At 44.6% G+C, this 72089-nt stretch overlaps 1 protein-coding gene across 1 annotated transcript; it reads right to left on the reverse strand.

The window, feature by feature from the left end:
* Window positions 1–10639: 10639 nt before the first annotated feature.
* Window positions 10640–31008, reverse strand: ppp1r3cb (protein phosphatase 1, regulatory subunit 3Cb). The gene is made up of 4 exons (XM_084322751.1): window positions 30900–31008; window positions 23843–24109; window positions 17673–17833; window positions 10640–11823 (listed from the first exon to the last, which is right to left on the reverse strand). The coding sequence occupies exons 1-4, from the start codon at window positions 31004–31006 to the stop codon at window positions 11243–11245; spliced, it is 1116 nt and encodes a 371-aa protein (XP_084178877.1). The 5' UTR covers window positions 31007–31008; the 3' UTR covers window positions 10640–11242.
* Between the last annotated feature and the right edge of the window lie 41081 nt (window positions 31009–72089).

The raw sequence follows: 72089 nt of genomic DNA on the forward strand, positions 1-72089 counted from the left end.
ATACTAATACATTTAAATAAATAAATACATAAAATATCAAATAATAATTTTACTGAAAAGGAAACAAAAATCTTGGAGCATATGTCCACATTTCTTATTGTTTATAAGTTGGATCGACTAAAAACACTTTCTAAATTCATTCAGGAAAAGTTAAAATGATGGGCAAGACCTTGAAGACTTATGGATGTGAAATCTTCCCAGTAAAATTAGTAAATTGACAGAACTTTCTGTTTTTTGTATTCAAGTACAATATTATATCCTTGACTTCCAGCTTAATAATTTCTCCTGATGTCCCCCTGTTTAAAAATGTCTTGTTAATCTTTCTGTTAATTGTGTAAAGTTCATATTTGCATTTGAAAATGGTAATGTCAGTCTTTCATCATATGCATACATACATGAAACTGTTCACAACAGGGTCTGTGGATTATTTTGAGTAACGTCATGATTTCTAGAAACAACATTGCATGTATTGTTTTTGGTGCTTTGACTGCCCCTTTAAACTTTGATAGTTTGGTAGATGTGACATTAAACGTTAATAGTTTGGTAGATGTGACATTAATATTTGATAGTTTGGTAGATGTGACATTAATCTTTGATAGTTTGGTAGATCTGACATTAATCTTTGATAGTTTGGTAGATCTGACATTAAACGTTGATAGTTTGGTAGAACTGACATTAAACTTTGATCGTTTGGTAGATCTGACATTCATTTTAATAGTTTAGTAGATGTGCCATTAAACTTTCATAGTTTGGTAGAGCTGACATTAACCCATTAATGTAACATTTTATAATTTACTTTACAGCAGTAGCTGACAAATCAGTTGAACTGTTTCAAATCGGTCAAGGTATGAGGCTACAGCATTAAGATCCATGTTTGTACGTTTCTTTATGGGTCATCTATGAGTTTCATACAGTACATGAATGACTAACGACTGTATTTAGTAAGTTAAGAAAAATGAAGGAAAAGCCTCACAGTTTTTTCTGTTAAGAGGTAGAGACAAAATAAACACATATTTATCATGCCTTATTGTAGACATATTGTAGTTTATTTGTTTATAAACAAAGTTCATAAGTTTACTGTATCTCAAAAACTACAAGGAGTCCTATCAAATGCTTGGCGATTCAGAACCAGTTGGATTTGGAAGAACGTGCTTTGATCCAATGTAAATCTGATATTTAGCATGTCAAATGACTGTTAAACACATTTTTGCATGTAAAAAAAACATTTGTCTACCAATTAGGGCTGACCTCGAATAGTTGACTAATCGATCAACAGGAGCCGTAGTCGACTGCCAATCTCTTAGTCGAATGCAAAGAAAATAAATAAATATATATATAATATAAAATGTTTATCCTTCTTTCCAAAAGCAAAGAGGCCTAGAAGCGTGGCTAACGCTCATGGCACGCATACCAGCGAGGCGAACTGCCTAAGAAAAAGGGCACAGAAAGAGGATTTCACCCGTTTAATGAACACACTAGACAAATATCAAGATTTATTACATGGCGTTTTCACATTCGCCGAAATGCTTGCTTGTGATTGGTCAACAGCCCCCCGACAGCGGTCATTATTTTTCAATAATGACCGCTGTTTTTTCAATAATGACCGCAGTGCGCAGCCGTTGGCAATCAAGCCCACATCAGCGCAGCAAATCAGACACACCTGCCGCGCTGCACTGACAGCGGAGTGTCAGCGGAGCCAGAACAGAGGCTGCCCGCAATAATAATAATCACTTTATTTGGGCTGACAGAGCCACAGAACAACTGCGATTTGTCAAATGAATTAGGTATATTGTTAGTAAGTTAGCCATGTAATAAGCGGGATAATGTATAGCGCTGCACTGACAGCGGAGTGTCAGCGGAGCCAGAACAGAGGCTGCCCGCGATAATAATAATCACTTTATTTGGGCTGACAGAGCCACAGAACAACTGCGATTTGTCAAATGAATTAGGTATATTGTTAGTAAGTTAGCCATGTAATAAGCGGGATAATGTATAGCCTACTCGGTCATTGTCGCAAAATAATTGACCTTCACTACGTTTAAAACACCTCGGCGCGGCGCCTCGGTATTTTAAACTCCGTGTCGGTCAATTATTTTGCGACAATGACCTCGTAGCCATACATTATCCCTTACGTATCCATCAGTGGACCAATTGCATGCTTTCGCAGAGGACAAGAAGCCTTCAGTCGACTCCTTCAGACATTAAGCACCCCCACAGCCCAAATGGAATGATCGGAAAAATATATATATATATTAAATATGATTTTTTTCATTCAGGGGGGGGGGGGTAGTCTATCGCCAAATTTTGGTTGGCCTACCAATTAAGGCTCGATTAATGGGTGAAATCAAAAACGTGTGTAGCCACTAGCCACATGTCTTGACAGCTCTCACAGTTCATTTTGTGTTTCTACCTCTAACAGAAAGAAGTCTGCAGGGCGTTTCCTTATCATACTATAGTGGTTAATCATTAATGCATTCAACTTTGTTCTTCCTTCTTGTTCACTGGGAGGTTGTTCTACTATATAGTCACTCTAGATCAGAGGGAATGAGAACAGAACACATTCCCACTAGAAACATTACTTTTATTCTGAAAAGGAAAACACAAAGGATCAGTCTTAACAGTTTGTCTCACAGACGTTTCCTCTCAGTAGAAAAATGCCCCCTCTGCCTGTCTTGACAGACCGCTCCACATATACATTCAACTTCATGCTACATTTCCGTACGTTACATTGCACTTCAAACTCTAGTGTTGCTAGGCCACACTGAAGCTAATACAATGCATTAGCTAGCAACACACACACTTGGCCTCATTCCACTACTGGGCCAACCGGAGCTGGCCTGGTCTGGCCCTGGTCGGCTCTGGGGGCCGTTCAAACCCAAAGGCTTCATAGGATTCAACGAGGAGCCTAGCAACCTGTCAGCCTGCCCACCCTTTACAGAACATGTTAGCTTATGGCAAACGGCAGTGCAAATGTATGGCTTTCTTGTCCAGAAGAGTTTAGTAAGAAAATCTGGTGAGTTTTCCTGTTGATTTACTGAAAAATATTGGATTTTTTTTTGCCACAAATTATCCACTCATTTGCCACAAGCTTTTCCTTATTTTGTATGGAAGGCCTTGTATCTTAAAAAACATTTCAATTCCCTTATTAATCCATCTCATCTTCCTGGACGTACTGGCACCGTCTATATAGAGAACATTCTGAGATTTCTAACTCATATCAAACATTAAATACAGGTTTATTGCTGGTATCCATGAGACCCAGAGAGCTTTCCCTCTTTTCTCCCCTTATGGGTGGGACTGTCAGTGGCAGCCATGTAAGCTTCAAGTTCATGGCTGTTGCTAAGCAACAGGCGATTCTATAGGCCTACCAGCTGATCTTTAGAATGTTGGTCACCATGGCGATGTTATGGAGGACATAGGCTCTTTTGATGCGGGTAAACAAAGGGGGGTAACCAGTGGGGATAGGCAATCCCAAGTACTCGCCGTTTAAACTGAACTCGTTTTTGAGGGTGCTTGATTTTTATAAAAGAAATTAGTTACCAAGTACATCCACTAAAAGTGCTTGTTTTTGCCACTGAAACAGAAATGTCGCTCTGAAATCCTACAAGGTGTGAGTTGTTGCAGGAAGACAACATAGTGGAAACCTGAGAGAGGAGTAGATGTTACTGTGAAAGGTTGTTGGTGTTGGAATACAGCTAGCTAAAACAGATAAAAAAAACAGTAGTTTGTGTTTGTGCTAGTGCTGTCAGGAGATTAAAACAATTAATCTAATTAATTACAGGATTTGTAATTAATTAATCTAATTAATTGCATTTTAATCGCATAACCATTTTATGCCTGATATTCTATATTCTATAATCATATTTTAAATTGCATGTGTCCGGATGGCAGAATTCAGTACTGTATCTACAAAACCTTCTGTTTAATCATCTTCCATCTATTAATTTGCTTAGATTTTTCAGGTCTGGTCAATTTGAGCATAGTGTTATTCACAGTCAAAGATAAAAAAAAAATTTATTGATATTCTCATTTGGTTCATTACAATTTACTCAAGCCTAGTAACAGACACAGTATTTCTGACACTGGGAATACATTCCCTGAGATCCATAGATGTCCCTAGAATCAGATACCAAGAACATGCAAATGGACCATATAAAAAAAAGTCTGTAATGTGTATTCTACGTTCTTATGGAATGAATGAGATAAAAAGTTTTATTAAAAAAAAAAGTGATTAATTTTGAGTTAATTTTCATAACGCGATAATTTGCTGTGTAATTAATTAATCTAATTAACGCGATAAACTGACAGCCCTTTTGTGCATTTCCAAATTGTGCCAAAAACATGTCGCCCACTTTGTGTAGCGTTCATAGACTATTCATACGGACACGCTGAAGTTGTGGCTTGCTAACTGTTAACGTTAGTTGTGCTACACGGACCCAAACACTGCTACTACTGCTAGCCAAAGTGACCATGTCCTGTCAAAACACTGCTACTACTGCTAGCCAAAGTGACCATGTCCTGTACCAAAACACTGCTACTACTGCTAGCCAAAGTGACCATGTCCTGTACAAAAACACTGCTACTACTGCTAGCCAAAGTGAACATGTGCTGTACCAAAACACTGCTACTACTGCTAGCCAAAGTGAACATGTCCTGTACGCGTGTATCGCTTCCACAACGGATTTAGGCGGATTTCGGTTTCCGGGTTCGCCTGATGTCGCGGCCACGTGACCCACGCCGCTATACGCGCCCCTCTCTGCCTCTGCCTGTGTGTTGACGCGCGCGCGGCGCGGACTTCACTGCCGCTTTCCCACTTCAACGCCAGAGCAATATTGTCGCGCCATCTTCTGAGTGCAGACGCGCTGCTGTTTAATCACATTTCCCACTTCAATGACAGAGCTGCTGTTTAATGCTCACTTTTCCCACTTCAATGACAGAGCTGCTGTTTAATGCTCACTTTTCCCACTTCAATGACAGAGCTGCTGTTTAATAATATTGTCGCGTTGTGGAAAGCAGGATGAGAGAGCGTATATTTCAGTGTGTATCATTTAATCATTTGAAAGGCATACATTGTTGTCATACAGAAGTACAGAATACTTTTATCCAAAATGCTTCTTACTGTTACTGTTAGAGACTGTGCTAGACAAGATAAGTATGAAATAAAATAGTATAGAATGTAAAATAGAAGTAAAAATAGAGGTCACGCTGTTCAGTATAGACATATGTACAATGTTCGATGCAGAATAGAAGTAACTGAGTTACCATACAATATACAATATACTATGCAATGTACTAATATACAATACGCTATATTATAAAGCACTTAGCAGCTTGCGTGATGTGTGAAAAGTGATAGTGAAAGTCGCGGTTTCTTGACTCACGTTATAAGCACTTACGTGATGTGAAAAGTGATTCTTGCTTGATGTGAAATAAAATACAAGCACTTACTTCAACGTTGAAAAGCGATTCTTGACAAAAGCGACAATATTATTATTAGATGACTGATGACTGCACAGCAGCGCGGCGCGATGTGAAAGGGGAAGTGAACTCCAGCCTCTAGGTCAAGTCCACGCCGCCGCGAGCGTCAACACAGCAGCGGCAACGCTGCCGCGGGGGCGTGCCACGCGTGTCACGTGGCCGTCGCGGCCAATCAGGCGAACCCGGAAACCGAAATCCGCCTAAATCCGTTGCGGAAGTGATACACGCGTCCTGTACCAAACACCTCTCAGGAAATATGAATTTTCATGAGTGGAGATCAACCTGCTGCAGGCAGAGTGGGGGTAATGTAATTATTACAAATGGTGTTTTGACTGACAAAAAGTATTAACCCTTCCACTGCCGCACTACAGAAGGTTAACCCTTTACTACCCGTCGGTAGTGTGATAGTAAAGGGTTAACCTTCTGTAGTGCGGCAGTGAAAGGGTTAACCTTCTGTCGTTCGGCAGTGAAAGGGTTAACCTGCTGTCTTGTGGCAGTGAAAGGGTTAACCTTCTGTAGTGTGGCAGTGAAAGGGTTAAGCATCGCTGTGCATTGTTATTGCTGCCGTGCTCTAACGTTATTTATGCCATGCATAAATGAGTACTCGATCTGGGGAAACATTACTCGTGCCCATCCTTAGTAACCAGAGATATTCTAGATATCATAGAGATTCAATATTCTATATCTGCGATTACCCCTTTGTCTACCCATCTACGACAAGTCAAAACAGTCTATTGTTCCATATGTACAGTCCATTCTAGCCAGCTTAGAAGAGCCAGCAACATGGTGTCTAGTCTAACCTGGACAAACTCTGTCTATGACTCTGGTAGAGAAATGGTGTCTCTTGTCCAACCTGGACGCCTGTAGCTGTTCCGCAACTGTTCCTACTTCCGGGGTAGGCCTGATTGTCCCCGACAGGCACGTGACCCAACGGGCACGTGTATGCTTAAGGTGTAAGCATACACCTTACTGTAAATTGTACCATACAATATACAATACGCTATAGAGTGCAATGCACGTAAAAAAAAAAAAAAAAAAAAAACTTAAGGAAATCGAACTTAGGACCATAGGATCCACAGCCAAGCAGCCTTACCAATTGAGCTCGTTTGTCGATGGTAAAGAAGGGGGGGTTACTGCTACATAATGCTGCCGCGACGGAGCTCCGCCGCGACAATATTATTAAACAGCGGCTCCGTCATTGAAGTGGGAAAAGTGAGCCGTATTGTATATTAGTACATTGAACAGTGATTAATATTATTAGAGATGACTGATGATATTATTATGAAAGGCGCCGCGAACTCCTTCCTAATGGAAGGCGGAAAGCGCCTGTGAACTAGAGCAGCCTCGTTGCCGCGGGGCGTGGCCGCGCGTGTGCCGCGGGGCATGGCCGCGCGGGTCACGTGCCTGTCGGGGCCAATCAGGCCTACCCCGGAAGTAGGAACAGTTGCGGAACAGCTACAGGCAACCTGGACAAGGACAAAGTGTCTATAGCCCCGCCCCCTCTTCTCTCCCATTGCATAGAGAGCTTTCACATACTAGAACAAACTGCAGTTACAACAGCGCACACACACACGCACACATACACGGTATAGCAGCTACTAGGATCAGGATAAGAGCACATGATAGTGCTGTGCTGAAGTGAAGGCTTGAGGAAAAAGCAGTACGTGCATTAGATAGGTGACATCACCAACCATTCATATAGGCTGTGCTTCTACTCATGTTGGTTTGACATGTTGCTGTTGTGCTTCAGAGGACACTTGTAGAGGGGAGGTGCTTCCTGTAACAGAACCGTAACTATTTACCTAAAAACTCTTTAGCTTTCGTTAGGTAGAACTAGCAACCTAGTGTGTTTAACACGGCTGACTTCAGTGAAGAAGTCTGACAACACTGTGACGAACGCTGCGCTGTGAAGAACGCTGACAACGCTGTGAAGAACGCTGACAAAGCTGTGAAGAACGCTGACAAAGCTGTGAAGAACGCTGACAATGCTGTGAAGAATAATGACAACGCTGTGAAGAACGCTGACAAAGCTGTGAAGAACGCTGACAAAGCTGTGAAGAACGTTGACAAAGCTGTGAAGAACACTGACAAAGCTGTGAAGAACGCCGACAACGCTGTGAAGAACAATGACAAAGCTGTGAAGAACGCCGACAACGCTGTGAAGAACAATGACAACGCTGTGAAGAACAATGACAAAGCTGTGAAGAACAATGACAACACTGTGAAGAACAATGACAAAGCTGTGAAGAACGCAGAGAACGCTAAGGAGAGTTTCAGGATGGCTGAAGTGCAGAGGTTCTAATAGAGAAATATTTTCCAAAATAAAACTAACTCATAAAGTCAAAGTATCTTTAAATTCGTCCATCTATTGGCTCCATGGAGCTCAGATGACTTCAATATGAAGCACATGTCCATGTTGTATCAACCACATTCACCGTCATCATCACCGACCTATTACAGTTTATCCTGCTGGCAACAGCCCACAATCGGCTACCTATGAATTCAACCAATTCAAAATATACTGTATTTTAGAACTACATTCATTCATACAGACAAAGGAAAAGATAGAGAGATAAAGAGGTGCCTAAAGCCTTGAGCTGGATTCAAATGGGTAAAATGAGTTTAACTCCTGTGTATGTATCAAGTATAAATAAAGATTGAATACATGGCAGTGGGTGACAAAATGCCATTTTGAAAACCATCAACTACCTGAATTGAAAGTTAACAGATTGTTTTCTGACATAGCTCCAGTCCAAATACTGGGATTTATTGAAGCTGGCTGGTGCAAAGGAGCCAATCAAATCCTTTGCAAAGTGCAAAGTCCACTCACGGCCCACCGGTCACTAAAGACTCCCCCAGAGTCAGCCAAGAAGATTAATATCAGTTGTAGGTGCCTACTGCTTCCAAGGACTGGAAGCAGTAGGGAGCAACTAGCCTAGCTAAGCACAAGGACTGGAAGCAGCAGGGAGCAACTAGCCTAGCTAAGCACAAGGACTGGAAGCAGTAGAGAGCAGCTAGCCTAGCTTAGCTCTAGGACTGGAAGCAGTAGGGAACAGCTAGCCTAGCTTAGCACAAGGACTGGAAGCCGTAGAGAGCCGCTAACCTAGCTCTATCAAAGGTGAAGAAATACAACTTCCAAGAATTCCAAAACTCATGCACAGAGATTAAATTGATTGATCAATCTTCTCATCTGACTCTGGGGAAGATGATCTGACTCTGGGGAAGATGACAAACAAATGTATTTCCTGTAAGTGAATCTTACAGGAATCTTCTCATCTGGGCTTTAGATCTAAACCCTATAGATCCTATCTATATATTCCAGCCAGTGAAATTAGGTATTGCTCTATTGGTCATGACGTTGCTATGTAAAAATGATAGGGCTTATTCTAAAATAATTAATGATGCTTTGCTATTTTAATACACATTAATATCTAATATCTCCCTGAGACGCGCATACATGTAGAATTAATATCTCTCTCTGAGACACTCATACATGTAAACATTAATATCTCCCTCTGAGACACATGTTCATGTAGACATTCCACCAGATGGGTCAGAGGTCAGGGTCAGACATTTACAGCATCCCTGGAGCAGGTAGGGGATCAGTGCCTTGCTCAAGGACAATAGGGACAGGAGAATGGACATATTGCTGAAGGTTTGGACCGGTGACCTTCTGATAATGGGGCAGTTAGAGCACTAGTTTAACTATGAAAGGAGAAGATGTTCTGTAAGGTCTGATCTGAGGTCAGATAGAGACTCAGACAGAGGAAGGCATCTACGTTCATGCTCGTCAATCAACACTTTCTGCTTTTAAAAAACCAAGACGAATAACTTTCTCTTTTAGTCCACAGAAAAGTTGGTTGTTGTTTTTTCTAAAGGCTTCTTTTAAAAAAAAAATTTACTCAGAATGCCCTTGAATATAAACAAGTCATTCGTGTGTATTTTGAATGCCATTAAACACAGTGCTGAGACTGCTGCACTACAGTAAACAGCCATTGTTTACACAAACACAAAACATGCCATTTAAAAAGGAGGATTCTGAATTGTCCATCTGTGATCTAGCACCCTCATGACCACTCCCTCATCAATCTCCTCATCTGGACTGAGGAATCAAACATCTCCTCGTCTGGACTGAGGAATCAAACATCTCCTCATCTGGACCACTGAGGAATCAAACATCTCCTCATCTGGACTGAGGACTCAAACATCTCCTCATCTGGACTGAGGACTCAAACATCTCCTCATCTGGACTGAGGACTCACACATCTCCTCATCTGGACTGAGGAATCAATCTCCTCATCTGGACTGAGGACTCAATCTCCTCATCTGGACTGAGGAATCAAACATCTCCTCATCTGGACTGAGGAATCAAACATATCCTCATCTGGACCACTGAGGAATCAAACATCTCCTCATCTGGACTGAGGAATCAAACATCTCCTCATCTGGACTGAGGAATCAAACATCTCCCCATCTGGACTGAGGACTCAAACATCTCCTCATCTGGACTGAGGACTCAATCTCCTCATCTGGACTGAGGACTCAAACATCTCATCTGGACTGAGGAATCAAACATCTCCTCATCTGGACTGAGGACTCAAACTCCTCATCTGGACTGAGGACTCAATCTCCTCATCTGGACTGAGGAATCAAACATATCCTCATCTGGACCACTGAGGAATCAAACATCTCCTCATCTGGACTGAGGAATCAAACATCTCCTCATCTGGACTGAGGACTCAAACATCTCCTCATCTGGACTGAGGAATCAAACATCTCCTCATCTGGACTGAGGACTCAATCTCCTAATCTGGTTTGAGGACTCAATCTCCTCATCTGGATTGAGGACAGGAGTTGTGGGTTTTTTGGAGTCATGCTTCAGCACTCAGTCCAACAAGGCAACCACACAATACACAAAACATGTCCTGAAACACAGCCAGACATGTATTTTTTAAAGTCTCAATTCACAACGAAAATGACATCATTTCCTTCTCCGTCAGTTTCCCCATCAGACTGAATTAGTTAAAAGTCAGATGGTGTGTTTGGCTGTAAATACAACCATTATCACTGTACATATTATATACTCTGTGTACATAAATGTATACGCAAAACATGGTCAGTGTACACACACACACACTTTACTGTTTATGGACATAATATATGGTGAGCTCAGAGTTCAGCTTCAGCTCTGGGTTAGTTACAGGCTGCTGATGTGGTGGATGTGTCTTCATGGTAGAAGGTGTGTGAACTCCTGAACAAATAAAGAATAAATCCTTCACCCAGTGCTACTGTGAAGCATGTATAACTCTCCCGATTCTTGAATGGAGCATTCTCAACTGTAACGAACCCTTAAATAACCTTAATGAACCCTTAATGAACCCTTACTGAATCCTTGTGAAGATAGAAAGGAACATGATGAATCTCTTTAGCAGATTCTCAGCCTCTGAAATGCTTTATGTTGCTAATATGCAGGCCTTATGAAGCTGTTGTGATGATTAATGTCTAATTAAAACTCTCATCCATCCGTTCCCAGGTGCTGTCACCCCGTCTGGTTAGGCACAGGGCAGGTCCTATTCCCTGCACCCACAGTGTAGCTGGTATCCAGTGGGTTAGACAGAGCTGTATATGGATTGTATACAGGCCTGTCCTATGAAACCCTTTCATCCTTTCACTTCTTCCGTATCTCCCACCTGTGGCCATTCAAGTTGGTTGGTTTTGGGGAGGTGAAATGGCATAGCAAGGAGTACTGTGTCCTGTCTGCTCTTCACCAGTAGGGGGCGCTGTTCTCTATTCTCCCCCAGCTCTGCCACTCTGGGAAGATCCCGGCCGACGTCCTGGGGCTCCCAAACCGATCGAACTCCATCTCTTTTTCTTTCCCTCCCTCTATCCCTCCTCCATCTCTGCGAAAGTCTAGCAGTGCCATTCCCTCTGCATTTCGTCCAGTGTTGGCGTCGGTGTCGGCCGGTACCAGACGGTAGTTGTTGCCATCGTTGTTGTCCCAGAAGGTCTGGTCCAGGCCCTGGTACTGCACACAGAACTCCACACCCTCCGACAGGTCGAGAACCTCTTGGAACTCCACGGTGAAGGAGAAGGTATCGGTGTCCGGACAGCCGTACACATTGTTGAGGTATGAACATGGGACATCCAAGAAAGAGCGCCAGGAGTCGAAGGTGACGCGTATGTGGACAGACTTCTTGAAGCTGACATTTCGAACCTTGACAGTTCCGGAGAGGGAGCGCTCCTGGAGAGAACAGTTCTCCAGACAGACCTGGTTGGTTTTCAGACGATTCCTTAAGTCCAGATAGTCTGCAGCCGGCTGTGGGAAGGCCAGGACCAGACCAAGAACTGGCTCCTCTGTACCTGCGAGAGGAAAGACGAGGACAGGTTAAATTATGCAATATACAGGAAGTCAGTAATGTCCCCAGCTGTGTCTCAAACATTTCCAAAACAGTCAGACTTTACAAAATAGTCAGACATTATAAAACAACAGTCAGATTACAAAACAACAGCCAGACATTACAAACCAGAGTCAGACATTACAAAACAGTCAGACTTTACAAAACAGCCAGACTTTATAAAACAACAGTCAGATTACAAAACAGCCAGACATTACAAACCAAAGTCAGACATTACAAAACAACAGTCATACTTTACAAAACAGTCAGACTTTACAAAACAACAGTCAGACATTACAAAACAGCAGTCGGACATTACAAAACAACAGTCAGACATTACAAAACAGCAGTCAAACTTTACAAAACAATAGTCAGACTTTACAAAACAACAGTCAGACATTACAACACACCCACATGAAGGCAACTAAACAACAGTGGAGTATATCCCCAAAATTCCTCAAATGTGGTCAAATGGTTTGGCCTACCATCTGTCTTTTACAAAGGGTGGTCACTAGATGCCACGCATGAGGTATAGTGAGAATCAGGTGAATGGTTTAGAAGTATTGATAATAATGGTACGATATCAAAGCAACAACACATTTCAAATGTCATCATTATCAGACAACCATTATGAGGTAGTTAACTTTTTTTGTGGGAATAGCGCCACCATCAGGCCAAATGCCTCAAAACCTCATAGGCCTCCTAGCTATCGTAGAACAAACATATTTGTCACCTGGTAAATATTAACAAAATACTCATTATACTGTATGTATGTGTTAGGGATGGGATGGTTTGTGGCACCTAGAAACCGTCGGGTTTACTTTGGTACCGTGTAACCCTTTGCTGTAGTCTAATACAGTGGTTCTCAACTGGTCTAGCCTCAGGACCCAACATTTTCCTTAGTCATTAAGTCGCGACCCAATTTTTTTAACCACTATGATTTATTTCACTTTTTTTTTTTTTTGCAGTAATACACAATCTTTCATGCACTGTTAAAAACATGAAATAAACACAAAAAAATTCAGTGCAACTAGGGCTAAAAACCCAATGAAATTAAATAATATATGCTTCTTAGCAGATTTCTTAATATAACAAACCTAAGTTTGGGGGAACTAATGGGATAACGGGTTGCAACAAAAGTTCAGCTAGGGCTAAAAACCCAATGAAATAAAATAATAATAAATAATATATATTTCTTAGCAGACTTCTTAGCTTAACATAACAAACCTAAGTTTTGGGGAACTAATGGGATAACTGGGGTTGCAACAAAAGTGCAGCTAGGGCTAAAAACCCAATGAAATAAAATAATAATAATAATAAATAATACCGGTATATGCTTCTTAGCAGACTTCTCTACAGTAAGTTTGGGGGAACTAATGGGATAACTGGGGTTGCAACAAAAGTGCAACTAGGGCTAAAAACACAATGAAATAAAATAATAATAATTAGGGCTGTCTTAAATACTTCGAAGCTTCGTTCGATGGCACAAGCTTCGAACATAATTTTTATTTTTACTTCGGTGTGTGTGTGTGTGTGTGTGTGTGTGTGTGTGTGTGTGTGTGTGTGTGTGTGTGTGTGCATGGGGCCATTGGGTGGGGCCGGGGGACAAATACACTGGAGGAAAGTAACCCAGCTCAGCACTGCCCAAATTATATCATCACTATTGCCTGTTTGAATATATACACCACCTACACATATACACCACCTACACGCCTATTCTCAGTCCTTGCCCCACAATGGTGGAATGAACTACCCACCCCAGTTAGGACAGCCGAATCCCGTCCAATCTTTCGCCGTCGACTAAAGACGCACTTCTTCAACCATTATCTGAAATAAAATAAAATAAATAAAATAAAATAAATCTAACCCTAACTAACCTTACTGTCATGCACTTGTCCTAATAAACTAACCTACACTGTAACACGCAACACTTTGATGAATATTGTTACTCAGCTGATAAGAGTTGTATCCTTCCTGATGACCTGTCGTACAGAACTTGTAAGTCGCTTTGGATAAAAGCGTCAGCTAAATGACTAAATGTAAATGTAAATGCCTTGTAGAATTCCACACATAAGAAAGAAAGATACTGGGATGAATAAACAAAATAGGAAATAAAATGTAGAAATGCATGCAATACATAAATAAATATGAATCTCCATATATGAAATAGAACATTTAGATAAGGTGCTACTGAGATGTTTTGGTAAGTTCTTTGTTTTTTTGTGGAAGTAGCCCTTCTTAAAAATGCATGAACATTGACTGATAATTGGTCTGTAGTGGAGTCTACAAGGTCTACATTGCCGGACCTTGTAGACTGACATAATTCTGTGCATAGTTTAGGCTACGTTTAGACGAGCGTTTTGTGAACAGAAACCGCAAAAGTCATCTTGCGGTTTCACTTTTAATTTTACGTTTAGACGAGCGTTTTGGGGTGGAATTCTCCGTGCAGACGACGCTGTAACGACGGACCCCCGCTGTCACACGATTGGCGCATATGTCACATGACGTGCTGTGAAGACCCGCCCTACTCTGCCTCTGATTCGCAGACTGTGGATGGGGAATGTGATTGGACCAAAGCAGAGTCACTCGCAGACAGTGGGTCCACTCACACCGCGGGACAGATTATTGTGTATTTAACCCTTTCACTGCCACACGACAGCCGGTTGTGTGATAGTAAAGGGTTAACCTTCTGTCGTGTGGCAGTGAAAGGGTTAAAAGTACTGCCAATGTAGCCTTCAGGTGATCTCAGTTAGTCAGACATACTTGCTTTGTTTACGTCTCGGCTACTGGCGCATACCTGCTACCTGTGACGTAAGCAGTACGCGCGACCAGAGCCGTGACAACCCTTTCGTCATCGTTTTAACAGATTTATACGGTTTAACAGTTTAGACGAGAGCGCAAAGCTTTTGCGTTTCTAGGAATTCCACCCTGGAAGGTAGTCTCACTTTTTTGCGGTTTCACCCCGTAAAAACGCCGTTTCCGTATAAACGAAAGGCACATCCGAAAAAATATTTTTGCGGATTCACCTGCTAGCGTTTCCGTCTAAACGGGGCCTTAGTCTACACAGGCCATATTTCAAATAATCTAAATCTTACTTCATTCATCTTAAACATTCTTGATTTGGGGGGATTGGTAGTTCCCATGAAATCTGAAGTTGTTCAAACGACAACAGCGATCCACCTTGAATTAAATAACACAGCCGTGTTGGCTGCGTCACAGTCACGAAAGGGGCTACTTAATTCATTAATCCAATCCACTTTATTTATAGAGCACATTTAAAAACAACAAAGTTGACCAAAGTGCTGTACAAGTCCCACAACATAAGATAAAAAAAATATATATATAATTTTTTTTTAATTCGAAGCTTCGAATTAAAATCGAAGCTCGGCCCCGAAGCTTCGATTGCCAAAAAAAATTTAGAAGGTCAGCCCTAATAATAATAAATAATAATAATAATAATAATAATAATAATAATAATAATAATAATAATAATAATAATAATAATAATAATAATAATAATAATAATATATCCTTCTTAGCAGACTTCTTAGCTTAACATCCCAGGGAACGAATAGGATAACTGGGGATGTTGTTTGCTCCTGACAAGAGTCTCAAAGTCTGGGGTGATGGTAGACAAAGCAACTCTGAGGTCATGCTCAATGTCCAATCTGTTCCTCTGCTTTGTCTTCAGCTGGACCAGAGCTGAGAAGCCACTTTCACAAAGATAGGTAGTTAAAAAAATAAAAATAAACACACACAAGTGCTTTTGTTTGTATAACTAGTCTTTGACTATTTCCATATTATTTCTATATAATACTATTTTCATACAACACAAAGAACAAGGAATACTAAGTTCAGTTAACATTAGTAATTCATGCCCACTGCATTTAAATCCAAAACCGAGCAGGACCTTTTAGTTTGTCCAGGTGAGGTGGTGAGTGCAGCTGTGTCAATCAGTTTGTCTGGGTTTGTGTATATAAGCATCAATACATTTAACATTATGGGCCAGTTTGCATCGGGTTGGGTACCACTTTCTTTCTAATGTAATTAACACTTTGGTTGCCTTGGGTTAAATTAATGATATACCATAGGTTGCCGGCTCTATTTGTCTATGGAGAAGTACCCCTTCTTTGCATGGCTATAACTTTTTAAATTCTATTGCTACATTGCCATTATTAGGGCCCATTCAAAGTCCTATATGTATTGTTCATTGTGTAGCAACGTTAAACTTTTTCATTCACATATTCATAGTAAAGTATGGTCTAATGTATAAGTATGTTTTCATCTCTTTCTGCAGCTTTCTCCAGAACGTGATCTATAGCCCCAAATGCATTATATTGATGATGCAATACAGTTTTATGGCAATCAGCGCGATATAAAAAATTCCAACTAGACGTACTTCTAGAAGTTACTACACGTCATCTGATGTTGACCGGATGGGCTAGGGGGCGTTTATAATTCCGTGGGCAGCGTTATACCAATCATCTAATGTGGGTCAAATGTTGATAATAGCAGTTAGTATCGAAGACGGTAACGTTACACGCTGAAACTCACCCCAGTCTCCGCGCGCCGTTGGGCGATCATCGTCGAGTTGAAATCTTATCATTATGGGATGTAAATTTACCCGGTCCATCTCCAGCTTGTATAATGGTATATACGTCCAAATCATGTTGTTTATCGAGTTATTGGCAATCGATCACTGTGTAGTGTGACGAGCCAGAGTCGCGGGACCTATAGCGAGCGCCGGAAGTACTACGGTCGTCTAGGACAACCTCTATTCAACATCCTGTTTGGCGATTGCGCCGATCGGCCACCAGATGGCGCTCCTGAACCGCCAGAGAGCTCAGTGGGTCCTGCTGGTGGATCTCAGGCCAGCGGAGGGGCATTATGAATCCGATCGCAGATTTTTGAAATATTGATATAAGGACGCTGTACAGCGTCCCCCGGCAACTTGAGCATGGCCAGCAATGACGTGAAAAGACGTTTCATGGCAGTCAAAGTGTGATTCAAGCGTGTTTTATTTTTCACGTCACTTAAATGTTGGGGTTTGAGTTCAATTATTATTGCCTTGGTGAAGTGATTGTTATTGTACTGTAGGTGAACGAGGGTGTAGCAAATGTGCAGTCCATCGCTATCAGAGCTTGGTTTGAGTATAAGCTGTGTTGGAGGTAGAATTGTAGTCAGAATAATGTTGTTATACCTTTTTATTTTTTTGGGGGGGGGGGGGGTCATTCCATTTGGGCTGTGGGGGGGTGCTTAATGTCTGAAGAAGTCGGCTGAAGGCTTCTTGTCCTCTGCGAAAGCATGCAATTGGTCCACTGATGGATACATCTAGATATTATGTCTAGTGTGTGAAATCCTCTTTCAGTGCCTCTGTGCCAGTTTTCTTAGGCAGTTAGCTTCGCTGGTATGTGCGCCATTAGCATTAGCCATGCTTCTAGGCCTCTTTGCTTTTGGAAAGAATGATAAGATAGCAGAGCAAATGATATCAACCACCTTACTATTGAGAGCTTAATTAAATCGGTAACAAGATCACCAAGGCAGATTATTGAGGCATTAACTAATGAAAGTTATCATGCTAGCATTAGCTAACTAGGGCCTTCCTATTTGTTCTTCTTCACGCATAGGCTCTTAATCATACACATGCGTATATCAGACAAAGGTTCCGGCAGCAAAGGCTAACTGTCAGCTAAGGCTAACTGTCAGCTAAGGCTAACTGGCAGCTAGGGCTAACTGGCAGCTAGGACTAACTGGACAGTGACAGCATCCACTACACCTGTCTTTCCTCCATGGAGTTACCTGGGTTCTGTTCCCGAGTGAGGCCTGCAGTGGCGCCCTCTAGGTCAGACAGGTGGAACTGCAGCTCAGAGAGAGGATCCTCCTCAAACTCCTTAAAGATGTGGACGGCTGTTAGCGACATGCCCTGGGAGTCAGCGAACACGACCCGCTTCTTCTGATGCCTGAGAGACACAGAAACATGGCATGCTTTCAAATGTCACTAACAGGACCGGGACTTCTGTTAGCAGTCGAGGAACCTGCAATACCTCTATCTTCATTGTAGCTGTAAAACTGAGCTTATGGTGAGAGGAGTCTAGCTAGCTACATGTGTTATCTTTCAGAGGGTGGCTGCCACTAATTAATTGTTTTTAATCCATCATTGTAGTAATTGTAATTCATTGTAATTATTAACTGTTATGATATTTGTGTCCTTTGTTAACTCGTCATCACTGTAAATGAGGGAAACCTCAGTGCTTTCACGAGTATAAATAAAGGTTTGAAATGAAATGAAATGACTAGCACAATTTTACAGCTACAATGAAAATGAAAATATCGTGAGAAAAAATACATGTTGAGGATTTTGTTGGTAGCAGTAATTTTATGCTAGCCTTAGCATATCGGCAAAAGGACAACATTGCACTCTGAAGCAGGTGATTTAATGGATTAGTATAAGTGACAATCCTCCCCCCCCCTTTTATTCCACATTATTTGTATGTGGTCGAGTGTACATAAAATAGTACACATAGCACCTTTAAAGCTGCTACAGATAACATGTAGCATAATCTTCTTCTATTATTACACTTATTTTTAAATAATACACCCACAGAGCTTTTAGAATGTTGCAGAATTAAAGTATTGCCCCCCCCCCCCCCCCCTCGCCATTAATTAACTCAATGGAGGCCAAACCCGAGATAAGTCGGGTTAACTCGCCAGCGGTTGGGCGCCAATAAGTCTGAGATTGCCAAAGTGCAATACCGGCCGCATCCAGCTAGACGGCGGTATCGAGCACCCTTTGTAACTAGGGATGTCCCAATCACGTTTTTTTGCTCCCGATCCGATCCCGATCATGTGATTTTGAGTATCTACCGATACCGATATTTCCCGATCCGATCATTTTTTTTTATATATATATATATATATATATATATATATATATATATATTTTTTTTTTTTTTTAATTCAACAAACATGACCATGTTCACGTCTTAAACTCATACTGAGGCCTTAGTTTTAGTTTTAAATTGCATATCATCATCATTCATTTATTTATTATTGTCACACAGATCAGAAGAATTTTGCCAAAACAAACCAATAGTATCCAGCTGCAGAACGGCAGACCAGCCACACTCTCAGACCCAAACGCATTTCCTTTGATTTAATTATACATCAAATGATTTATGAAGTTAACTTTTCAGCTGGATAACGTCAACATTCAGGGTGAATGTAATGTGAGAAATTGGGATTCAAAAATAAATAAATTAAAAATTAAAAATTATTTGGGTCTGAGAGTGTGGCTGGTCTGCCGTTCTGCAGCTGGTTACTATTGGTTTGTTTTGGCAAAATTCTTCTGCTCTGTGTGACAATAAATAAATGTATGATTATATGCAATTTAAAACCAAAACTAAGGCCTCAGTATGAGTTTAAGACGTGAACATGGTCATGTTTGTTAAATAAAAAAAGAAAGTAAAAAAAATAAAATATTGCAGTTTTTTTTTTTTTTTTTATCCCGATCTTCGGAAAATCACGTGATCAGCCCCGATCCCGTGATCAGATCGGGACATCCCTATTTGTAACCTCGTATCTTGGCCTGTGTAACGGCCAAATGTCTCCGGTCTCACTTTTTCTTGTCGGGCGAGTGGAGCGGTTCTCCCGGTTCCATTGAAGCGCGTCAAATATCCCCGATCCATATGTTGTAGGGGTCTAACGGTACACAAAAAACACGGTTCGGTATGTACCTCGGTTTTGAAGTCACGGTTCGGTACAGGTTTTCGGTACAGTGTGGGAAAGTTTGGCTTTCCAAGTTCCACTCAGGAGTGATGTAGTGTGCAGTAGAGCTGCCGCGGTATTGATGTTTTCCTTACCGCACAGATTTGCAAAATATTTCCTACCGCCGCGGTTATTACCGCACGCACACAAAAAATTTAAAAAAAAAAGTTTGAATGCATTTTTTTTTTTAGTAGTAGTCTACTCTTTATAGCATATAGCCTGCCTCTAGTCTAAATGTCTATCTTTAGAGGATGACTTTGCAGCATGAATATTGTTTGGGATTCGGCAAGCACGCATTAGTTATTGAAAGTGAAACACGGATTCGAAGTTTCCCCTCAGGTCGTGCGCAGTTCACTCGGTGTCGCGGGCAGGGGTGGTTACCCCTAACCCCCCCGACCCTTTCTTATTATTATTACTATAAAGTTACTACTTTATAATAAAGGCATTCGTTTTGTGGCATTAACATTATATAGTTATACGTTCAATAACATCAGCGTATTTACCGGGCCATAGCAAGGCAAGCAATACTCTATTCATATCTCAGTTCCTTTCTTTGCTCAGAGCGTGCTGAGTTGTCCCATTCTGCGGTCTGTTAATAAAGTTTTCAATCAGACAAGTGTATAGAACGAAGGGCTTTTATTATAACATTCGTTGCAGACAGTAAAATCATTATGTCTCGTTTAGTACTCCTTAGGAGCGATGGTAGTCCACTCCGGCGGAGAGTTAAAGCTAACGTTATTAGCCGTGTTGTGATGAGCTGACATTCAGGAAGTAAAAACCTAATACGCGCTTGCCGATTGGTGGTAACACACCGCATGACGCTACAACGTGTGACGCGTCTCTCTTCTGACCAATCAGTGGTCTGCAATGTTTCACGTGACTTTTCTGGTACCCAATAGGGTCGCTTGGAACCTCGATAGTGGAGTAGGGTATATCTGCAGAGCCGCAAGCCCAACGAGAGGAGGGTAATTTATTATTATTATTATAAAAAACAGCGGTGACGCGGTATTCAGCCTACTCTGCGGTGGCCGTGATGTAACAGCGATACCGCGGTAATGCAGTAATCGCGGCAGCTCTAGTGTGCAGTAACGAATTGTATTTGTATGGCTGTCAACGAATATTCTATATTGAAATTAATAATCGAGTTTTGAATTCAGTTCTGCACGTGCGTTCGTTAGTGGTTAACGTACCGTTGTATTTGTTCGGTACACAGCCGTACTGAACCTTAGGTCCAGTACTGAAACGGTTCGGTACGGATATGTGTACCTTTACACCCCTAATATGTAGTGGTGGATTATGCCGTGGACCAAATGGACATCGGATGTACCAGATGGCGATCAAACAATTGGAATATTATTTTTGGAATGCTCCCGATCACAGGTAAGGACTATCTGACATAAATTTTTGCTTGATCGTGCAATGCCGATCGGGCTGATAAGCGTTTTTAGTGTTCAATACGAATGTCATTACTCAAATAATCAGAAACTACCCCCCCCCCCCCCCCCCCCCTCTCATGCATTAGATTTGGGAATAATAGCATGTATAGGCAAGAAACGGCAACGTTTATAGTAGAGTTGACGTATAAGGCTATAACTCAGCATTTTGGGAATTACCCCAGACCGCTCTAAAACCATACTTATATTCACCACGGTATAACACGGGAACATATGGATGGGAAAATTAATTATTTTTCACATATTGAACGATAGATAGGTGATGTCAAATGGGCCATAGTATTGTATCCATAGCTATAATATAGAATATAGTTATAGCTCTACAAACAAGGTGACGCACTCCTATCTTTTAAAGCGTGGCCTTGCTATGACGGGCTCTGTCTAATAGCTGGCACTGAATGAGTTAATGAATTTATCATTTAACAAATGTTGGCGGGTCCAAAATTAATGTTGTTGTTTACATGTTGTGTGCATGTATCCCCTCCCTACTTCCCATTTTCTCCATGTGGAATGCAACTGATTGGATAAATGACATGCTGGTGCTCTAGTGCGACATCTAGTGGGCTGAATGTCACCTTTAACTGATTAGTAGTGAACTAGGTCCACTGTTTTTAACTGCTGTTTGTTGTTGTTGTCATTTATTTCTGATTTTGTTTTTATTGTGTTTTTATATTAAGCTGTAGTGTAAAGCACCCTGTGCATTCGTGCTGTGAAGGGTGCTATATAAATAAAGGTCATTCATTCATTCATGAGGCCCTGTCCACACAAACGCGGGGTTTTATGAAACCATGATTTAATGTGCACAGTTGCACTGTTCGTCCACACGCAACCCGGTTTTTGGAACAATGCAACCGTGCTCTTTCAAAACCGGAGTCCAGGGTGAAGTTTTGGGCTCATCCCGGTTGCAGTGGTTGCGTGTGGACATAGTAACCAAGATTATTTCCAGTGTTTACGGCAGAGCTGTCTTTTTCTGGTCTGCATCCCCATAACAATTGTTTGTATTGAGCCGTATTGTACCCATTCTACAATTCATCCATTCATTCTACTAGCGTTAACGTTACTAGTACAACCAATAGCGAGCGATATAACATTAACGAGACTGCTATATCAACAATGTTTGTGTCCAGCAAGATAGTCTCCCATGTGTAACGTTACTACGCTAATGTACGCTAGCCACAATGCTAACTATTACAATGGCAAATCCCAATCACATTAGCATGTAAATCTTTTTGTGAGACTAAACTCTCCGCTCTTGGTGGTAAATTGTTTTGATGTTGGTTGTTTCATCAACAAATGAGGCAGAACACACAGTGAATGTATCCTTTTTTGTTTATTGCACTTTGTTTTTGCTGCAAACAATGAATGCTATGTTGCTAAGTTCAAGCGAGGTAATTTAAAGATGGCAGGTTTCTGTTTTGAGCAGGACGTGTAGTGACGCGTTCAACCCTTCTGATTGGTTGAAAATGGCATGTATATTACATCACTCTGTGCAGAGTTTAAACCAGTCGTGTGTACAGAGGTTTATTTTTTGAAAACCTCTGTGTCAAAAATACCTGTGATCGTGTGGACTGGGCTATATAAGTCAGCTATATAACCCTAATATCAGCATATCACAGATATCATATTCAGGTTTCTCAGTCAGGATATTGTAAACAGGATATGATGTTGTAAACAGGATATGTTAACCCATTCTCCGCCGGGCATTGTACCCATCCTAAACCATCCTCTACCAGCTCTATTTGTCTATGGAGATGTTCACCTTCTTTGCAGGGCTATAACTTTTTTTTTTAATTGTATTGCTAAATTGACATTACTATGGCCCATTCAACATCAATTATCTATCGTTCAGGATGTAGGAACGCTTTACTTTTTCATTCACACATTCATACAATACAAAAATACGGTCTAGAGTATAAATATGTTTTTATCGTTTTCTGCAGTATTTCATAGAATGTGAGATATAGCCATAAATGCATATATTAGATCATCAAATGCAGTTAGATACCGATCGACGCCAGATAAAAAATTTCAACTGCACATGGTCCTAACAGTTATGACTCATCATGCGCGGATGAACGGAGGGGGGGGGGGGGGGGGGGTCGTTTATAATTCCATGACCGACGTTAAATGATTCATGTAGTGTGGGTGATATATTGATCAGAGCAGTTTGTATCGAAAATGGTAAAGAAAAACACTGAAACTCACCCCAGTCTCCTCGTAGCGTTGGGTGATGAGAGTGGAGCAAAAAGATCGCTATTATGGGATGTTGATCGATGCGATCTATTGCCGGGTTGTATATTACTAATACACGTCCAAATAATGTTGATTATTGAGTTATGGCAAAGATCCATATCCACGGTGTCTGTATTGAGCCCCGGGACGATCACCGAAAATAGGGGACGGACCAAGCACTTCCGGCCACTTCCGGTTTGGCAACTCGTCGATCGGCCACGAGGTGGTGGTATTGAAGCGTTGCAGAGTTGAGCGGAGTCCTACAGCACCAGCCAAGACTCCGTGGGTGAAATGTGAATACCATGACGAAAATATGAAATATTGATCTCAAAGACGCCTTACGGCGTCATTGGCAGATTACGCATGGCGGAGAATGACGTGTTAACAAGTCATTGGCGAGCAATGGGTTAACATGAGCCAACTCAAAGATGCAATACTGTATAATATATCCTGAATAATATCTTAATATTTATGTATAATATCTTAATATTTATGTTGCCATGGAAACATGCTCACTACCTGGGGCTCTGCCAGCCTCTGCTGTTAGTGGTGGTTGTGTTGTTGGTGGTGCCGCCTGGTGGACTGGAGGTGTCGCTGCATGTTCTGGAGCTCAGGCAGGGGCGCAGCGGTTTGCGGCGTGGCAACAGCGTCGCCGTGGAGGAGCAATTGTCATAGTTACCGAGGAAAGAGCACAGAGGTGGAGAGCTGGTAAGACAGATCCTCATCGCCATGTCAACAGGCATGATGGCAGAAGGCATTGCATTCTGACTTAGAATGTGGAGAACCCTGAGAGGGGGGGGGCAGAAAGAGAGAGATACAGACAGACAGACAGACAGACAGACAGACAGACAGACAGACAGACAGACAGACAGACAGACAGACAGACAGACAGACAGAGAAGGAGACAGACAGAGAGGGAGACAGACAAAGAGTTAGACTTTTAACAAGCTTTTACAGTGATTGAAGTTTATTTCAAATAATTCAACAACAACAAACACACAACAAGTACAGCAATAGCCTTAAGCCATTCAAATATATAAATGTATAAAAGAAACACAAAAGTCTAAAAAAAATTGTCATTACATACTGGGCTCATATAAAATGCAATGCCTGTGAGCCACCACTAGGGTCAGAATGGCTAACAGCGAGTGAGTGAGTGAGTGAGTGAGTGAGTGAGTGAGTGAGTGAGTGTGAATGAATGAATGAATGAATGAAAACTTTATTTAACAGATTGCAGAATGGGTACAATACAGTACGGCTCAATACATACAATTGTTAAGGGGATGCAGACCTGAGAAAGACGTTTGTCTTGTTTCCATCAGGGTCCCCCATTTTCAATTCATATAGACATTTATGACATACACAACATACATGACATTTATGGCATAGGGACATATAGGTATTTAGTACTGATACATTTGTGACATAAACGGTATTCAAATATACAGTACTGTTACCCCTAGATCCTGACAGAGTATATACATATGATGGGGAGGGGACTGTACATTAGGAGGGGGTGGGTGGGTGGGAGAGAAATATACATACGGCGGGGAGGGAATATATACATGCGGTGGGGAGGAGACCGTCTATTAGGAGGTGGTGGGGGTTTTGGGCATTTACGGTGGCCAGTTTCGAATTGCAGCCTCCCGTAGGTGCTCTTTAAGAGCGGTTTTGAATGTGGGTAGTGATTCACATTCCTTTACAGCTTTGGGTAGGGCGTTCCACATTGTTGTGGCATAATTGCGAAACGTGTTTAGTCCCTTGTTTGAGCCGAATCTGGGTTTTACATGATTTGTTGAGCTTCCTCTGGTGTAGTGGTTGTGGTATTCACTGACCTTTGGGAAGTATTTTGACATGTACATGGGTTTTTGATTGATTGAAAACTTTATTAACAGATTGCAGAATGGGTACAATACAGTACAGCTCAATACACACAATTGTTAAGGGGATGCAGACCAGAGAAAGACTTTCGTCTTGTTTACATCAGGGTCCCCCATTTTCAATTCATCAGGACATATATGACATACAGATAGTCAGTACTGCTACATCTATACATTTATGACATACCAGATTTGCAAATACAGTACTGTTTGTGATACAGAAGAAGTCAAGAAAGGAGAGTATATACATTTGACGTAGAAACTGTACATTGGAGGAGGTTGGGTGGGGGGGGGGGCACACTGTATAAACAAGTAAAACTGTACATTGAGGGGGGGGGGGGAGGAGACACTGTACAAACAAACAAAATTGTACATTGGACTATTGACAAAACCATACTAGGTAAATGACTGTACATTGGAGGGGGTTGGGTTAGGATATTTACAGGGGCCAGTGTTGAATTGCAGTCTCCCGTAGGTGTCCCTTGAGAGAGGTTTTGAAAGTGGGTAGTGATCCACATTCCTTTACAGCTTTGGGTAGGGCGTTCCACATTGATGTGGCATAATTGCGAAACGTGTTTAGTCCCTTATTTGAGCCGAATCTGGGTTTAACATGATTTGTGGAGCTCCCTCTGGTGTTGTGATCGTGGTATTCACTGACCTTTGGGAAGTATTTTGACATGTACATGGCATACACCGGGGTACCCCGGTCGTATAGTGTATCTTGTAGACCAGGCCCATTGCAAGTTGCTGTACTCTGTCGTCTACTCTAAGCCATCCTAGGTTGTCAAAGTGGGCAGGGGTGAGGTGGGTTCTGGGGTTCAGGTCAAGTAGTAGTCTGACCAGTTTGTTTTGTGATGTTTGTAATTTTGTTTTAAGCGCCTTTGAGGTGCTTTGGTACCATGAGGTGCACGCATAGTCGTAGTACCCTTGAATGAGTGCTCCTGCCAGAGTCTTCAGGGTATTCTTGTTTACCAGAGAGGAGATCCGGTACAAGAATCTAGTTCGTTGGTTGACTTTTTTTATTACATTGGATGCCATTTTGTCACAGGAAAGATTTGCCTCTAGGATGGAACCCAGGTAGGTAATTTCGTCTTTCCTTGTGACAATATTGTCACCCACTGTAACTGAGAAGCCGTCGGTCTTGCTGAGTTTGTTATTTGAACCGAAGAGAATGGACTCTGTTTTGCCCATGTGTAATGATAGTTTGTTACCAGCGAGCCATATGCAGATTTTGCCTAGTTCTGTGGATAATAAGGCTAACCCTCTCTGCCTCTGCGACATTTCAATCGGGCTACCAACTTGAAGTCGTGTGGACATTTGGATTATCGAAGCTTTTGGGATTGCAATAAGAAGATTTTGGATCTGTTTACCGCGCACAGGACCTACTAAAATGAACTGATTAAGACACTTGGACAAATGCATTCAGTCATTTGGACGGAGTTGTTAAAACTCACTCCACTCAAACCAATAGAGTTATAATTCACTCTACTCAAAATCAAATTTAAATCGACGTGACTGGGGAAATGTTGCCAGTCAGTCAGCCAAAACAAATTCCTGGACGACTCCAAGGTCGAACTTAGGCCATGGTTAGACTAGTGTATTCGTTTTTTTATACGTTTTTGAATACGTTTCATGTCCCTATTACACAGAAATGCGTTTTTTGGCGTTTTTTTGTGGATACGGCTGAAACGCTAAATTGTGTTTGCGTTTTGGAGAAACGCTAAAATACGCGCCGACAACACTGTGTAGTCTGCACGGAGCCGTTGTTGCGAAAACGCCCATGCGCAGTAGATACCATCTGCGTGCCCTTCCGGTGACAACAGTGTGTGTGTTTGGGACATAGCTCCGTGTCCCAAATAGCTTCAGCTACCATGTGTTGTCAAGTTATTGTTATAAGGACCCCAGTCCAAGCTACAACAGTCTGCATTCCCTTAACAATTGTTTGTATTGAGCCGTATTGTATTGTACCCATATGCAATATGTTAAATAAAGTTTACATCCATTCATTCTGCTAGCATTACCGATTGCATGAGCAGCTGGCTAACGTGAGCTATCAGGATTCAGACCCTGTTAGCTCAGAGCTCCTCTTTCAACTTAACAAGCATTAAACAAAATGGCCCAGTCATCTATTCACCTTTGTTTAATACACACAGCGTTGTCTCTAATGTTATCTAACTACTGATAGCTCGCGATATCATCAGTTTGGTGCTGGCTAAGTAGCGTGAGCTAACGTTAGCTTCTAGCCACAATGCTATATTGTTATAATGGCATACTCCATTGACGTTAGCATGCAGCTAACAATGCTACCGATCTTTTTTTAGACTAAACTATCCGCTCTTGGTGGTCACTTGTGTTGATGTTAGTTTTGTTTCATCAACAAATGACAGGCAGAACACACAGTGAATGTATCCGTTTTGTTTATTGCACTTTTATTAGGCTTTGCTGAAAAAGAATTGCTGCATTGGGTAACTAGGCAAAAGATGGTGGCCGCCTTGTTGACATTTGCTTTGCAGGCACATTCAAGTTCTGATTGGTTGAAATTGCCTTCATGTTTGCCACCTACTGCCACCTACTGCTTTGGCAGTGTACTACATCAGTGTGCTGAAACGAAAGGTGTAACCGCACCCTTAGAGCTGCTGGAGTCGAAGGCCCTCTTGTAGATAAGAGTGGCATGCGGCTCCCCCACCCCCAGCCCCCTCCCCCCACCCCCCCTCCTACGTGTTTGGCCCAGCGCCTCACGTTGGTGATGGCAGCTAACTTGTATGCGTGCTGGAGGGGGGAGCCAAGGCTGTCTCGTCAACCCCAAAACTTCCAAAGTTCGCGGGGTTTGTTTTTGTTTTCCTCAGTTTTGTCGTTGAGGAAATTTCTTTTTGCGGTTCTGATCATGGTGTTTACGTCATTTCTTAGTCTGTTTCTTTGAATTTTTAGTTCAACCACGTGGGCTTGGAGTTCACTGTTTGAGCTTTTGGAAAGCTTTGTCTGACTTTTATGAAGTTCAGAGCATTTTTTGTCTCTGGTTTTCATAGCGGCCAGTATTTCAGTGTGCATCCATGGCTCAGCGCGATTTTTAACCCTGGTGGTTCTTATGGGTGCCATGTTGTTGAGTATTGCTGTGAATTTGGTTTTGAATCCAAGCCATGTTTCTTCAACCTGTGTACCACTGAGTTCATCTGACCAGTCCAAGCTCCCCAGTTCTAGGTTAAAGGCAACGGTGCAGTGCTGGTATAACGGCGTTTTACCTCGGTCACTGAGGCTGAAGTACGCGCAATCGCGCACGGATATGTTCCCGCGTGTACGCGCAGTCACGCACACAAAAATCCGCTGTTCCCATTCGTTGTAACTAAGTACCGGCCCGCGGCCACCGTTTTTACATAACAAAAGCACAGGTAGAGTAGGCTGACCAAACGTCCTCTTTTGCCCGGACATGTCCTCTTTTCACGCCCTGTCCGGGGCGTTCGGGGGGGGTTAATTAATACATCTAATTTTTCAGTTTCAGTTTCAGTTTCACGGCCCTTTGCGAGCATGTGAAGGCTCAGGGCTGCATTTTTCGCCGAACATATAAATTACCGAATAAAGCGCTATTCGTTGCCGTTCGAATGCCATCTGGATCGCCAAAATCCGTGCCTCGGTTCTCGAGTTACATGCCGATATGTCAGGCATGCGACTTTTTACATGGCATTATCCAACCGGACTCCCGGAGAAGCATGCAGCTGCAGAGCCGCAGAGCCAGCTGACGGCCGCGCTGTGAGGCAATAGTATCCAGCTGCAGGACGAGAGCACCAACACTCTCAGGACCGCAACACTTTAAGGACCCACACTTTAAGGACCCTCGCTTCCATTGGCTGATTTGGGTCACATGACCGTCCCACCCAATGGCTGAATTGGAGTATTGCACTGCGGGATTGATTGATTGATTGATTGATTGATTGATTGAAAACTTTATTAACAGATTGCAGAATGGGTACAGTACAGCTAAATACATACAATTGTTAAGGGGATGCAGACCAGAGAAAGACTTTCGTCTTGTTTACATCAGGGTCCCCCATTTTCAATTCATCATAACATATATGACATACACGACATTAGGGCTGGGCGATAAAACGATAACGATAACTATCGCGATAAATTATTTCCTCGAAATAAACATGAAACGTGGTCGCAAAGTTTCGATATATCGATTTTCCAAACTTGGCTCCGTTCAGCCTCGGCTCAGCACAACAACAACCAGCGTTACGTGATGACGTACTTACGCACAACAGCTAACAACCAATCAGTGAAGGAGATGGCCGAGACCCGGAAGGAGGTAGGACTCACTCAACAACAAGGCTTGCTAGGCTAATTAGCTTGCACGGCGTTGTTTTATATATTTACGTGCCGAGTATGTGTGTGTTTTGAATTCTGAGGCCACGTTTATGGTAGTGTGGGATATACAGTGGACGTCGTTTTTATATATTGTGGCGGAAGAGAGTATTTTAGTGTCATATTTAGCACATTGTCATGGAATACACCGCTTAGAACCAACAGGCTGGCTAGGATAACTAGCTTGCACGGCACTGTTTTATATATTTACGTGCCGAGTATGTGTGTGTTTTGAATTCTGAGGCCACGTTTATGGTAGTGTGGGATATACAGTGGACGTCGTTTCAATATATTGTGGCGGAAGAGAGTATTTTAGTGTCATATTTATTGTCATGAGATACTCCGCTTGTCGGCTAACGTGCGCAGACTGATGACGACATCAACTCGACTTGAGACATTCGCAGCAGCATAAGAAGTTAATTAAACTTGACAGACATTATATCGACGATAATTATCGATATCGAATTATATGAAAATAATTTTATAATTTTATCGCGATAACGTTTTTGGTCATATCGCCCAGCCCTACACGACATACAGATAGACAGTACTGCTACATCTATACATTTATGACATATACCAGATTTGCAAATACAGTACTGTTTGTGATACAAAAGTTTCATACGCTGCTACCTTTTTCAGCTTATCTATTTCAAGAAAAAAAATAAAAATCTGTGCCAAAAAAAACTGTGCATGCGCGTGGAGCGTTTGACCTACTGTCAATTTGCCACTGCACCACTGACTGGTTAAAGGCCTCTCTAGAGTAAGTTTTGAGGTCTCTAGATGTGACTGTTTTGTGACAGCCGGCCTTCTGTTTTAGCTTTTTGCGGGTACAGAAAATCATATAATGATCACTTAACCCGCATGCTATCACCCCTTTATTGGTGAGTGAGTGAGTGAGTGAGTGAGTGACATGGTTCTTGGCCTTCCTAGCTAAAGGCTACAGTAGAGAATACATCCCCAGCATCTTGTTTACATTACACTCCACAATTATACAGCATCATTCACATCATCCGTAGCGCAGTTTATTCTCTCCCATTCCCTCCTCCTCCAAACTCAGAACCAACCAATCCACTATCGCATTCATTTATTTATTTATGTATTAATGTATTTGTGTATTTATTTATTTACTGACGACGCCTGTCATCTGCAGATTATGTTTATTAAAGAGACGATTGATTGATTGAAAACTTGAATGAACAGATTGCAGAATGGGTACACAACACAGTACGGCTCAATACACACAATTGATAAGGGGATGCAGACCAGAGAAAGACTTTAGTCTTGTTTACATCAGGGTCACCCATTTTCTCATCTAACGTGACGCACTAACTTACCTGGTGCAGTTCATTGGAGATTCATTAAAACAGACAACAACTCTGGTAACTCCGGGTTGTTTTAAAAACGAATAAAAGAAAGTAGTTGTTTTAACGTCTCGTCTCATAAAAACTCGGCTCCCCTCGCGCACCGCCGCGCCCCCGTCTAGTCGGTAGTCCGGTAGCGTGTTGTACACTGAAGGAGAGAGGAAGAGCGAGAGAGGGAGAGGTGCCCCCCTTTGTGAACTGATGATTTCAGAGAGAGAGAAATGGGATAACTTTTTATTTTGTAGAGTGATGGCAGCCCCCTGCTGGCAGGGAGATATATAGCAGGTGGTTTCTATAGGGTTAAACTAATTGATGTGATTTTTCTTTCTAACAAAGTAGCCTAAATCTGAATCGTATTATGTACATTTACAGTTACATTCAGTAATTTAGCTGATGCTTTTATCCAAAGCGACTTTCAAGGGTACTACGACTATGCTTGCACCTCATGGTACCAAAGCACCTCAAAGGCGCTAAAAACAAAATTACAAACATCACAAAACAAACTGGTCAGACTACTGCTTGACCTTACTCCTAGAACCCACCTCACCCCTGCCCACTTTGACAACCTAGGATGAGTAGACGACAGCAACTTGCAATGGGCCAGTACCATGGTCTACAAGATACACTACACCGCTAAGGTACCCATGTACATGTCAAAATAATTCCCAAAGGTCAGTGAATACCACGACCACAATGAATGAATGAATGAATGAATGAATGAATGAATGAATGAATGAATGAATGAATGAATGAATGAATGAATGAATGAATGAATGAAAACTTTATTTAACAGATTGCAGAATGGGTACAATACGGCTCAATACACACAATTGTTAAGGGGATGCAGAGAAAGACGTTTGTCTTGTTTACATCAGGGTCCCCCATTTTCAATTCCAACACCAGAGGGAGCTCCACAAATCATGTTAAACCCAGATTCGGCTCAAACAAGCCCTTAAGTTTCGCAATTATGCCACAACAATGTGGAACGCCCTACCCACAGCTGTAAAGAAATGTGAATCACTACCCACTTTCAAAACCACTCTCAAAGAGCACCAACGGGAGACTGCAATTCGAAACTGGCCCCTGTAAATGTCCAAACCCAACCCCCTCCAATGTACAGTTCTAATTCCTGGCGGTCAATGAGTTAACAATTTTGTGTATTGAGCTGTAGCTACTGTATTGTACCCATTCTGCAATCTGTTAATAAAGTTTTCAATCAATCAATCAATCAAACAAAGTATGTACAACAAGTCAGCAGGAGGTGTACACATCTTATCTGGCAGCTAAGGGTAAGTGGTATTGTTCATCTAGCAGTGTCGAACTTTGTGCTACACCCTGAGTGTATAGTATATACAGTATAGACATATTAGTATATAGGTAGCAGGGGTCTCAAAATCGTACTCAAGTAAAAGTAATCTGGCTAAAAACACAATTGAGTAAAAGTACTTATAAGTAAAAGTAAAAACTTTTTTTTATTGCAAGGGATAGACCAGTGGTCTCGAACGCATTCCATCGTGGGCCAAGTTTTCATTTTAACTACACATTGCACCAGGTGAGTTAGTTGAATTGAGTGAGACAATTAGTGAAATCATCAGCTGGTGTTTAGGCAAGGCTGGAATTCAACCAAGCATACTGTTCTGAAGGTCCAGATTAACACATAAAGTCTGCGTTTATTATTTTGTATAACTTATATATTGTTTATATATATAAGATATATATGTTTCACGTCGTCTATTACCTAACAGTATTTATCATTCGCTTCTTTGTATATGTTCCATTCTTAACGCCGTAGGCGCGCGCGCATGCACATGCGCAGGGTTCTTAGGACATGCCCGGGCAGAGTGTTGAGAGAGAGAAGAAATGTTTGGCAGCAGTAACAGGACGGCAAGCAACGTATCTTGACAGAGAGCTGTACAGCTAATTAGATACAACCATAATATTGTCGAGCCACCATTGGCAAAGTAGAGTGACTTGTTCTAGTGAAGTGAAGTAAATAGCAATCTCTGTAGATTTACAGACGGACAAATAAGGAAGTAACGTTAAGAGACCTTTAGCTGAACCCAGCGGCGTTCTGGATTTAACTACCTATTACGGACTACATGCGGGTTGGCCTAAGTATACAAGGGCTAACTAGCTAGCAACCATGCCAACGGGCGTTTGGAATATTAGCTATTAATCCTGCCATCGGGCGCTTGGAATACAGGAACCAGGTCCGTACGAGACCCTCCTCACCAGCGACGACAGTATTATCCCATGTTTGTCTCAGTGGCGGCCGGTGGGTGCTTCGCCACTAGGGGCGCTATACCAAACATTTTGCAAACATGTACAGTACAACAGACTCATGGCAAGACGTGAGCGATTCGACTCACGCTCACGGCAATGAATCGGCTCTTATGAACGAGTCGCTCAGCTGTTACTACAACAACACACAACCAGTCAAATAAAGTATAGTCTAGACTCTAATTCACAACTTGAAACACAATATATAAATAGAAAAGTTAGAAACAAAACTCGCCCCGTCTCCAAACACAGGCAGATCTCTCCCTCTCTCCTTCTCTCTCTCACACACAGCGCGACGTGGAATCGATTCGTTACACAATCAGACCTATTATATACCAAGAATAACTTCAGTATGAGTACAGGGCTGTACACATATTTTGCATATTGTTAAACGAGCCAAGGCTAGCTATTAAACTATCGATATGAATCGAAAATCTGGGACCCTGATGTAAACAAGACAAACGTCTTTCTCTGGTCTGCATCCCCTTAACAATTGTGTGTATTGAGCCGTACTGTATTGTACCCATTCTGCAATCTGTTAATAAAGTTTTCATTCATTCATTCATTCATTCAAACATAGATGATATTGAACAAGCCATAATCCACGTATTTTCAATCCGAGAGAGCTGCAGTAGTTAAATCAATGAGCCATCGACACAGTCAGTGTGGTAACGTTATTATTGCATCCAAGATTGATACACGGCTGGCTAGGCAGTTGGTAGTCATAGTCTTGTGTTATAAAATAAATAAACAATCAGCAATGTCTCGCTTCATGAATGGCCAGCAGTAGCCTAACAGTACTGCTCCTAAAAAAAAACTACTTACAAACGTTAACGTTAACCACAGAGAGAGAGAGAGAGAGAGAGAGAGAGAGAGAGAGAGAGAGAGAGAGAGAGAGAGAGAGAGAGAGAGAGCGAGAGAGCGAGAGAGAGAGAGACTCACTGTTTAGTTGACACGTCCAGGGCTTGCCTTGATAAAGTGTATAATCCACTGTTGATGTTTAATTCCAGACCACTGTCCACTGTGTCCAGACTGCATCCGCCATATAGCTTGTTAGCCAAGTGTTAGCTTGTTAGCAGAAGCACCACACAACACAAGTACTTCATTCCTTTGTCCATTTCCGCTCGAACAGACTGCAAACTACCTGGCGTTCTATCGCCATGCTCTAAGACAAACTCTAACCTTAACCAACTTTGAAAGAGTGCCTAAGCTTAACAGTCTAAAGAACTTGCAGTCACGGGGGCACGGCACGCTCTAAGACAAACAGCTGCCTGCATCACCAACCTAGGAATAAGCTAGAATTGGAATAAGCTAGAACATTAGAAATTGGATTCGGCCAATCAGAGATCGTCTCTGTGAAATTCTGCTACAGAAAAAAATACTGGTGTCGGCCAATCAGAGAGCGTCTCCGCGAAATGCGGCTACAGACATTCTTGACGCTACTGGCTAGACCGCTTCAAATCGCGCCCGGATTCCAACATAATAGTCATATTTCAACGCACAACGCGTTATGCACTGATTGGCTGTGACGGATACAGCGATCAAACTGTGACGTGCACTCAGAGCGCTATCGCGTCTAGCCCGGGCAGAGAAATACGAAAAAAAAATAAAAATAAAAAAAACGTGATGTCACTTCCTGCTCAGGAAAACGAGTGTTTTTTTATTTGAGATAATAACGTAATATTGTGCATTGGAAATACAAACATACTTAAAATGAGTAAATATTATTCATTTTAAACATGTTTATATTATTTATAGGGCTATAAAACAAAAAACAAAAAGATACTTTTTCTTGTTCTACTCTCATATAACCAGGCAGGGCCTGAAGGGGGGGCGGCGCCCTTGCGCCCCTAGTGGCAGAGCCGCCACTGGTTTGTCTGCAGCTCTCTGGAGCTCTTACTCCAGAGAGCTGCAGACAAACATGGGATAATACTGTCGTCTCCATCCACCATCTTGCTTTCCCCGTGCTGTTCACTCCTTCTCACTCCATTCAGAGCTCCAACGGTCGGGTACTAGTAGTCCAGGACTATACTTGCCTTTGACATTATTGCATTGACATTCTATCAGTAACAGGAGATCTGCGTGCTATATAATATGTATGTTTGCCTTTAACATTAAAGTGCTTATTCAACTTTGTATCACTGTCCCCTCGCAGTTAATAGAGTGTCCACCATTTTGTGTACCTTTAATGTCTGGCCAATTAATATCTTTGGTAGTGGTTTAATCTAACATTTAAATACAGTCAGGGTTGTGTAGCCCCTTAGCTACAATTGGTCCTTCGAGCCGGAGGGTATTAGTGATAATATTAGTGATAATATGGCCAGCGGCGGACACTCTCCAACCAGATCTCCCCATTGGGGTACACCTGAACAATAAACTGGACTGGTCGGACAACACAGAGGCCCTCTACAGGAAGGGACAGAGCAGGCTGTTCTTCCTGAGGAGACTCAGGTCCTTCAATGTGTGCAACAAACTGCTGCAGTCTTTTTACCAGTCTGTTGTGGCCAGCATCCTCTTCTATGCTGTGGCATGCTGGGGAGGCTACATCAACTCAAGGGACACCAACAAGCTCAACAAGCTAGTGAGGAAGGCTAGCTCCGTGGTGGGAGTCGAGCTACCTAGACTTGAGGTGATGGTAGAGAGGGGGATGATAAGGAAGCTGGATGCCATCATGGAGAACCCCTACCACCCCCTCTACGACGAGCTAGTCAAGATGAGAAGCTCGTTCAGCCACAGACTCATCCCCCCCCGACACTCAACTAACCGCCTCGGACAGTCCTTCATACCAGCGGCCATCAGGCTCCACAACAGTGGGCAGCGACTAGCAGCCTCCAGGCCCCACAACAGGGGGCAGCGACAGCGACTGCTACCAGACATTGACCTGGGACTTATAGGAACCCAAGGGGGACAAAGTAGACTACCCTGGTACTTTGATTAATGTATACTCAGTAGATAGTAAATTATAACACTACCTCATGCATACTGCACCTTATGTGACACTGTGAATAATGTGAATATTCCTCAGCTAGTCAGATAGTAAATTATATTGACCATATTGATCAAATTGTTTACACTGCCTGTGTTGTCTTTTACTACCTGTATACTGTGTTGTTTTACTACCTGTACCCCTCCCCCCCTCCCCCCCATGCTGCTATGATGCCTGAATTTCCCCAAGGGGATCAATAAAGGAATATCTTATCTTATTAGCGCGCCCTAGGCGCCAGCGTCAGCCCCCTCCCTACTTGGAGGGCTACGCTGTAGATTTACCTCATAGCTTATCCAAGAGGATGCTAAGCAGGGATAACATTGCTAGCTCAAGCATGCCCAACCTTACAGAGGAGTCAACCCTAGATGTAGAGACCCAAGCTAGTTTAAGTGAAACTAACTTAGCTTACAGGGGGGGACAAGCGAGGCATGACTTGACTAGACCCACCGAGTACCGCGCCCCTGAGATGGACCTCGGAGCGCGTAAGAAGACCAGGTCGCCGCCCAGCCCAGGCAGCTCCGAATCAAGGTCATCAGCGTCATCCCCAAGCGGGGCCGATAGGAGGCTAGCGCAAGTCCTGATCGCCACGATAACCGCCTCGGCTGAAAGGGACCGCCTCCAGGCGCAACGAGAGAGTGAATGTGAACATCTCAGAGTGGAAGAGAGACGTCTCCAGGCGCAACGAGAGAGTGAGCGTGAACATCTCAGAGTGGAAGAGAGGCGCCTCCAGGCTGAAGAAAACATGGAGCGAGACCGCGTCAATGCGCAGCGCGAGGCAGAACGAGACCGCCTACAAGCACAAATGATGGCGCAAGTGCTCCAGAATGTAACTCCCCATTCTTCCACCCGGAGCTCCCGGAGATCATCACGCCAAGGGTCGAGGGCACCCTCCCCGACCCGACGAAGCTACATGGGACCCCGCCTAAGGGAAGAACCTGCTTACATTGCAGAGCAGCTAGCCGAGCGACTACAGAGCCTGACTGAGGACGAGGGAGGGCAAAGGGCCCACCCGCACTACTCCATCTCAGACCAGGAGGCACAGCGCAGCCCCGGTCTCAGTCACGACATGCTGCGTCATGAACCCCCAACACGCCCCAGTGGGGAGTTCGAGCACCAGACGGCACTGAGGACTAGCGCCTGGCAACCCAGCCCCTGGTTCCCGCCCAGCACGAACCAACGACCCAACGCACAGGGAGACTCGCCGAGGATGCCTCTCCCCCCACGTGTGTCAGTGTCACAGCCCTCTATGGCACCCTACATTGGGACCCCCATATTCCCAGACTTCACAAGAGAAGACCGAGTGCAGTATACCGAGCTGCGTATGTGCCTAGAGACAATCATGTCAGGAGTACAGGACGAGCCATACAAGTACGCCATTCTCCTTAAGCATCTCAAGGTAACTAGAGCGCACAACATTGCGCTGGCCTACTCCAATTCACAAACTCCCTATTCTGACGCCCTAGCTGCCCTCGACGGATGTTACGGACATACGTGGGATTATGTCATTCAGGAGATACGTGAGATCGAACGCCTCCCCCCAGCTAAAGACAACCGAGCCCTGGATGACTTATCCGTCAAGGTACAGTCCCTAGTAGGGATGCTCGGGTCCCAACGAGAGAAGGGGATGTACGAGCTGTACGCCAACTCCAACGTGGAGCGCATATTAGAGAAGCTCCCCCCATTCCGCCAAGAACGTTTTCGGCGGCAACGAAACTACCGTGACCCGAATGCCCCAGAACAGTCACTGCTGGATCTTGCTGACTTCCTAGCCAGGGAGGTTAGCAGCCTAAGGATTGACACCTTCGCATGGGGTGGCTCAAACTGTAAAGAGGGACCAAGGAGGTTTAAAGACCAAAGCAGGCCCATCAGCATCACAGTGATGCACCAGGCCGAGTCGGTGTCACGGCAGAAGAGTCACAACCCCCCTGCCAAGGGGAAATGGAAGATCGCATGTCAATACTGCGACAGCGAACACTGGCTGTCACAGTGCGACGCATTCAAGAAACTGACCACTGCCGAAGTAAGTCAGTGGATTAAAGCTAACCGCCGCTGCTTCCGCTGCGCGTGCGGCCACATGGCAGCAGAATGCCGCCTTAAGAAGAAGTGTGGCAAGTGTGACGGCGCTCACCTCGAAGCACTGCACGAGAGCAACAAGCGAAACCCAGCTCCACAAAGCAACTCGAGAGCAGAAGTACTCTACATCGACCCCGCGAAGAGTGGGAGCTCCAGAGTGCTCCTCAAAGTGGTATGAGTACTCCTCAGTCACGGGGACAAGGTACTCGACACCTACGCCGGCCTCGACAACGGGTCGGAGAAGACACTCCTCCTCGCCACCGCCGCGACTCAATTGGACCTGCGGGGCCCAGAGGAGACCATGACCCTCCATACCATTCGTCGAGACTTAAAGACAATCAAAGGTGAAAATGTCTCGTTCACCATTGCAGCGATCGACCAGCCTGAGAAGCGGTACGCCATCAGCAAGGCGTTCACGAGCTACGACATAGGTTTGTCACGCTACGATTACCCCATCCCACAGCTGAGGGAAAAGTACGACCACCTACGGCAACTGCCCATACCGCCTATCAGCGGCGCTACACCGACCCTACTCATTGGCTCCGACCACGCGGACCTCATTGTCCCTACTGATGCGGTCCACATCGGACCCAGAGGATGCCCCGCCGCAGTTAAGACCCGGCTGGGGTGGACGCTCCAGGGCCCCCTCTCCGGGCCTTCCAGCCGACCAACGTCCACACGCTGCCTTTACACCAAGGCGAGCGACACAGACCACACTCTCCTACAGCACGTTGAGAGGCTATGGACACTAGATGCGCTGCCATTCAAGAACGAACGCAAGATGGTTCGGTCCAAGGAGGACAAGTATGCCATCGCTCTACTAGAGCAGAAGACTACGAGGGTCGAGGTCGACGGAGTGCTAAGATACGCGACCCCACTCTTGAGGCGAGAAGGGATGCCCACTCTGCACGTGCCTAAGGGAGCGACGCACCACTACCTACAGAGCGCCTCGCCAAGAATCCCCCACAAGCAACGATCTATCGCGCCGAGATCGAGAAGCTGGTAACGGCCGGCCACATAAAGAAAATCGATGACCACGAGGCAGAAGGGACGACAGAGTCCTAGTACGTGCCCCACCACAAGGTGACCCACAACGGAAAATTGTGTTCAATTGCAGTCATCAGATTGGACAGCAGAATCTGAATAACCTACTCCTGCCCGGTCCTACACTTGGACCCTCCCTCCTCGGCGTCCTGATACGCTTTCGTCAGGACAAAGTGGCCATCAGCGGCGACATCAAGGGGATGTTCCTACAAGTTCGACTGATGGAGGAAGACAAGCCTTTACTAAGGTTTCTGTGGAGGGAGAGGCTCGATGACGAACAACCCTCGATATATCAATGGGAGGTACTCCCCTTCGGCACCACCTGCAGTCTGTGCTGCGCCACGTTCGCGTTACAGAAGCATGTGGCCGAAGACCCCGGAGCTGACAATGATGTCCGACACAGCGTTGAACGAAGTTTCTACGTGGACAACTGTCTACAGAGCGTATCCACGCCAGAAGAAGCAGAGAGCATCCTAATGAAGCTACGGGCTTCGTTAGCCAAAGGTGGATTCGACCTCCGACAGTGGGCCAGTAGCAACCCTCAAGTTCTCCGGCACCTCCCTCCAGAGACTAAGGCCGCTAGCAGCAAGACCTGGATGGCGCACATCTCAGGCGAAGCGCAAGAGAAGACTCTGGGCCTCGTCTGGCGCTTCAAGACGGACTCGCTTCACTACCGGCACACACCTCTGAGGACGGACCAGGAGACGTCCACGACTAGACTGACCACTCGGCGGAATGTGTACCGAACTGGTGCTGGTGAGAGAATTGTGGGCCAAGGAGCAGGGCTGGGATGACCCCATACCCGAGCACCTAGCCGCCACATGGAGAGAGTGGGAGGATGAACTTGTCTTACTTCGCGAGGTTGCCATCCCGCGGAGTTACTTCCCCCCTACAGTGCGACTGGAGACGTGTCAGATAGACCTGCACGTCTTCAGCGACGCCTCTGAAGTGGCGTACGGATCAGTGGCCTACCTGAGAGCTCGAGAAGAGGGAGGAGAAGTCCACGTAGCCTTCGTCCTGGCCCGCTCGAGGATCGCTCCCCGCAAGCAGCAGTCGATCCCGCGACTAGAGCTCTGCGCAGCTCTGGTAGGCGCGCAACTCGCCAAAATGGTGCAAAGTGAACTCACCATACCGGTGCGTGAGATCATCCTATGGTCAGACTCCATGACCGTGATCACCTGGATCCAGTCCGCCTCCTGTCGGTACAACGTTTTCGTAGGAGTCCGAGTATCCGAAATCCAAGACCTGGTAGGAGCGGAATGTTGGAGATATGTTGACACCAAGCAGAACCCAGCGGATGTCATCACACGGGGGATGTCCCTAGCCGACCTCACCCGTCCTAACTCATACAGTGATGGCCCAGAATTCCTCAGACTCCCGGAGGAGAAGTGGCCTATCTCCACACCGCGGGATGCGAACCAAGACGAGTCAGAAATAAAAAAGTCCATGTTCTGCGGGCTGAGTCAAGCCCCGGCTCCAACGGGCCCGGACCTAGACGACTGTCAAACTCTGGAGAGTGCCCAAAAAAGGACATTCTTATGGCACCACCCGGAGCTCCCCCCCACCACAGACCTCAGTGCATCTGCCTACAAGGAAGCGGAACTTCTTGTGCTGCAGAGGGCGCAGAGAGACTCTTTCCCAGAGGAAATGGAGTGTTTGATAAGGGCAAAGCCAGTCCCCTCAGACAGTCGACTCCTCACCTTAGCCCCAGAAATCGACGCCCAGGGCCTCATCAGGGTGGGTGGTCGGTTGAGACGGGCCCCGGACTTGATAAGGGCGTGTATGTATGACTTAGTCCACATTGCAGCCGGCTTGTGGGAGGCAAGAAACAGCGTCCGTGACAGGGGAGGGTTGAATTGGATGATACGAAATTGGGATGGGAGAAAATATAGAAAATGGGAGAAAAAAGTGGATAAAAAAAAATGAACCAGACGCAATATTTCTGACACTGGGAATTACATTCCCTGAGGTCCTTAGATGCCAAGAACATGCAAATGGACCTTATAGAAGTGGAGCAATCTTCCATTTACTTAGGTAGGTGTTTCTTTTTAGGTGAATTTTCTGAAAATATAGCTAGGGCCTAAGAGGTTAATTGACTAAGAAGCTGTAGCCATAATTCCCTAAAAGGGTAGATTAAATGTTTGTTTGTTTGTTTGTTTGGCATCCAACCAGAGTGCAAATGTAACTGTAAAGTGTGAATACAATGTACAGGTGATTCAACTGATATATAAATTTAAATGGTGCATTTATCCAAAGCACTTTACAATAAATAAATAAAAAATCCTCATTCACCTAAATTAGTACTACTGAGTAATAGTGCTAATGACATGTACTGTATGTACAACAGAGTTGTAGTATTAAATGTGTACAGGTATAAAGAGACTGGTAGTAAGTCATACTGGCCAGCAGTGTATCTATAGATGTGAAAAAAGGATTATATGCAGCAATGTACAGACTGATGTGGATATATATATATTAGTGCTGTGCTGTCAATCGATTAAAATATTTAATCGCATGATTGTCCATAGTTATTTTCTTATCTAATCAACATGAGTCAACAAATGCTTGCTTTATGCAGCCATTTAACACAAAAGGATGACCCTCATGCATTGCAAATTTGCATTAAATTCAAAACGGAGTGATGCACAAAATAACTTAAAAAAAAATTATTATTTAAAACCATGAATAAAGTGCATGAAATAATAGGGGAACGAAAATGTTAGGAACTTGTTACATTCACCCACACAAGGGCTGAGGACTCACCTCCCTGCCCCCCCTCTCTCTCTCACACACACTCTCCCAGCTCTCTTTCTCTCGCCCCTTCCTCATCTCTCTCTCTATCTCTCACACACACTTTGAGTCAGAAACAAACATAGTATCACAGGGCTGTACAGTGCTACGAGGGCGTAGTATATTGCCCCTAAAAATTGCCTGTGCTAGTAGAGAGAGATATTTGGGGCACCCTTGCTAGTGTAACTGGTTTAAGGCCTACTCCTCTGTGTCGGTCGTGTATAGCAATTGAAGACAGGCTCGTGATCCATTTGACCATTTATTTGACCTGTGGTTCAAAACAGATACACAATTATCTTTTGTCCACAGGATGGCGCCAAACAGCTAGCAGACTCTTCCTCATTCAGGTTAGACTGCCATTTTGAATCATACATTGAAATAACACATTGGAATAATAAATCAATACAATAAGATGATACAAAATAACATTCATAATAAAACAATACGATAAACCAATACAAAATAAACAATAGGATTCACTCAGTTACCTGTGGTTCAAAACAGATACACAATTATCTTTTGTCCACAGGATGGCGCCAAACAGCTAGCAGACTACAATGGGGAAATATCAGTCACATTTCAGGACAGGGCCTACTCAACCTGCTCGTCCATTACTACTAACTCAATCACATGTGCTCTTACAAAAGTTCGCCACCACAGCTAAATTACATTATAACAAGTGCAGAATTGCGCATTATTAACATAGATACCATTATATACAACTGGTTTATTGCCCGGCACCTTATTTACAATCATTCAAATCATCATAACGGTCTTTTAAACCAAAGATATGTTTAGAGACACTGAGCAGCTCTTACCTCTTTCTCATTCAGGTTAGACTGAACGGGAAGAGGCGCGCACCAAAGGAAATACGTCACTTCGGGAGGAAGTGACAACGGTTTCAAAATAAAAGACTTTGAGAATAAAAATAATAATAAAACAAATTAAAATAAAACGTAAGGGATTATTTGTGGAATACATAACAGTATATTATATATATACCTGCTACACTAGTACTGATTTCAACCCTTTCATTCGTATTTCACTCTTTTTTTTCAAGGAATTTAAACATTGCAAACTAATCTTGTTGGCCGTTTTCTATATCTCTTCTCTCACCGTCTGCCCGAGGAGCGGGGCTGTTACTTACACACACACTTGCGCGACTGACACTCACACATGCACATACGGGTACTTGAGAGGTGCTGTCCGTGCTGAAGCAGAGCAGAGCTCATCATAGCGGAGAGAACAAAACGTTCGAAAAAAGCATGCATAGCGCGACTTGTGTAACATTAAGTTACACTGCTATCGTTAGCAAGCTAAGCATGCATAGCACGACCCGTGTAACGTTAAGTAACTTGTGTTCCATGGGGAAAGACCGGTCATCACTTCATACAACTAGGTTGAATCCAAATATCCATTCAGAAACTTTGTATTATGAAATAATTCTGGGATGTATTTCCCTATGCCTTGTTTGGTGCAAGTTCAGCTGACACTGTTGACACGCCCACTATGCAAAGCATGCGCTCTCACACACACTGCTCCAGTCATGCATCCACTCAACTCATGGAAAATATAATAGAGTATTGAGCCATTTTTAACAGCTGGGTATTGGGTGGGACATTCTGATTTAAGAACTTTCTAAATAAAATAGAAAGTCCCAAAATTGTTAATTTATCTGACTGCTTGTATTAATTGATCAAAAAGAAGCCATGTGCAGTAATAGTTATATAAAAGAATAATAAAGCAATGTCGATTATGTTCTTAATAAAAAAAAAATGCTTGCAAAATAATCCAAAAAGAACCGATAAGAGTATCGATAAAGTACCGTACCGTCAAGCAGTATCGAATCGATAAAATCCTAATGATCCTAACCTGTTACGATTCGGCATGGCAGAAGGACCCAATATGCGGTTAGAAGTACAAAGGAGACGGTGGTTACTCTTCTCAACGGTGTTCTTTAATATAGAACTCAAGGCAAGAGCAAGGCAGGTAATATATATCATACAAAACAAAAGGGCACAGCGGCGCTGGCGCTAACTACAAACACGGACTGAGATACGAAAACAAAGATGACAAAAACAGAATACTAAATCACTTACTGACTCTAAGTACAACAGCAGGGCAAGGCAGACGACAGCAAGGTACAATGAACGGGTAACACGGAGGTATGACGCCACAACAGGAAGTGGGAACAGGACAACCTAATATACTCAACCTAATTACAATGATTACAAACGATCAACAGCTGGGGGAAGAGACACTAGAACTAATACAAAACAAAATACAATACAACCATCAAAGAACACACACAGAATAAGAACACAGAATAAGAATAAGAATAAGAATACACAGAACAAACCTAAACAGACAACACTTGTAATAAGGACACTAATTGCCACATTAGAACGTTATTGATTTGGACCATTAGGTTCAGGGCTGAGTGCATTGTCTGCAGGTGACCGCTGGATGGCGGTATGACACAGCTGTCAACTCTCTGCCTGGGACATTCTCTCTCCCAGGCATGAGATGATCTTGGAGCGTTACACTAACCCATCCCTTTTCAATGAAAGAAGAAATGTTTGCAGCTGTGGTAATACTTCAGTTGGTTCATTATAAAAGATACAAACCTGAAAACAAAGCTTAGTTAGCTCGCAGGTATCGTTAGCTTCTAACGCAACGGTGTATACACAATATGTACAACGACACAATGATCAAACACCTTATAAATACTATTGTCATGTCCATAAGTTCCCTGGCAGAATACTTGTGAGGACAAGGGTATACAAGGAGGAGAGAACCATTTTAAATCGGGTATTCATGCTGGCTAACAAGCTGGGTAGCTATGAGCTAACTAGCGCTACAAGCTCAAACACCCTACAACCACCACTATTGTCGCGTCCACAAGCTCCCCCGGCAGAACACCCGCAAGGACAAAGGCACACAAAGAGGAGAGAACCACCCCAAATCGGGCACTCATGCCGGCCAACAAGCGACCTGCGTCTATGCCTTCTACATCTGTCGGGATGTTGTTAGCACAACAATAGCTACCAGGCTAAGCTGCGTTAGCTTCTAACGGTGTACACAATATGTACAACGACACAATGATTTACATTATTACATATGGTAACGTGGTTGTGGCTTTTAGAAATAGTGGTTAGCTTTAGAGATGGATGGCTATGATCACGGAGCAATAGTGCTGTTAGGTGAAACAGATAGAGCTTCATTCATCACTCGGCTAGTAGTAGCAAGGCTGAAGGCTGCCGCTAGCTGGTGTGTGACTCTCAGGCGTAAGCGGGGCAAGGGGGGCGTGCCAGCGTAGGGTCACGTGGGCTTAGTGGCCAATCAGGCCAACCCCGGAAATCAAATACGTTGCGGAAGTGGTACACGCGGCAGGGACGTCAAGTGCAAGTGTAAGTATCTATTTTATTTTTATTTATTTCGCACCGTTTCAGCAAAACGGTAAAAAATCGAAAACATTGACCATGACAAAGTGTATATAAAGGTGCTGAGTAGAGGCAAGAGACCCAGACGGGCCTATACGGGGCCTCAACTCATTAAATCATCGGATAAAAAAAAGTAAAGTGAAATAAGTTCATAAAACATTTTCTTAATAACCAACATTAATATTATGAAACCCTGTACTGAGGTTGAGAGTTCCTGCCACCCCAGCATTTAAAACCCTGTACTGAGGTCGAGAGGTCCTGCCACCCCAGCATTTAAAACCCTGTACTGAGGTCGAGAGATCCTGTTACCCCAGCATTTAAAACCCTGTACTGAGGTTGAGAGGTCCTGCCACTCCAGCATTTAAAACCCTGTACTGAGGTCGAGAGGTCCTGCCACCCTAGCATTTAAAACCCTGTACTGAGGTCAAAAGTTCCTGCCACCCCAGCATTTAAAACCCTGTACTGAGGTCAAGAGTTCCTGTTACCCCAGCATTTAAACGCTGGCCAAATATATCTGTTCTAAGTCTATTTCATAAACTCTTGTCTTACCCACTGCTGAATGCAGTATTGGGAGTAGAGCACTGACTTATATCAGCCTCGTCTTTAAAATAACCAATGACATGGCCAAGACCTTTTCAGCAATCTAGTATCGGAGCTTGTACTCTGATACTGATGAATGAGAATTTTCTTCAGTAAGAAGAGATTCATGATTATGATTTCAATGTCCATTTTCCTCAATTTATCCAATTCAGTGAGACTACCCTTAGTTGAGCCACAGTATTTGGTTGGAGATGATGATGAGGCGCAGCGGGAACGACCTGATTGGACCGTAGCTTTCTGTACTCTGGGTTCCTCCTCCTGGACTTCAGCCTGTTTTCTAACCAGCTGTCGGAACCACAGTGTTGTGGACTAGGTCTCTCAAAATGAGTATGTTGTAAAACAAGTCGACCTTCAGCCCAATAACCAACGCAGGAGATTGTGTTTGTGTATGCATGGAGTCGTTGCATGCTTTATACATAATCGTTGCATGCTTTATACATGTAGTCATTATATGCTTTATACTTATTGATGTCAACAAACGACCTCCCTCTATTGGTTAAAAGTAGGGATATTCGATATTGGCTTTTTTACCTATACCGATATTGTCCAACTCTTAATTTCCGATACCGATATCAACCGGAGTTGCAGGGTTTCCCCCCCCCCAAAAACTGAATAATTTCAGGTAATTAACATTACATATCTCTTGTTGTGGAATTAATACAACACTTTGCATACTTTTGACAATAAATAAAATCAGAATTTGTTCTTACTTGCTTGCCTGGGTAAATAAAGGTTAAATAAATGAGAATTTCTTTTTTGAAAACCGATACCGATAATTTCCGATATCACATTTTAATGCCAATATCGGCAGATAATATCAGACATCCCTAGTTAAAAGTATATCTCCTGTGATTCATGTACATGGTAGTTCTACTTGAGTTGCATTAAGCTCTTGTCGGACCATCCTCACTTGAACATGTCATCAGGCCTACATAAACACCTAGACTATATCTCTTATTTAAACTACAACATTCACATATCCAATTATCCACAAGTACATTTCATAACTAGTTAGATTTTCCACCAATTTATTTTGTGCTTCGTTTGTCTTTGTGGTCTTGTCTTTCAGGATAGCCATATTCCCTACAGGAACAGCAAGCTGACCTACCGTAACCTGCTGCAGGGCTGCTTGGGAGGGAACAGCAAGATGTAAGCTTCACTTACTTGACTTCTTTCAGTTTTGATGGACTCTTTATTTATTTTGACTCATGAATGCATACTAGGTGTGAGGGTTCGCCTGTCCCTGGACCCTTTTTCCCTGTCTCCTCTCCTCAACAGCCCCCACCCTTGCGAGGACTTTTCTCCTCTACTCTTCACCAGCCCCCACCTTTGGATATTCTTGTACTCTTGGCGTTTGTATTGTCTCCCGTGTGTTTTAGCGTTGTTTTGTCTTTAGTCTCGTTCCCTTTGTAATTGTTTTATTTGTCCCTTGTATGGTGTTCTCTCTGTAATTGTAATTTTGATTCTAGTCTAGTTTATTCCCCAGTGTGTGTTTGGCCTTTTGTTTTCCTTACCCCTGTGTGTTAGTTCAGCTTTCCCCATCAGGTGTGTCTCGTTCCCAATTACCCTCTTGTGTCAATCAGTGTGTGTATATCTGCCTCGTTTGCCATTCTCTCTTTGTCGGTTCATTGTTTTGGATTCCCTACTAGTGTTTGCTGTCTAGTTCCTCTGTTCCTGTGATCCTGTTACTCCTTCCAGTATTTTTGTAGTAAGTGTTCCTAGTGTTTATTTTGTTTGTTCCTCCCTTCGTTGTTTTTTGTGGAATGTTAATTTTGTTTGTTAGGGTTTTAATTTGTAGTCAGTTGTTCATGTTTTTCCTAGCCTGCCTTGCAGTGTTTTGTTGGTGCCTTTTGGACTTGCTCTCTTTATGAGATTATTATTTGTTTTTCGTATTTAGCCCTCTGCCAGTTCTTCAGCTGTGCTATTCTTTGTTTTTGTATTGTTGCTGCTGCCTTTGGACGTATTTTTGTAAATATCTTTGTTGCTGCCCTCTGTTTAAATTGGATTATTTTGTCACACTTCACCCCTGGCTCGAAGTGTTCAAGATTAAAGGAGCAGTGCTCACTTTTTTTTTTTTTTTAAACTTTTACCAGTCAGCTGGTTCTTTTTGCATTTATCGCTTTTTCTCTGGTCAAGTATGACCGACAGAAACAGGTTGAATGGGGGTACAGATGGGGGGAAAGACACTCTGAGAAAGTACGGCTTGTCCGGGAGTCGAACTCGCTACCCCAGATCCGTGACGCGCACGGTTGTCCCCGACGCCGAAATAGCGTTCGAGGTACGCGGTGAGCTACTGGAGCTCCCCCCAGTGCTCACTTTTTGACAATCCATATCTACCTCTCCCTCGTATCTGTTTGCGCCTGGGCCCTCTGCTAACACATCCGTAACAGAATGAACCGACCATGTTTGGACCCAGCGAACAGAACGAGGGAGGCTTTGAGCGCCTTGGAGGCGTTCAGACTGGGGGATTTACCGTCCTCCTCCTTGGAGCAGAGGAAGGATGTTTTGCGTCTGCTCTACTCTCTCAGGGAGTGGCACCCTGAGCTGGCCCCACAGCTGGAGGAGTATGGCAGACACTGGATCAAGTGCCTATTCCAGCCTCCAGCCTCCAGTCAAGCCCCTACTGCGGGTAAGGCCTCAACCACCAGCATAGCCTCACCTGCTAGGGTACCTACTGCTAGCTCAGCCCCTGCTAGCTTACTCCGGAATGCTAATGTAGCCTCTGCTGCTAGCTCCTCAGCCTAATCTGCTAGAGCCCCTGCTGCTAGCACCCCAGTCTCGTTTGCTAGAGCCCCTGCTGCTAGCATCTCTGTCTCGTCTGCTAGAGCCCCTGCTGCTAGCACCTTTGTCTTGTCCGCAAGAGCCCCTGCTGCTAGCACCTCAGTCTCGTCCGCTAGAGCCCCTGCTGCTAGCACCTTTGTCTTGTCCGCTAGAGCCCCTGCTGCTAGCACCTCAGTCTCGTCCGCTAGAGCCCCTGCTGCTAGCACCACAGTCTCGTCCGCTAGAGCCCCTGCTGCTAGCCTTTCAGTCGCGTCCGCTAGAGCCCCTGCTGCTAGCGCCTTAGCCTCGCCGGCTAGTGTAGCACCTACAGCTAGCACCCGAACCCTCTCGGCTAGTGCACCCTCCGCAGCTTGTACAGGCCCTGCAGCTAGCACTGCCAGGGCAGCTAACCCAGCCGCTACTGCCAGCCTAGCCCCCGCTAGTGTAGCCCTAGCAGCTAGCTTTACCCAGGTAGCTAACCCAGTCTCTACTGCCAGTTTAGCCCCTGCTAGAGCAGCTCTAGCTGCCCCTGTTCCTCCGGCTCCCGGGAAGACCCTGATGTCTAGTCCGGGTCGTGCTCCTGCTCCTGTCCCCGGGGAGTCTCCTGGTCCAGGCTCCTCGTCTGGTCCAGCCCTGCCCCGTGGTCCACGCCGTGGTCTACGCCGTGGTCTACGCCGAGGTCGATCTGCACCTGGAGGGTCATCTGGTCCAGCTCTGCGCCATGGTCTATGCCGTGGTCGACGCCGTGGTCAACGCCGAGGTCTGCCCCGAGGTCGATCTGCACCTGGAGAGTCGTCTGGTCCCGGCTCCTCGTCTGGTCCCGGCTCCTCATCTGGTCCCGTCTCCTCATCTGGTCCCGTCTCCTCATCTGGTCCCGTCTCCTCGTCTGGTCCCGGTTCCTCATCTGGTCCCGTCTCCTCATCTGGTCCCGTCTCGTCATCTGGTCCCGGCTCGTCGTCTGGTCCCGGCTCTTCATCTGGTCCCAACTCCCCTTCACCAGCGGTTCTCCATTGCCGCCTCTGTCGTACGTCTTGGAGCGGGGTTGAGGCCTCTCTCGTAGTCGGCAGCCATGCCCGGTAGGCGTCCGATGGATAGTTTGCCTCTCCAAGGAGCTGGTGCACCAGCGCCGTCTCCTGTGCGATGGCCTGGTTCCGGCTCTGGTTCCTCTGCTTCCGGGGAGTCGTCCGCTGTTGGGCGGCCGGCTCCTTTGGTTGCAGGGGATTTGAGACGCAAACTTTTTGCGTCAGCTCACTCCCGTCGCAATATGGTGGCTTGTAGACGCGAATGGCCTGGTTTTGGTGAGTTGCTGGAGCCGGATGAGGATGCGTCTGATTCTCCATGGCCGATGGAAACAGAGGACTACATGGTAGAAGCGGACGGGTTCTTGTTCGAAGCCCCGGTGGAGATATGTCCCCCGCCCGTCCAGGTAACACTGGAGGGGGGGGAGATGTCTCCTTGGGATTCCTCGTACGCAGATGTTGGGTTAGAACCTCCGACTCGGCGGCGGGATGCCCTGCTATCAGCCACATCAGAATGTGGCTCCTTAACCAGTAGTCTGCTGCATGTGAGGGACGCGAGCTCGGTGGGGGAAAGTATGCAGGGGGAACTGCGTGCTTTGTTCCCCGAGCTCATGGCGGCGGCGGCAGTCGCAAATGGCGTGCCGCTGCCGCAGCCACTGCCTGTTCCTATTCTTGACGATCTCATAGGTCATCTATGGCAACGCCGCCCGGTGAGAGGGGTGGACGTTGTCTGTCCATTTTTCCCCTCAATGGAGGCCTACGTCCGTCAGGGACAGGTGGTCTCCCACATCATGGGCCTTACCCCCGCCTACGTGCAAGTCACGAGGGTGGTGGGTTTGGTAGAAGGCATGAAGGAGGGCGTGCCTCTGTGTAGAGTTCTCTCCTGACTATAGGTGAAGTGGGAATGGGATGGGATACTGTTGAATGCCGATGGGTTGTCTCTATCTATCTCAGGTCACTTACTCGAGATATAACCCTGTGGCCGCCCGATATCCCCCAGCGAGGTGCTAAACTCGCTAAGTTCTCGGGTCAATTACTATTTCTATCATGCTTACTTCATAGTCACTAGTTAGTTATATCCAGTTGATATGAAATATAAGCATAGAGTTGTTAACCTCTTCTTTGTTTGTAATAAACCGAATGTATGTCTGGGAGAACTCTTTTGCCTATAATAATAATATTATTATCATTATCATTATTATCATCATTTTACGAAAGGCCTGTAATGCTAATCATTTGAAAGCCTGATGATATTACTTTGCCTACAACAATAGTAATTATATTATCACCATCACCGTCACCGCCACTATCCTCATTTTTTAGGAAAGGCCTGTAATGCTAATCATTTGAAAGCCTGATGATATTACTACTCTTTTAATAAGTACTACTACTGCTAATAGTGTAATATTAGCGTACTAACATTCATCATTATTTGCAAGCCCCAGTACCCCTTATCAATTCGACAGGCCCATCAATCCGTGGTACCGATCGTCCGGCCCTGCAGTGGCCGGACTCTCAGTTTCCCACAAATCTGATGGAGCCCGTCGAACACAGAGATACCGGCGCCCGCAAACAACAAACGGTGCCATATATATGTATATAATATCCTTTATATAACTTTAGCTGAAAAGCAGTAACCAGCAATTGACTCAATCTGCATGGCTTCCAGAATATAGCTATACCGATTTACCTCAGATAAAAGCAGGGCGAGGCCAGCGTCGTGGCACATTGCGATAGAAAGCAGTCCACAAATTCAATAAGTTGCTTTAATTTGAAAAAGTAAGTTACAAAGAGACTGCATTGGAAATGTCCAATTCAGTAATAATAAGTATAAAACAAAACATCTCTTCTCTAGCCTCTAGTCCTAGGGACTCCACTCTGAAAAATAGACAGATTCTGTTCCAATACATCGCTCAACAGTATCTGACGCTATAAGAATGGTGTCTGAAGTTTAAAAATGAAAATCTGACTCGTCAAGACTGGAGAAGTCACTTATATACCGGTCCTGTATCATATCAAGACCTCTTTACTATTGGTCTAAATACAGTGATGTCATAGTGATGTCATTCTACCAGCCAATCAACACATAACACATAAAGATGACCACTCCTCCCCTTTCTAGCCATTACTGTAACTGAGCGAGTAATAGATTTCTTTGTGCTGGGAAAGCCCCTAGAATTACATCTGCCTCTACACGGGTCCCGGCTTTCAATTGGAATATCCTGTACGCCTATATATATATATATATATATATATATATATATATATATATATATACATGTACAATACAGACATATACCGATACAGTACTCATATACATTGGTGGATATGTTTTACACATCATATCATCATCATTCTCCCTCTGCTTCTCCCTCTGCTTCTGTCAAGGTCAGCACTCTGTGACCACATTCCTGGCTTCACAGCACAGAGGCCTCTTCTCTTTCCATTCTGATATTCTGCATATTCCATTAACTGTAGTATAGTTTATAGTGTATATAGTTATACAGGTTATATAAGAATACAAAAAGACATCCGTCATATCAGAGGCCTACTCGTCCTGTTATCAAGCTTATAATACATACTTATATTTAATCCTTTATAATGCTTAATCTATTACATCATACAAGGGACACAAGTCAGAGAGAGAGAACAGGATGTCAAAATACAAAAAGGGTCACTTCGTGGCACTTCAACACCGCCTCTGTCATCCTGGTCGGTCACTTTCCACTGTCCTAATAGCGTCTGTACGGGGGGACGAGATGGCAATTGCGGGGTCACATGGCTGTGACTCTCCACACCCCCTCTGTCATCTTGGTTCCCTGGTACCCTGGTAGCCGGCGGGAAGACTTGCATCTGTTGTTCCCTGGCACCCTGGTAGCCGGCGGGAAGACTTGCATCTGTTATTCCCTGGCTGGACGGCCCGACAGATTAGGGGCCACGTCGTTGCTTGGTAGCCGGCGGGAAGACTTGCATCTGTTGTTCCCGGCCAATGCACCTGGTTGTTGTCGTCTGAAGAACACAATGTCATAGTTCTTATGGTCACCCCCTCTGACCTCTTGGATCTCTCCCGTAGTTTGAGGTAGGTCGAATTGTCACTTCTCGGGCGACCCCACGGGTCCCAGAGAATTGTAGCAGCAGTCCTCTATTGAAGTGTGGTTGGCCTGGTCGTGTGACCCTGTCCGTAGGCCACGCAGGACATCACAGATACAGTCCACAGAGGACTCATTTCTTTTCTCTCTTTCAGGTCCATTCAGGGCTCTCGTCGCCCTGTAACTTGGGTCCAGGCCGATGTCTCTCTGTCTCCATGTCACAGGATATGCGGGCATAATATCCCCTGTTTCATCACCTGCCCATTCTCCTTCACCTTCGTCGGAGACGTCCTCCAATCCTGAGCTCCAGGAGAGCTTTCAGAGAAGGCCCCTTGCTGATAGGTCTCAGTTTGGCCGGTTTAGCTCTCTTGTTCTGAGGTCTAGGAGGTTTGTCCCTTGGGTACCGAACTCTCTCCCTAGATCTTGACCTAGATGAGGACCTTGAGGATGCTCTGGAGCTTGACCTATCCCGGTCTTCCTCCATTTCTGAGTTCTGATCTGGATCAGTATACTCCTGTTTGCTACTTGCTGCGTCGTCCACGGACTCCGGGGGACAGCCCCCTCGTCTAAGAATGCTCCTGTTAGCAATGGCTAGTTAGCCTGCTATTAGCTCCTGTTAGCAATGGCTAGTTAGCCTGCTATTAGCTCCTGTTAGCAATGGTTCGTTAGCCTGCTGTCATCATCTGTTAGCACTGGCTCGTTAGCCTGCTGTCATCATCTGTTAGCACTGGCTCATTAGCCTGCTATTCACTTAGACCCTTTGAACCTCCCTTACCAGGGCGCAGTTCCAGGCTAGGTCCCTTTCCATTACGGTAGTGTGGTGGCCATGCTTCCCTTTGAGCTCTGCGCACCGTGTTCTGCTGGTCATGAGTAGAGCTTTTTACTCGAGTGTGAGACTGATCCTTCCGTAGGGTGCTAATCACAAAGTAGAGTTTTCTACTGGAGTGTGAGAGACTGATCCTTCCGTAGGGTGATAATCACAAAGTAGAGCTTTCTACTGGAGTGTGATATTCCAGAGTAGAGCTTTCTACTCGAGTGTGACTTTAAGCCTTTTTTTAGGTTGCTAGTCGCTAGTAGAGCTTTCTACTTAGGTTTTGACTTTAGGTAAACATTACGTTACCTTTTAGTCGCGAGTAAACGTTACTTCAATCACAAAAATAGAGCTTTCTACTGAAGTGTGATATTCCCGAGTAGAGCTTTCTACTCGAGTGTGACTTTAAGCCTTTTTTTAGGTTGCTAGTCGCTAGTAGAGCTTTCTACTTAGGTTTTGACTTTAGGTAAACATTACGTTACCTTTTAGTCGCGAGTAAACGTTACTTCAATCACAAAAATAGAGCTTTCTACTGAAGTGTGATATTCCTGAGTAGAGCTTTCTACTCGAGTGTGACTTTAAGCCTTTTTTTTAGGTCGCTAGTAGAGCTTTCTACTTAGGTTTTGACTCAAATCTGTAATACATTTTACTCCAGAGACACCTGACAGCAGTCATTTAAGTTCATATTCTCTTGGCTGTTAATACTTATTCAATTAGTATAAAGCCCAACTCACGGATGTTCTAAGCCCCAGAACCTCCGATCCGTTTTGACAGACCTATAAACCAGTGACCAGGCCACCTAAGCACCACAGCGTCCTGTATGCTGAAGCTTCCAAGTCCCCACAAATCTGATAGGCCCGTCGGATATAGAGACCCTGATGCTCGCTCTGTCCCCCCGCGTCAAGGTGCTAAGCTTGATGAGAGTTTGCAGAGTCTCAATTTTTATCTATAGGCGCTGGTGAGTGTACATCTCATGCAGCTGATATGGTTGGTATGGGTGTAACCTACCAAATAGTTACTGTCAGGAAATCCCCTTTGCCTTGAATGAAATAGATTACAAATTCTTTCGTCCTCTTTACTCTGGTTTAGAGAAAAGACAGACATCTTTACATAGTATACTTAAAATGTATACAAAATGAATGTAGTATTCTATGTCATGTTTCTTCCTAAATGACAATAACACTATATATTATTCCTCTCGACAGATGAGCTGAATGTCAAGTGCAGTTTGCACTTGCTCGAGTGTCATGTGTCAGGGCCCCAGAAGGTAAGGATACTATTGATGTTTTTCCTTCCGGGCTTTGAATTCCTTCCTTTTTGCCCTCATCTCTTCTTGCTGCTCTGGGGTTAGTTTCTCCCCCATGTTTTCCCCTGGATCTGGACCGGGGGTCCTTAGTTCTATTTCCATCATTTGGGCCATTGAGGCCCTGTCGGGGATCTCCAGTCCTTGCTCCTTAAGTGAAGCTTCAGTCTTGACCGCACTTTCACACTGCATAAACAGTGTCTCAGGAGGTAGAGCGGTCATCTGGCAATTAGAAGGTTCCCGCTTCGATTCCAGCTCGTCCCAGGTAGTGTGTCGAAGTGTCCTCGAGCAAGACACATAACCCCTGACTGCTCCCGTTAAGCAAGTTGGCACCTTGCATGGCTGTTTCCGCCATCTGTGTTTTTTAAGTTCTGTCTTTCTCTTGAAGCTCATGTAACACTGGTCACAGTAGTAAGGTCTCTCTCCTGTGTGTACCATGTGGTGTTGTTTAAGATCTGACTTCGCCGTAAAGGTCTTTCCACACTGGTCACAGCAGTAAGGTCTCTCTCCTGTGTGTATCATGTGGTGTCGTTTAAGATCTGACTTTCTCTTGAAGCTCTTCTCACACTGGCCACAGCAGTAAGGTTTCTCTCCTGTGTGTATCATGTGGTGACTTTTAAGTTCTCTCTTCCTCTTGAAGCTTTTTCCACACTGGTCACAGCAGTAAGGTTTCTCTCCTGTGTGTATCATGTGATTTATTTTAAGCTCTTCCTTCGCCTTGAAGGTCTTCCCACACTGGGCACAGCAGTAAGGTTTCTCTCCTGTGTGTACCATGTGGTGTCGTTTACGGTGAGTCTTCGTCTTGAAGCTCTTTCCACACTTGTCACAGCAGTAAGGTTTCTCTCCTGTTCCAGGTTTAGGGAGTTCTTTGGGTATCTCCTGAGCTAGCGTCTGTTGTATTAGCATCTGCTGTGCTAGCATCCTCTGTGCCAGCTTCTTTTGAGCTAGCTTCTGTTGAGCTAGCGTCTCATGGGCTAGAATCTTCTGTGCTAGCATCTCTGGTGCTAGCTTCTGCTGCGCCAGCTCCTCCTGAGCTAGCATCTCCTGTGCTAGCTTCTCTTGAGCTAGCATCTGCTGCGCCAGCTCCTCCTGAGCTAGCGTCTGTTGCACTAGCATCTGCTGTGCTAGCGTCTTCCGTGCTAGCATCTCTTGTGCTAGCTTCTCTTGAGCTAGCATCCGCTGCGCCAGCTCCTCCTGAGCTAGCGTCTGTTGCACTAGAATCTGCTGTGCTAGCGTCTTCCGTGCTAGCATCTCTTGTGCTAGCTTCTCTTGAGCTAGCATCTGCTGCGCCAGCTCCTCCTGAGCTAGCGTCTGTTGCACTAGCATCTGCTGTGCTAGCGTCTTCCGTGCTACTATCTCTTGTGCTAGCTTCTCTTGAGCTAGCATCTGCTGCGCCAGCTCCTCCTGAGCTAGCGTCTTTTGCACTAGTATCTGCTGTGCTAGCGTCTTCCGTGCTAGCATCTCTTGTGCTAGCTTCTCTTGAGCTAGCATCCGATGCGCCAGCTCCTCCTGAGCTAGCGTCTTTTGTGCTAGCTTCTCATGTGCCAGCTCCTCTTGAGCTAGCATCTTCTGCGCCAGCTTCTCCTGAGCTAGCGTCTGTTGTTAGCTCCGGCTATTTAGCCTGCTGTTAGCTCGTGTCTGGCTAGGGCCAGTTCACTTCCTGTTACCTCTGGCTTGGTAGCCGGCTGTTAGCTTCTGTTAGTTCTGGCTTGGTAGCCCACTGTTAGCTTCTGTTAGCTCTGGCTTGGTAGCCCACTGTTAGCTTCTGTTAGCTCTGGCTTGGTAGCCCACTGTTAGCTTCTGTTAGCTCTGGCTTGGTAGCCCACTGTTAGCTTCTGTTAGCTCTGGCTTGGTAGCCAGCTGTTAGCTTCTGTTAGCTCTGGCTTGGTAGCCGGCTGTTAGCTTCTGTTAGCTCTGGCTTGGTAGCCAGCTGTTAGCTCGTGTCTGGCTAGGGCCAGTTCACATCCTGTTAGCTCTGGCTTGTTAGCCGGTTGTGAGCTCTTGTTAGCTCTTGGCTAGTTAGCCATCAATTAGCTCTGGCTTGTTAGCCTGTTGTGAGCTCTTGTTAGCTCTTCGCTAGTTAGCCATCAATTAGCTCTGGCTTGTTAGCCTGTTGTGAGCTAGTTAGCTCTTGGCTAGTTAGCCATCAATTAGCTCTGGCTTGTTAGCCTGTTGTGAGCTCTTGTTAGCTCTTGGCTAGTTAGCCATCAATTCGCTCTGGCTTGTTAGCCTGTTGTGAGCTAGTTAGCTCTTGGCTAGTTAGCCATCAATTAGCTCTGGCTTGTTAGCCTGTTGTGAGCTCTTGTTAGCTCTTGGCTAGTTAGCCATCAATTAGCTGTGGCTTGTTAGCCTGTTGTGAGCTAGTTAGCTCTTGGCTAGTTAGCCATCAATTAGCTCTGGCTTGTTAGCCTGTTGTGAGCTCTTGTTAGCTCTTGGCTAGTTAGCCATCAATTAGCTCTGGCTTGTTAGCCTGTTGTGAGCTAGTTAGCTGTTGGCTAGTTAGCCTGTTGTAGACTCGGGCTAGGTAGCCTCCTGTAGACTCGGGCTATGTAGCCTCCTGTAGTCTCGGGCTAGGTAGCCTCCTGTAGACTCGGGCTATGTAGCGTCCTGTAGTCTCGGGCTAGGTAGCCTCCTGTAGACTCCGGCTAGGTAGCCTCCTGTAGACTCCGGCTAGGTAGCCTCCTGTAGACTCGGGCTATGTAGCCTCCTGTAGTTTCGGGCTAGGTAGCCTCCTGTAGACTCGGGCTATGTAGCCTCCTGTAGTCTCCGGCTAGGTAGCCTCCTGTAGACTCTGGCTAGGTAGCCTCCTGTAGACTCGGGCTATGTAGCCTCCTGTAGTCTCGGGCTAGGTAGCCTCCTGTAGACTCGGGCTATGTAGCCTCCTGTAGTCTCCGGCTAGGTAGCCTCCTGTAGACTCCGGCTAGGTAGCCTCCTGTAGACTCGGGCTATGTAGCCTCCTGTAGTCTCTGGCTATGTAGCCTCCTGTAGACTCGGGCTATGTAGCCTCCTGTAGTCTCGGGCTATGTAGCCTCCTGTAGTCTCGGGCTATGTAGCCTCCTGTAGACTCCGGCTATGTAGCCTCCTGTAGTCTCGGGCTATGTAGCCTCCTGTAGATTCCGGCTAGGTAGCCTCCTGTAGACTCGGGCTATGTAGCCTCCTGTAGTCTCGGGCCAGTTAGCTTCCAGTTAGCACTGGCTCGTTAGCCGACAATGCCAGCCTGTATGGCTGCGCTGGTGTCTCTTTAAGCCGTCTCCAGACATTAGAGAGAGTTCTCTTGTTCTTTAATCCAACTTTGCGGCTTTAATCGCTCCACCAGCAATGTCCACAAAAACACAGATGCCTTTTTAATTTGCCACTGCTTTCCACTGAGGGCCATACAGATCAATATCCTTTGTCTGGCGCATTTCTAAAGTGGAAGGTTATGGCTTCCTAGTGCTGATAAGAGCACATTCAAGTAAGGTTTAAACTCACTTTTGTAATCTGTTCATTTCAGGGTTCTCCGTTATCAATATTCTAGTTTATTTTATTTGGCTGTATCTCATACCGAACTCAGGGACGCCATGTTGAATGCCGATGGGTTGTCTCTATCTATCTCAGGTCACTTACTCGAGATATAACCCTGTGGCCGCCCGATATCCCCCAGCGAGGTGCTAAACTCGCTAAGTTCTCGGGTCAATTACTATTTCTATCACGCTTACTTCATAGTCACTAGTTAGTTATATCCAGTTGATATGAAATATAAGCATAGAAGAGTTGTTAACCTCTTCTTTGTTTGTAATAAACCGAATGTCTGGGAGAACTCTTTTGCCTATAATAATAATAATAATATTATTATCATTATCATTATTATCATCATTTTACGAAAGGCCTGTAATGCTAATCATTTGAAAGCCTGATGATATTACTACTCTTTTAATAAGTACTACTACTGCTAATAGTGTAATATTAGCGTACTAACATTAATCATTATTTGCAAGCCCCAGTACCCCTTATCAATTCGACAGGCCCATCAATCCGTGGTACCGATCATCCGGCCCTGCAGTGGCCGGACTCTCAGTTTCCCACAAATCTGATGGAGCCCGTCGAACACAGAGATACCGGCGCCCACAAACAACAAACAGTGCCATATATATAAAAAAAAAAAAAGTCCTTAAACATTTACAATTCTCTTCCAAATGTATTTTTTTCCCTCTTGTTTAATTTGTGGTATGGTTACTGCTATTGGCATAATGTTTAGGACCTTAGTTTATTAGGTTGTTACTGTTATTGGCATAATCAAGATGTATTGCATCCATACATGCACCTTTCCCCGTTACTGTACAGCTCAATACACACAATTGTTAAGGGGATGCAGACCAGAGAGACTTTCGTCTTGTTTACAATCAGGGACCCCCATTTTCAATTCATCAGGACATGCATGACATACAGATAGACAGTACTGCTACATCTACACATTTGAGAGTATATACATTTGACGAAGAAACTGTACATTGGATGAGGTTGGTAGGGGGTGGGCAGTGGAGGGTAACTGTACATTGGATTATTGACGAAACCTTATGTAGCAACCTGAAAATATGCCTATTATTCAGATGTGCTGACTTGCCTTTTATCTCCCCGTTGTGCACCAAGACATTCTAATTAGTTTCCATTAATATTCCCTCGAACAATGACGCAGGCTCCTCCTTGTTCTACTCGCTGGAATATGGATTATGAACAGTATCGCTGGACCATATTCACTCACCCAGCCTCCCTGTGTAGCTAGTTGGCGACCAGCAGGGGGCGGTGGCAGGCAGAGAGCGTACCAGAGAGCCGGGGGAGCAAGTAAATGGGGACGGAAGAGGGAAGGCGAGCCTCTTCTGCTTGGGATGTTGCTGTGAACGGTCGCAGCTGCAACAGGAGGTGCTTTGGAATAGCCCCGTTAAAGAACCCCCAGAGAGCCCCGCCGGAGCGAGCGACGGGTTATCATATGAGTATCCGTGATAGTGCGTGAGTAAGAGAGACTGAGCCACAGGACTGACGTCCATAGTTATCGGGTTACAGTAGCAGTGTGATGGTATAATTAGCATGCGGCTAACGGCTATATCGACTCCAGTGCAACCCTAGCGCGAGGCGCTGAAGACGACCGGTGGTATAGTCAACCACGTTGCGCCACAGTATAATCGTGTAGCAGGTGGGCTGTTTGGGACCCAGAGTGTAGCTTCAGTGTGAGTGAGGGCAAGCTTATGGATGCGCGCTGTCGAGTCTGCTCCGGCTGTCTACAACCGTTCTTCACCGGCTGACTTCAGGCCAACACGGGAGATCGTCCCGACCGGCAGAGGTCGCCAACACCCAGCACACGCTCTCAGCTGACTACTGCCCCTGCTCCAGCCCCGCTTGCTAGCACCTGCGACGAGAGCGTTCGACGCCATCTTGCCACCCGGACGGTGGTGGTGCGGCGCGGCCGCCATTTTGGGTTGAGTACAATTGAGCATCAATGCTCCGGAGCTATTACACAGTACACAGTGTGGTGCAGCCTGCGGGTGAAGCTAATGGTTGCTAACCATAGTTCATAGAGGGGTACCCCAAACATTACATGCCGGCATTAGCATAGGACTTTTGTTCTGGTACAGTGGGCCCACATTTTTGGTTTCCTTTTAAGTGTGATAACGTTTGTTCTTTAATAATATTTTCCCATCTAATTAACCCTTTCCTACTCTTGGGGGGAGGTTACAGACCTGGTGCATTATAAATAAAGCCTAGAGAGGTATTATTCTTGCCGTATAATTAAAGCCTGTCAGAGGTATTATACAGGGTGCTGACCCAGACGTGGGTGATGAGTCAAACACATTGAGGTATATTATCCCTGATACTAACCCAGAGGTGGGTGTATAATATACGTGTTTATGAGGTATTGAGTTACGAACGGAACTATAGTGGGACTTCAGTCCGTTTGATAACTCTCATTAAATCATTGTAATTAACCAGTACAATTAGCATTAAAGAATTAGATGGGAGTTCTGTGTGCGTGTCCATTCATGAGCCGTTTAACAACTCTTTTGGTGTGGGTAACGTTAATACAATTAACCCCTTCCTACCCAACTCTCCCCTTTTCATTGTAAGGTTTCTAGTGGTCATCAACGGAGGGTACTGCTTGCGGGAGGGACGAATCTATTTAGGCATATCAGTCACTAGGTGTGGGAGGGCCCAAGGAGGTAATCAGGGAAGTGAGAGCGAGTTGGGGAGTACTGCTGACCGCCCCGGAGAGGCTAGGAGGACCAGAGTACCAAACCAGGTTGGTAAATCCCGGGCCCCATTCACTCCCACTACCGGGACCCAGGTTGACGCTCCAGGCCCAAAGACGAGGGTGCAGTCAGACGGAGCTCTACTGTGTCCAGCTACCTTGTGACTGCCAGCAACCGTTCCCACGAAGCAGGGATAATCCACCCTGCTACATTTGGCGTCACGAACAGGATCAACATCCTAACTTACTCCCTTGACCGAGACCTATGGAGACAAGGTCCCTGTCAGTGTCCGCCTGGGGGAGTTTTACGACCGGAGGCAGGCCGCCGGGGAGACTGTGAGACAATTCGCTTACGACCTGCTAGAGAGGATTCGTCGCCTACGACGTCGGGCGCCCACCCAGGTCACCGACGCCGCCGCCCTGCTGCCGGAACAGTTTGTGGGGGGCCTCCGAGACGAGACCCTGAGGCGAGAAATGCGGAAGTACCTGAGGGAGGACGGGAAGCGGCCGTTTCCCCAGGTACTGAAGGCGGCGACCGACTGGTCCGAAGAGGATGTGGTCCTGCCCCCCGCGAGGGGCGCCGCCCGGGGCGTGATACACGGCATCGGCGTGAAGAGGTGCGAGCCACCTCTGGACATAGCCGCTCTTCAGGAGTCCATCCGACAGCTCTTCGCCGGCCAGGAGCAGTTGGGCGCGCGCATGGAGCAGCTCTTCCAGGCGTTTCAACAGGAGCGAGACACGCCCCAGAGAGGCTTCGCCGGAAGCCGACGGAGGGGAGACGTGCCCTCTACCCCGCGCAGACTACCCCGCCGGAGCGAGGATGGGAGACTGATCTGCTACACCTGTCAACAGCCCGGCCATATCGGCCGCGAGTGCCCCCGCACGATGGGAGAATCACGCCCGACGGAAGCACCGGGCGGTGAGGTTCCTCTCCCACCAGTACAGGGCGCCACCCACACAGCAGCAGGCGGGTCGTCCGATCTGGCGACCGCCAGACCATGGTCTGAGGGGGGAGGTGTGGTAGCGTGCCGTAGGATTCGACACCACTGCGGCCGGTCCGACGGAAGCGCTGGCGCCCGGTCGCGCATCCCGATGCGGTCAGAACCAGAGGCTGTACCTACAGAGAAGGAGCGACGGAAGGCTGCTGCGGAGGCCGCGGGAGCCACAGCGAAGCGCATCCACGACCGAAAGTCCAGGGGGGAACCTACGCCCTCCATTTATGCCACACAAATCCGGCGGAAAGGGGAAAAGGTGATCAGGGACCCTTCTCACCCTGCTTACGACCTCTTTAACCCCCTTCCCTCTGGCAGAAGACTCCAAAGTCTCAGGTGCAGGACATCCCGTTTTAAAAACAGCACATATCCCGAGGCTGTCCGTCACCTGAACTCGAGTACAAATGTACAGGCACTTTGCACAACAAGGGCTAGCACCAGCCAACATGCACTTTAAGGCAATATGCACTTTAAAACTGGAACACTGAGCAATTTAATTTATTTTAGGTACTGTAGCATTTTTTCTTTTTAATTGTTTGTGTTAAACTCTTTATTGTGGGGATTGTACTCTTGTGTTTTTATATTGTATTCTTGTGTTTTTATATTGTACTCTTGTGTTTTTATATTGTATGTTTTTAACATTGTCTGTACTGTACGTGGCACCAAGACAAATCCCAATCAACAGTGTTGAAATGGCAATAAAGTTTCTATCTATCTATCTACCCGGTGGTTACCCCGAGCCACGAGGGGACGCCGGTGTTCGTTGTCGGGCCCCTCGGGTCGTCGCTGAAGACGCGCCGGACGAGGGAGGAGAGGTGGAGTCGGACCCCTCGGGAGAGGACGGCAAAGACGAGGGGCGAAGAGGGCGCCGCTGGCGGCCTATTAGAGGCCTCGGAGGGCGAAGCCGTGGCCGAGGACCTGCCAACAGAGACAGACTAATCTGACACAGAGTCAGACGCAAGGGGGGTCGAACGAACCCGGCCCCAGCTGAATGACAGAGGTCAGCCACTCGCTCTGTATTTCCAGGATCATGTGCTAAGGTGTGTTAATGAAACAAGGTGTGTGAAACTGGTAGCATAATGTGTGATTGTCGATCTATGTGTGAAACTGTTGGTCTCAGGACCGTTTTCATGCATGCGTTGGTTGGTGTTTCATTGAGTTAACTTGCAGAGGACTTAGCAAGTTCAAAGTGGGGGGAAATGTAGCAACCTGAAAATATGCCTATTATTCAGATGTGCTGACTTGCCTTTTATCTCCCCGTTGTGCACCAAGACATTCGAATTAGTTCCCATTAATATTCCCTCGAACAATGACGCAGGCTCCTCCTTGTTCTACTCGCTGGAATATGGATTATGAACGGTATCGCTGGACCATATTCACTCACCCAGCCTCCCTCGACAGACAGACTTGCGCACCGGGCGCAGGCAGTTCAGCGTCGGGAGCATTTAGCCTGCTGGCTACCTAGCTCCAGTTCAACCAGCCGAGCGACGGGACCATTTAGCCTGCTGGCTACCTAGCTCCAGTTCAACCAGCCGAGCGACGGGACCATTTAGCCTGCTGGCTACCTAGCTCCAGTTCAACCAGCCGAGCGACGGGACGAGCGACGGGCTGGTTGAACTGGAGCTAGGTAGCCAGCAGGCTAAATGCTCCCGACGCTGAACTGCCTGCGCCCGGTGCGCAAGTCTGTCTGTCGAAGACCGAGGGAACCGCTTCAGCTGATTAGTGGTATTCTGGACAAACCTCCCACCCTCAACAACATAATCCGAGGCAATGAAGTGTTCGCTGCAGATCCTCCTTCCCTGTCCAACAGGCTGATCGCGCCGCCTGAGTGCAGCCAGCCTGAGCCAACGTGCCAACAACACTGTTTTTTTCACTGGTAGTTTGTGGAAATTAACCAACTTTCCTCTCTTTCACACTGTAAAATTAGTTTGAAGAGCCAGGAGCAATACAAAAATAACCACCGCGGTCCCGTTGTTTGGTAGGCAACATTTGACTGACCCGACAGTCCATATTTACTATGCAGCTAATCAGCATTGTATAAACCAAACCAACACCGTGACGTCAGCAACAAAATGGCGCCGCCCATGGCGAAAACAGGGAAATTATATTTGATTTTTCAGACAAATAAGCAGGATTTCACATTTTATTATAGGACCCTGTCTTACACAAGGTACACAACAAACAAACTAGGATCACATTGTTCACTGCTTCATCTCCACTTTAAAGATGGTGGTCAATTAAGTGGCACAAGTGGATATCTGTTTATTGATGAGGTGCCAAACATGCATAGCATGAAGGACATGCAGTTTTCAATAGATATGGCCATTCAAAGGGCTTTGATGGATGATACAGAACTTGTAAGTCGCTTTGGATAAAAGCGTCAGCTAAATGTAAATGATGCCTGTTTTCAGATTTGGATAGTTTTATTTGCCATTATACAACAAGTACAATGGGATTCTTACTGTTTGCTCCACAACATAAATTAATAAAAAGCAACAATTAACAAGATGAAAAAGCAGGCATGTATATACAATAAACTCTGTGGTATGTGATGTCCAATAACATAAGTATAAGTAAATAAAAATAAGTAGAGATGCAGCACTTTCACTGCCCTTTCTGTGATCCTTATTCAAACCAATAAAGTTGAAGAGCCACTTAGAGGTCCATTTCAAGCGGGCAGTTTCCTATGAAGGTAAAGTTGGCCAACATTCTCTTAGAAATGCAAATGGAGTTACAGTAAAGACCAATTCCATTTGAGAAATGAATGAAAACTAACCCTTCTGTGATGTCTGGCAGGTATATGATTCAGATGTTGTGTAGCTTATTCAATTGACGGCTGTTCCTCCAGGGCCCTCGTCCATCAGTCTCCATCCACCTCTATCCATTCTCCCCTAACTCCTTCCTAGCTGGGTTGTCAATTAAAATATATATATTAGTGGTGGGACTCGATTAAAAATGTTAATGGAATTAATTAGAGACTTTATAGTTAATTAATAGAAATTAATCGCATATCAATATTTGATGCGAAAAGCTAAAATGTTCAATTCAAATGAATTTTGGTATACGATTGAATCAATGAATATACACGTTTAAGCAGCAAAATCCTGTATTAGCTACTACATAGACCAACAGATCGATGCAATTTTAACAAAGTGCAGCAATTTTAGGAATAATATATATAGCGCAAAGGACCTTTTGTAAACTCAAGCACTTTCGAGGTAAAAGTAAAACGCAGTACTTTCAAGTACATTCCAGAACAGTTGACCATTGAAAAAAACTAACTCTTGATCTAAATTTCTCTTATACATTTTTTTTATGATGGTGGCTGGGTGGCGTAGCGGAGATTGCGCTCGTCACCAATGCAAGAGACTCCGGTCTCGACTCCCCGAGTCAGCATTGCCTGCGGCTTGGGCCAGTCGTCATACTATCTCAATTGGCAGAGGTAGCGGGTGGAAAGTCGATGGGTGGGGATTGGACGATGTGGACAGCGACTCCTACAGGTCGGTTGGGTGACGCCTGTACAGCAGAGACAGGAAGTATCGGGGGCAGCGTGAGCCTCCCACGCGTTACTCCTCACCACAGAGTCTGCGCTGTCTGGTGAAAAGATGCGACAGGCTGCCGCCTCGTGTACCGGAGGGCACACGTGATGCAAGGCTTCTATCCTCACTACAGCTGACCAGTGGGAGCAGTGCCGCCTGGGAGAAATGCGAGGCCCTGTGCGAGATTTAAATGTGAGCCCCCCCCCCCCCTAAAGGTAAAAAAAAAAAAATATTGAATATAATTTAAAAAATAATAATTATATATAAAAAAATTATTGTATTTTCTTTTATTATTTTTTAAAACATAACATAAAATTAGACACACAAGCATTAACAGTAAACATCCAATGTAAATCACCATTTGAATCAATATAAATGTAGTTTACGAGATATATACCTAATACTTGCTATCTAATACAATACATACATATGCTCTTGCTCGCTCTCCCCCCCCCGGACCCCCACTTGGATAATCCATCCATTTTCATTAATTTCTAACCAGGCACTACAATTCATATGCTAGCTTTTATTCTCTCCACCACTTCTAACCAGATTGCAATGTTGGTTTCACTGACACCTAAAATTCTTGCTGTAGATATCTCTAGATAAATCACATCGAGATAGGTAAGAACCCATACCTTCCGGCACATTTTATCCGGTTGAATCCATCGTGATGCTATCAGCTTTTTAGCAGCTGTGAGACCGGATAAAACTAGTCTCTTTAGCTGTATAGGGGCTGCAAACTGAAAAAACATCATTCAACAGCAATACAGAGGGATGTACAGGTATGTTCAGAAATAAGAATTCTGATAATTGCTGGGTCACTTCTTCCCAGAATATCTTAACCGGTGGGCAATCCCAATACATGTGCATAAATGTACCCTCATCCCCATTTGTACATAAGGAACATTGAGAATCTTGTTTAAGTCCCATTCTGTTCAATCTTATAGGAGTCAGGTATGTCCTATGAATATAATTAAGATTAATTTGTTGATGGTCCGGGTTGGGTGACGCAATTCGAACGTTTGCCCAGACTTCTTGCCAATCAAAATCTATTTCCAAGTCTGGTATATCCCTCCTCCAGACTGAGTCTAGGGGAAGGATTCCATACGAAGACGTTAGTAAGTGATGATAAAAATCAGATACGAAGCCTCTCGATGTCTCTCTTTCATAGAATAATTTGTGATATCTGTGGTGCTCAATTGGTATCCTTAATGGGACTCCATGAGCCTTCAAACAATCCAATAACTGTGCGTAAAAATAATATGTGGAACTGGTGAGGTTAAATTTGTCATGTATATCTTGATAGCTACAAAAACCCGTTTGTTGAAAACATCTCCCAATGTGTGTATGCCCTGCTTTTCCCATTTGGGGTATCTGATAGGTCGTTTTCCAATAAGGAGTGCATTGTTATTGAATAAGGGAGTATGGCTATGCCATTTATGTTGGTTAGAATATTTTTCTTTTGTTTCACGCCATATCCGGATCACATGTGTAATAAGGGGGCCAAATTTCAATTTGCATTGCTTAATTGATAATATGGTGTATACTATGTCCTGCAGTCTATGTGGTGCTACTATATTTTCTTCTAAGTTTCTCCAGGATACAGATGCTTGGGAGTCAAACCAGGTTGTCAGTGGTCTTAAAGAGTACGCTTTAAAATAGTGGTAAAAGTCTGGAAATGCTAAACCTCCGTCGGCTTTGTTTCTCTGTGCGGTGGATCTTTTTATTCGTGGAGGTTTGTTATTCCAAATAAATTTATATGCGGTGGAGTGTAATTTTTCCAGTAACCATCAGGAGGGGGTAACGGTAACATTGAGCTAATGAAGTTGATTCTAGGTAAAACATCCATCTTAACTATTGATACTCGTGCCTGTACTGAGTTTTTAAGTTTGGACCACCTGTCAAAGTCATATTTGATCTTATCTTGGAATTTTGTGTAATTGTACTTCACCGTTTGGCTTATAGTAGGGAATACCTCAACTCCTAAACATCTGAAGTGTTTTACCATTGGTATTTTTTCTGGAAGGAGTATATTCTTTGCAGGGGCATTAAGTTGTAGGAAGGCCGACTTTGGCCAACTCATCCTAAATCCTGATAGATTGCCAAAGTCATCAATCAACTTGAGAAGATGAGGCATTGAGGTGGTAGGGTTTTGCATGAACAATATTACGTCGTCCGCATATAAACTAATATGATGTTGTGTGCCCTTAATTGCGATTGGTTCTATGGATTGGGATTGTCTTGTCTTGTATTGTGCTAAAGGCTCTAATGATAAAGCGAATAGTCCGGGACTAAGAGGGCAACCCTGTCTGGAAGAGCGCGATACCGGAAAGATTTCAGAGGTGATTATACCTGTTGTAATCATGGCCGATGGGTCTTTGTATAATACTTTTATCATATCAATGAATCCTTTTCCTAACCCCATCCTTTCTAGTACTGCCCATAAATAAAACCATTCCAACCTATCAAAGGCTTTCATCGCATCCAGGGACAGCATCGCTATAGGTGGGGTGTCATCCTTGCTGGCATCTAGCACATGTAATAACCGTCTTATATTATCCGTGATCAAGCGGCCTCTTATGAAGCCAGTCTGATCAGGATGAACTAAAGACGTCATATGCTTTTGAAGTCTGATGGCTAATACCTTGGAATACAGCTTGATATCGGTTCCGAGGAGGCTCAAGGGTCTATAACTACCGCAATCGGTGGGGTCTTTGTCTTTTTTAAAGAGGACTGTTATGAGTGCAATATTGTCGATCTTATGGAAATTCCCCTCCTTGATTGAGTATAAAATCATATTAAGTAATAGGGGTCCAATTACATCCCAGCATGAGAGGTACATTTCTGGTGGGATACCGTCCCTTCCAGGAGCCTTACCACTTTGCATTTCAGATATAGCCTCCCTAAGTTCATCTAGTGTGATGGGTGTTTCTAACTGTTTAGCATCGTCCTCTGATAGTTTAGGAAGGTTAATTTGATTAAGATATATGTCCATTTTTTTTTGATCGAAGGCCATTTCTGATTTGTACAAGTTGGAGTAAAACTTTTTGAATGTCTTGTTGATTTTTTTAGGGTCTGTAACAAGTCCTTGCTGTGCCTTAATAGTAGGGATATCTGCAAATTTTGCGTTGGCTCGTATCTGCATAGCTAGTAGGTGACTTGGTTTAGAACCATGAAAGTAATACTGTTGTCTTGTGCTACGTATTTGAACTTCAGATTGTTGTTTTAAAATGGCATTAATCTCTTTTTTTAACACATTAATTTGAGATTCCAATCGAACCGAGTAGTTGTATTGTAACGAGGAAAATAACGTAGAGTAAAGCGTTTCCAGCTCTGCCAGTTTTGAACAACAATTCTTGCGTATTTTGGAGGAAAAGACCCCGGTGAAATCCTTGATAAATCCCTTTACCGACATCCATAATATTGTGGGGTCCTGTACCGATTGCGCATTCTCCAGCAGGAATTCAACAAGAGCTTCTTTGAATTGTGTATTGAATTCCTTGTTTTTCAGCAATATCGAGTTAAATCTCCATCTTGGGGCTCGGGATGACAGTATACCAAATGATCCTTTTAGGAGTAAATAACAGTGATCTGTTCCACGTCATAGTTATCAAATAGTCTAGGGGATGCAAAAACATAATCTATTCTGGAGAATGTATTGTGTCTTGCAGATCGACAAGAGTACTTTCAAGCCGTTGGGTTGAGTGATCGCCATAGGTCATTTACACCTGTATTCTTAAACCAATCCTTTAGTGCATTAGATGAATTTTTCTGATCATTGGAAATGGTGGGATAAGATTTATCCATCCCGGGATCCCAAATGGCATTAAAATCTGCGCCAATTATAAATGAGTATTCAGGAAAGTTTAACATTGTTCTGGTAAGTGTAGCGTAGAAGTTAGCCTCATAAAGATTTGGGGCATATGCCGCTACCAACGCTATTTTCCTGTTACTGTATACAATTTTAGCTATGGTTATCCGACCATCTGTATCAGACCATACGTCCTGCAATTCAATATTCAACTTCCGTTTCGTGACTATAGCAACTCCGCGGGATCTCGTTCCAAAGGAAGAGTGGCTAATCTTATGATATATGTTGTCCGCTAGCATTACTTTGTCTTCCACTAAAAGGTGCGTTTCGCTTAGAAGAGCCACATCAACCTGTTTGTTTTTCATCAGTGTGAGCACGCTTTTGCGTTTATGTTGTTTATTTATTCCCCCAGTATTCCAAATCATTATATTCAAACTAGCCATAATCTATACAGGTTGTTGTGTACTTGTTAGTAATGCGTCTGGAGTACGAATTCACAATGGATATATATCCAATTATTGAGGTCCCGTTGAGAGTCGAGCTTAAAAACACACATATATACAAATAATCCCCTAAACCCCCCTCCCTCAAAGAGCCGTACAAGGTACCTGTGTTCCTTTGACACCCCCTTCGTGTACAACTCCACCCTCCCTTACACCACCGGTTAGCCCAGAATTAGCCATTTATCCTTAACTTTCCTATGCATAGGAGGCCATAGGATCTAAAACTTTCATTCTAATTTAATAGAATGTCACCTGTGGCCTAGCCACTCTCCCGTTAATGTAATAAAATGAAAAATATTCCTCAATTAGTATACTCATTTGAACCTTCTACTAACATGTATAGGTTGGAACATTTCAGAAAACAGAGAAAAAGAAAGAAAGATGTTTTAGAACTAAATTATAGAAATCCCAAAAAATTTGGGAACAATTGCTTAAATTTTAAAATAACTTTGCCAAGCTTACACATCTAGATGAAAAGGAGGTTTTTAAATCCTTGTATGCAGTTCGTCCCCCGACAAGGGTGGGCATTAATCCGTTATGAAGGTTATATTGATCTTCCATATCTGGTTCATGTGCAGGTCACATACCGATGTTATTATTCCAGGGCCTTCATTGAAAAAGTCCAGTGTATTCCAGAAAGTTAGCCACCGATCATGACTTGTGGAAAACTGATGTTTATGTTCCAGGGCTTTCTTCCTGCCATAGAGTTATGTCATTCCAGTGTATTCCAGTATATTCCAATATGACACAGAGCGAAAAGATCCAGAATGTTCCAAAATGTCGACATCAGATCATGACCTGCACAAAACCATAAATCTATAAATATAGTGGGCGGCTACGTGGCGTAGTGGGCAAGGCGCTCGCCACGAAATGCTGGAGACGCTGGGCTCGTCAGTTCGAGCCCAGCGCTCCACATTTGCTTTCAGTTTAGCTGGTCGTCCGTACTAATACACATTGGCCGTATTAGGGGGTGGGAAACTGATGGGTGGGGATCGGGCGTTGTGGACAGCGACTCCTACAGGTCGGTTGGTGCGCCTGCGCAGTAGAATCAGGAAGTGTCGGGGGCAGCGTGAGCCTCCCACGCGTTACTCCTCGCCACTGAGAGATCGAGCTGCGCAGGTGAAAAGATGCGACTGCTGTTACCTCAAGTCCACATTGCAGCCGGCTTGTGGGAGGCAAGAAACAGCGTCCGTGACAGGGGAGGGTTGAATTGGATGATACGAAAATTGGGATGGGAGAAAATATAGAAAATGGGAGAAAAAGTGGATAAAAAAAAATCTATAAATATAGTGTCTAGCGTTTCGTATTAAACTATTTGTACCTCAATGTTGTCAAAAACTTGTTTGATGCCGTTTTTGATGTCCGAGCCATAGCAAAGTTATCCAACATAGATAAAAAAAATAAATAAATAAAGATGAATAAACTTGTCATCCACGTTGTATTTTCTTCATGTATTCTTCGGCCACTTCAGGCGAACAGAGCCCAAACTTTTTTCCATTTCCCTCCACGATGGAGAGATTCGCTGGATAACGTAGGATAGGACGGAGATTTTTCTCATAGAGCTGATGCATCACATCCTTGTAACGGGCTCGTAGAGTTATAGCCTCCCTGCACATATCTTCGTAGAACGGCACTTGTTTCCCTTTGTGTGTCAGTTTTCCCCACTTCTTACGTGCATCCCTGATGATCGTGTCTCTTATTTCAGTTCTACGCAGGCTAGCAATGATCACCCTCGCTTTGTTGCTGCTGTAGTCTCGGGTGCCGACTCTGTAGCGATGGTCCACTGTCTGTGTTGTAGGGAGGGTATCTGAACCTAGAATTTCAGCTAACACTGTCGCGAACGAGTCATCTGTGCATTTGACTGATTCATCCAATCCCACTATACGGATATTAAATC

Source organism: Notolepis coatsorum, assembly GCF_963971535.1.
Source record: "Notolepis coatsorum genome assembly, chromosome: 10".
In the NCBI taxonomy this organism is placed as follows: Eukaryota; Metazoa; Chordata; class Actinopteri; order Aulopiformes; family Paralepididae; genus Notolepis; species Notolepis coatsorum.

Bases quoted from the DNA above. Each gene is read 5' to 3' on its own strand.
- ppp1r3cb (XM_084322751.1), bottom strand. From the start codon at position 31,006: ATGAGACGAGACGTTAAAACAACTACTTTCTTTTATTCGTTTTTAAAA. The intron at 24,110-30,899 runs GTAAGTTAGTGC...CCCCCCTCTCAG, and splicing joins TCTCCAATGAACTGCACCAG to GGTTCTCCACATTCTAAGTC. The intron at 11,824-17,672 runs GTAACTCCATGG...CAGAGGAGCCAG, and splicing joins CACTCGGGAACAGAACCCAG to TTCTTGGTCTGGTCCTGGCC.